Source organism: Phyllobates terribilis, unplaced genomic scaffold (genome assembly GCF_046119375.1).
Source record: "Phyllobates terribilis strain yellow unplaced genomic scaffold, ASM4611937v1 Scaffold_1__5_contigs__length_1240528914, whole genome shotgun sequence".
Taxonomy (NCBI): domain Eukaryota; kingdom Metazoa; phylum Chordata; class Amphibia; order Anura; family Dendrobatidae; genus Phyllobates; species Phyllobates terribilis.
The window spans coordinates 64,511,570-64,583,658 of NW_027362761.1; the positions used below are offsets into that span (position 1 = coordinate 64,511,570).

The 72,089-nt window shown below is 43.9% G+C and overlaps 1 protein-coding gene across 1 annotated transcript; it reads right to left on the bottom strand.

Annotated features, from left to right (window-relative positions):
* Window positions 1-13,124: 13,124 nt before the first annotated feature.
* On the bottom strand, window positions 13,125-40,487 carry LOC141165889 (uncharacterized). The gene is made up of 5 exons (XM_073651920.1): window positions 40,330-40,487; window positions 24,590-24,763; window positions 20,808-20,907; window positions 16,438-16,568; window positions 13,125-13,588 (listed from the first exon to the last, which is right to left on the bottom strand). Exons 1-5 carry the CDS (start codon window positions 40,378-40,380, stop codon window positions 13,313-13,315), a joined length of 732 nt encoding a protein of 243 aa, XP_073508021.1. The 5' UTR covers window positions 40,381-40,487; the 3' UTR covers window positions 13,125-13,312.
* Between the last annotated feature and the right edge of the window lie 31,602 nt (window positions 40,488-72,089).

The following is a 72,089-nucleotide window of genomic DNA, read 5'->3' on the forward strand; positions in this document are numbered from 1 at the left end:
TTTTGAAATGTGACCTCTACACTGTTTCTCATTTTGAAATGTGACCTCTACACTGTCCCTCATTTTGAAATGTGACCTCTATACTGTCTCTTTCTTTAAAATGTGGCCTCTACACTTCCCCCCTGATGAAATATGACCTCTACACTGTCACCTCTTATGAAATATGGCCTCCACATTGTCCCCCCTTATAATATATGGCACCCACTTTCAAAATACTGCCTCCACACTGTCACCTCTTATGACATATGGCCTTCATACTGTCCACATTTTATGAAATATGGTCTCCATATTGTCCACAATTATAAAAAATTGCCTCTACTCTGTCCCCCCTTTGAAATATGACCTTATACTGTACCCGCTTAGGACATATTGGGGCGCAGTGTGCACCCTTATGATATATGGTCCCCACGTCCTGTGACTTAAATTAAAGCACCTACTGACTGTGAAGAGTGCTCACGTTTCCCTCAACATCACTCAGCCGCCTCTGCGTTCAATGCTCCTATGAAATAACAATTGCTCCTAAAGGCTCCGTATAGCAGAAAGTCCAGTATGGCTCCATTGTACCTGGCAGCAGCAGGCCGTTCATATCCTCAATTGTATATTTTCAGTTTAACTCAGTAATGACAACTGGACTAGTATTCTTCGGCTCCACCGCTTCTCCAAACCAACTGGAATTTTAATAAATATTTCAGAAGAATTGGCCAAATCTCCATTTATTTCATATGATCTGATATAATAATATTTGCACTTTATACTTGTATTTTGCTTGCTTCCATGTAGAATTTATGATTTTTTTGTCTTGTTTGTATACCTTGCTCAACCATGTGTTAATCCATGTACATGTTCAATTTGACCAGTAGATGTCGGCCATGTACTCCTGATGGATGTCAACTGCACACTGTAACGTTTTATATGATATTTATTGTACATTTGTGAATAAAGATTTTGTATATTTTTAATAATCACTGGATGTTATGCACAAGTTTTTTTTTCTACTGTTTTTGGCCAACTTAAACTCCATGTAGAAGCTTTTAATAGGCATCAATGATGCCACCAGAGGTATTCCAGCAACCTGAAGGCCAAATGTGGTATGATCTTGGCAGCTTTGTGCTTTTATATGAACTCCTCTGTGACAGCTAGTACTCGTAGGATTTACATTATCATGTATTTAACATCAATTCTGCTTCAAAACAATTGTGAAGTCATACACTGCTCAAAAAAAATAAAGGGAACACTCAAATAACACATCCTAGATCTGAATGAATGAAATATTCTCATTGAATACTTTGTTCTGTACAAAATTGAATGTGCTGACAACAAAATCACACAAAAATCATCAATGGAAATCAAATTTATTAACCAATGGAGGCCTGGATTTGGAGTCACCCCCAAAATTAAAGTGGAAAAACACACTACAGGCTGATCCAACATTGATGTAATGTCTTTAAAACAAGTCAAAATGAGGCTCAGTATTGTGTGTGGCCTCCACGTGCCTGTATGACCTCCCTACAACGCCTGGGCATGCTCCTGATGAGGTAGCGGATGGTCTCCTGTGGGATCTCCTCCCAGACCTGGACTAAAGCATCCGCCAACTCCTGGACAGTCTGTGGTGCAACGTGACGTTGGTGGATAGAGCAAGACATGATGTCCCAGATGTGCTCAATCGGATTGAGGTCTGGGGAACGGGCGGGCCAGTCCATAGCTTCAATGCCTTCATCTTGCAGGAACTGCTGACACACTCCAGCCACATGAGGTCTGGCATTGTCCTGCATTAGGAGGAACCCAGGGCCAACCGCACCAGCATACGGTCTCACAAGGGGTCTGAGGATCTCATCTCGGTACCTAATGGCAGTCAGGCTACCTCTGGCGAGCACATGGAGGGCTGTGCGGCCCTCCAAAGAAATGGCATCCCACACCATTACTGACTCACTGCCAAACCGGTCATGCTGAAGGATGTTGCAGGCAGCAGATCGCTCTCTACGGCGTCTCCAGACTCTGTCACGTCTGTCACATGTGCTCAGTGTGAACCTGCTTTCATCTGTGAAGAGCACAGGGCGCCAGTGGCGACTTTGCCAATCCTGGAGTTCTGTGGCAAATGCCAAGCATCCTGCATGGTGTTGGGTTTGTAAGCACAACCCCCATCTGTGGACGTTGGGCCCTCATACCACCCTCATGGAGTCGGTTTCTAACCGTTTGTGCAGACACATGCACATTTGTGGCTTGCTGGAGGTAATTTTGCAGGGCTGACACTGACCAAACTAGATCCAAAACATTGATGCAAATCAGTCTTTGGCCCAATGTGGTCTCAACATTGATGCAGAGCTAGACAAAGAGTTGTATGGAGATTCAGCCATGATTGCAGCTCCATCAAAACATAGCCACCGTCCCTCTTTCTCATTATTGATCTGGGTCCCAGAGTGAATCTCATGTGATTACATGCTTCTCAGATAGCCTGTGGATGATCATTTGAATTCGTCATACAAACCCTTACAAGGTTATTCCCTAACCATATCCCAGTAGTCAGACACCCAGTGAATGAGCCATGCTGCTCTGTCTACAATAGAACAGAGGTACACATTCTCAATCTCCGCTCCTTTGTCTAAAGGATTGCTTAAGAAAACTGAGTGCTGTACTCCACTCCATTCATTATCAAAAATACTGCCAGAAATAGCTGAAGCCAACCATGCACATCTCTGTTCTACCAAAGAGGGGGGACTGCTTAGCTCCATTCTCTGGATCACAGAGAAGTCCCAGGGGTTAATCCTCCTCAATCAGCAAGTTGTCACCGATCCCAGAGGTAAAAAAAAACAAAAACACCACTTTTTTGGGCGGGTGCTGTCTTCTGCTGTTCCCAGTGCCATTCTAATCCCGATCCGCCATCTTCTGCCTGAAGCTCCTGACTGACTGGAAGCCAGAGATAATAATCAAAATCTCTCAATGCAATCCATCGGAGCCTTGTTCTGGCCTATAGATTTACATTGAGAAGTGACCTCCGGGTTGACCAGCAAACACTGGAGCAATCCAGCAGGTCGCAACTTGCAGAAGACGACCAGAGTGGTGCTGATAACATAAGAAGACGGCAGCTGGTGAGTATAAGACTAGGGTCAGGAAACTTACAATAGTGATTACACTCCAGTGGTGAAATAAAAAAGAAAACCCAAAAACATCCAGATGGAGCAGTGCTTTAACAGGGTGAAGATACTCTACAATTTCTAATGTGTAAATATGTTTATTTTATTAAAAAAATATTATTTAAAAAGTTTATTTGCATCTTTATTATAGTTTTTTAAAAAATACCTTTAGATGTATTTCTTGTAGGCTAGCTAGGGAAGCTTTATTTTAAGGGCACATTCAGACGACTGTCAATGTTTGTAGATGTAAAAAAATCTATTAAAAATAGATGGCTTCTGTGTGCCATCCAATTTAAACGGAATCTTGTAGATGACTCATATGCCAAAACAGATCAGAAGGGCAGCACAGTTGGTTAGCACTGCTGGGGGTCCTGGGTTCAAATCCCATCAAGGCCAACATCTGCAAGGAATTTGTATCTTCTCCTTGTGTTTGTGTGGGTTTCCTCCGGGTTCTCCGGTTTCCTCACATACTGATAGGGAATCTAGATTGTGAGCCTCAATGGGGACAGTGATGATAATGTCTGTAAAAACACTGTTGAAATTAATGGCCATAAATCCAATACGTTTGATAGAACAAACACATGCTGTTGAAGAAGTGACAATAGAAATTGTTTTATTAAATTCTGTTGAATGTGAAATATACTACAACCCCTGGCAAAAATTATGGAAACACTGGGCTCGGAGGATGTTCATTCAGTTGTTTAATTTTGTTGAAAAAAAGCAGATCACAGACATGGCACAAAACTAAAGTCATTTCAAATGGCAACTTTAGGGCTTTAAGAAACACTAAAAGAAATGAAGATTAAAAATGTGGTACTCAGTAAGGGTAATTTTTTTCAGACCAAGCAGAGGGAAAAAATTATGGAATCACTCAATTCTGAGGAAAAAATTATGGAATCACCCTGTAAATTTTCATTTCCAAAACCAACACATGCATCAAATTAGATGTACTCGTTAGTCTGCATCTAAAAAGGAGTGATCACACCTTGGAGAGCTGTTGCACCAAGTGGACTGACATGAATCATGGCTCCAACACGAGAGATGTCAATTGAAACAAAGGAGAGGATTATCATCACGCAATGTTGGAAAAGATGTTGGTTGTTCACAGTCAGCTGTGTCTAAAATCTGGACCAAATACAAACAACATGGGAAGGTTGTTAAAGGCAAACATACTGGTAGACCAAGGAAGACATAAAAGCGTCAAGACCGGAAACTTAAAGCAATACGTCTCCAAAACAGGAAATGCACAACAAAACAAATGAGGAACGAATGGGAGGAAACTGGAGTCAATGTCTGTGACCGAACTGTAAGAAACCGCCTAAAGGAAATGGGATTTACATACAGCAAAGCTAAACATAAGCCATCATTAACACCTAAACAGAAAAAAACAAGGTTACAATGGGCTAAGGAAAAGCAATCGTGGACTGTGGACGACTGGATGAAAGTCATATTCAGTGATGAATCGCGAATCTGCATTGGGCAAGGTGATGATGCTGGAACTTTTGTTTGGTGCCGTTCCAATGAGATTTATAAAGATGACTGCATGAAGAGAAATTTCCACAGTCATTGATGATATGGGGCTGCATGTCAGGTAAAGGCATTGGGGAGATGGCTGTCATTACATCTTCAATAAATGCCCACGTTTACATTGATATTTTGGACAGTTTTCTTATCCCATCAATTGAAAGGATGTTTGGGGATGATGACATCATTTTTCAAGATGATAATGCATCCTGCCATAGAGCAAAAACTGTGAAAACATTCCTTGAAAGAAGACACATAAGGTCAATGTCATGGACTGCAAATAGTCTGTATCTCAATCCAATTGAAAATCTTTGGTGGAAGTTGAAGAAAATGGTGCATGACAAGGCTCCAACCTGCAAAGCTGATCTGGCAACAGCAATCAGAGAAAGTTGGAGCCAGATTGATGAAGAGTACTGTTTGTCACTCATTAAGTAAATGCCTCAGAGACTGCAAGATGTTATTAAAGCCAGAGGTGGTGCAACAAAATACTAGTGATGTATTGGAGTGTTCTTTGGTGTGTTTGTTTTTCATGATTCCATAATTTTTTCCTCAGAATTGAGTGATTCCATAATTTTTTCCCTCTGCTTGGTCTGAAAAAAATTACCCTTACTGAGTACCACATTTTTTATCTTGATTTCTTTCAGTGTTTCTTAAAGCCCTAAAGTTGCCATTTGAAATGACTTTAGTTTTGTGCCATGTCTGTGATCTGCTTTTTTTAAACAACATTAAACAACTGGATGAACATCCTCCGAGCCCCGTGATTCCATCATTTTTGCCAGGGGTTGTATTAAATAAATAAAGGTGAGCACTAATTTTTTTTCGGGTGAGGTGCTTGTAAAAGGGTTTGCCAATAAATTTTTAAAGATACAGCACTCTCGTGGTTGATACTTTTTACACTTTTATTTTCAGATGTGCAGTTCAGTAAAATATCTCATCCAAGTAGAACAAAACTTTTACAGGAATAAATTTCTTTATCAACATAACATTTCGTCTCATCCCGAGCCTTGTTCACATATAGTCACTATGAATAAAAACAAATTTGTATCAATATAAAGTGAGAATTTTTTTTTATGATAATTATAGAACATTTATCATATCTGAGACATAAAGCAAATATTATCTATGAGGACAATATCCATAGGCAATTTGGTAAGTCAATGTATAAGGCACATGCACAATAACATGCAGAGGGAGACGTGTAGCATTGGGACCGTCCTCAAAATATTTGCCATTTCATTTTCATAAGGTTTCAAGTTCATTTTCTCTTAAATTAAAAGCCTGTCTGCTGCCAAAAAATGTTTTCAGTTGCATTTTACCGCTATACTCAGTGCTGTAGTTACCTTAGTGGCAATTATTTGAGGCATTTAAAAGGGAATCTGGCACCAGACTTTTGCTACCCCATTGACAGCAGCATAATGTAGGAGCAGAGACCCTGATTCTAGTGTCACGTACTGGGCTGCTTGTTGCATTATTGATAAAATCACTTATCTTCGGCAGATGTAGAAGTTTTCTGAATGTTGGCCTTTATGTAACCTTGACCATCCACTGATGGTTTACTGCCCATGTACAGTGTACACAGAAAGCTGCTAATGAGAGGTGAGGGTGGGGTTATACAGATCTCATAAATATGATAGTAAACTTGCTGCCTGGTAGTCAAGTACTCTAGTGATAATCTTCAGCTGATAAAACTGTGATTTCATCAGAACTACAGCAAGCAGCCCAGTAAGCGACATCACTGGAATTAGGGTCTCTGTCTATATTATACTGCTCTAAAATTAGGTGGTAAACTTTGTGACAGATTTCCTTTAAATGGGTTTTCCCACAAACAAAAGTACATTTTAATCAATAGATCCTGGAATAATAATTACTTCCATAATTGGATGTGTTTAAATAAAATGTTCCTGTGCTGAGATAATCTTATATACAGGCGCATCTCACTAAATTAGAATATCATCAAAATGTTAATTTATTTCAGTTCTTCAATACAAAAAGTGAAACTAATATTATAAAGAGTCATTACAAACAGAGTGATCTATTTCAAGTGTTTATTTCTGTTAATGTTGATAATTATGGATTACAGCCAATGAAAACACAAGTGATTATCTCAGTAAGTTAAAATAATTAACAAAAAACACCTGCAAAGGCTTCCGAAGCGCTCAGAAAGGTCCCTTAGTCTGTTTCAGTAGGCTCCACAATCATGGGGAAGACTGCTGACTTGACAGATGTCCAGAAGGCAGTCATTGACACACTCCACAAAGTCCCAGAGTTCCAATTTTCATTTGGACTCAAGGTCCCAGAGTCTGGAGGAAGAGTGGAGAGGCCACAATCCAAGCTGCTTGAGGTCTAGTGTGAAGTTTCCACAATCAGTGATGGTTTGGGGAGCCATGTCATCTGCTGGTGTAGGTCCACTGTGTTTTATCAAGACCAAAGTCAGCGCAGTCGTCTAGCAGGAAATTTTAGAGCACTTCATGCTTCCCTCTGCCGACAAGCTTTTTGGAGATGGAAATGTCATTCTCCAGCAGGACTTGGCACCTGTCCACACTGCCAAAAGTACCAATACCTGGTTTACACACAACAGTATCACTGTGCTTGATTGGCAGCAAACTCGCCTGACCTTATCCCCATAGAGAATCTATTATAGAGAATCGATGGGGTATTTTCAAGAGGAAGATGAGAGACACCAGATCCAACAATGCAGACGAGCTGAAGGCTGCTATCAAAGCAACCTGGGCTTCCATAACACCTCAGCAGTGCCACAGGCTGATCGCCTCCATGCCACGCCACATTGATGCAGCAATTGATGCAAAAGGAGTCCCGACCAAGTATTGAGTGCATTCACTGAACATACATTTCAGTAGGCCAACATTTCGGATTTTAAAAACATTTTCCAAGCGGTTGTTTTAAAGTATTCTAATTTACTGAGATAATGACTTTTGTGTTTTCATTGGCTGTAAGCCATAATCATCAACATTAACAGAAATAAACACTTGAAATAGATCACTCAGTCTGTAATGACTCTATATAATATATGAGTTTCCCTTTTTGTATAGAAGAACGGGAATAAATTAACTTATTGATGATATTCTAATTTAGTGAGATGCACCTGTATGTGTCCCTGCTGTGTATTGTGTAATGGCTGTGTTTGACTGTGCAGGAACATGGTCTGATCATACCACAGCTCTTAAGAAGGGGGGGGGGGAGAAGTATACAGACATTACAGCACAGAATCACAGCTGATTATATCTGTGAGGTAAAACATTTCCCTGCCTATTTTTAAACAATGTTTTACCTCACGGAAAGAATCAGCTGCGATCCCCTACTGTAATGTCTATATACTCTTTTGCTGCTTCCCCTGCCCAGGAGATGTGGTATGATCAGACCATGTTCCTGCACGGTCAGACACAGCCGTTACACAGTACACAGCAGGGGAACATTTATAAGATTATCTCAGCACAGGAACATTATATTTAAATACATTCAATTGTGGAACTTATTACTGTATATTCTCGAGTATAAGTAAGAAGTACCTAATTTTACCACAAAAAAACTGGGATAACTTATTGATTCGAGTATAAGCCTAGGATGGGAAATGCAGCAACTACTGGTAAATTTCCCCATCCTTGTAAGTATTGCCCACTCATCCCCAATCCTGGTATGTATGGCACCCCTCATCCCCCAAGCCTGGTATGTATGGCACCCATCACTGCACACATGAAAAAAAACACAAACACTTATACTCACCTTCCTTCCTCACCTCTGCTCTAGCAGCTCATGTCAGCATCTGAGCAGCGCATGGCGACACAGTCATGCACTCTCATACGCTGATGTGAGCTACTGGCATAGTCACTCCTCTCCACGCCGGGACTATGTGCGTGGAGAAGAGTGAATATGCATTCTGTTTAGTAGCGGGCACTGTCAGCTGGAGCTGCGGCTCAGCACTTCTCTGTGCTCGCTGCTAAAGAGAATGAATATTCATTCTTCTCCACGCCCATGGGAGGGGAGAAGAGGGAATATTAATTTCCCTTTAGTAGCGGGCACACGTTGTAGCTGCAGCAGCCGGCTACTGCGTGTGACCCGCTTCTCTGCCGCCGCAACATCCCCCCCCCCCCCACACCACTATCCACCAACGGAATTTCTATATACTCGAGTATATACCCAAGTATAAGCCGAGGGGGCTTTTTCAAACAAAAAATGTGCTGAAAAACTCAGCTTATACTCGAGTATATACGGTATTCAAAGTTCTATTGATTAAAATTAACTTTTGTTCATGGGAAAACCCCTTTAAGCATTTTTATCAAACTACCAAATGTGGTTGATGGCAAAATAATTTGTGCTGAAGTGGGAACAATATTCTACAGATTAAGTTTAAATATGTGGTCATAAAGCACAACGCCTGCTGCTCACTCACCCAACATCACACACATTACTACAAGTTTGTTGTTTAGGTGGAAAGACCCCATTATGGCTGTTAGGTTTACTTGAATAAATGGAAAAAAAAAATTGTTCAGCGTTTTAGTCAGAAAAGTGGAATTTTTTTTCTCACTTGTCATCCGTGTGTAATTAGTTTTTTACAGAAGAAGCCATTAATAACTTACAGGACCATTTACAGTTTCCCATGTTGCAGAATTGCAATGAATCCATGAAAATCAGATATGCTGTATATCATCTAATTCTTTTTCATGCTTCCATACACTTGAATGGATGAGTGAGTCTCATCCGATTTACAGAAGAAACAAGTGCATGCGGTGATCTTCACACAGATTCGGTCAGAGGAAGAAGACAAAACCTCATCAGCCCTACCCCATTGAATAACATTGGTCCAAGTGCTGTCAGTTTTTTTTTTGTTCCTCTTTCTTTCACTGACAGCACTCAGGCCGAAAATAAGGCCGTGTGAATGAGTCCTAAAGGCAATCTGGCAGTAGGATCAATCCAACTAAGCTGTCTATATGGGCATGTAGGTTATTGTAGGCTGAATAAAATGATACCTTGATAATTTATGATCCAAGATCCAATGTTTTACACATTAGGAAAAATGTGGATGTCTTGAGCATAACAAATTGAAACACCTAAAATATTTTTATTGATGAAATTGGTTTTATCTAATATGATGTAAAAATACACTGCTCAAAAAAATAAAGGGAACACTTAAACAACACAATGTAACTCCAAGTCAATAACCCTTCTGTGAAATCTACCTGTCCAGTTATGAAGCAACACTGATTGTGAATCAATTTCTCCTGCTGTTGTGCAAATGGAACAGACAACTGGTAGAAATGATAGGCAATTAGCAAGATACTCCCTATAAAGGAGAGTTCTGCAGGTGGTGACCACAGACCATTTCTCTGTTCTCATCCTTTTTGGCTGTTGTTTTGGTCACTTTTTCATTTTGCCATTGCTCTCACCCCTAGAGGTACAGTAGCATGAGGCGGTGTCTACAGTACAACCCACAGAAGTTGCTCAGGTAGTGCAGTTCATCCAGGATGGCACATCAGTGCGAGCTGTGGCAAGAAGGGTACCTGTGTCTGTCAGCACAGTGTCCAGAGCATGGAGCAGATACCAGGAGACGTGAGGGAGCCATAGGAGGGCAACAACCCAGTAGCAGGACAGTTACCTCCTCCTTTGTGCAAGAAGGAACAGGAGGAGCACTGCCAGAGCCCTGCAAAATGACCTCTAGCAGGCCACAAATGTGCATGTGTCTGCACGAAAGGTTAGAAACCGACTCCATGAGGGTGGTATGAGGGCCCGACGTCCACAGATGGGGGTTGTGCTCACAGCCCAACACCGTGCAGGACGCTTGGCATTTGCCACAGAACACCAGGATTGGCAAAGTTGCCACTGGCGCCCTGCACAGATGAAAGTAGGTTCACACTGAGCACATGTGACAGACGTGACAGAGTCTGGAGACACTGTGGAGAACGATCTACTGCCTGCAACATCCTTCAGCATGACCGGTTTGGCAGTGGGTTAGTAATAGTGTGGGGTGGCATTTCTTTGGAGGGCCGCACAGCCCTCCATGTGCTCGCCAGAGGTAGAGAGATGAGATCCTCAGACCCCTTGTGAGACCATATGCTGGTGCGGTTGGCCCTGGAATCCTCCTAATGCAGGACAATGCCAGACCTCATGTGGCTGGAGTGTGTCAGCAGTTCCTGCAAGATGAAGGCATTGAAGCTATGGACTGGCCCACCTGTTCCCCAGACCTGAAGCTGTTTGAGCACATCATGTCTCGCTCCATCCACTAATGTCACGCTGCACCACAGACTGTCCAGGAGTTGGCGGATGTTTTAGTCCAGGTCTGGGAGGAGATCCCACAGGAGACCATCCGCTACCTCATCAGGAGCATGCCCAGGCGTTGTAGGGAGGTCATACAGGCACGTGGAGGCCACACACAATACTGGGCCTCATTTTGACTTGTTTTAAGGACATTACATCAAAGTTGGTGTTTTTCCACTTTAATTTTGGGGGTGGCTCCATTGGTTAATAAATTTGATTTCCATTGATGATTTTTGTGTGATTTTGTTGTCAGCGCATTCAACTTTGTACAGAACAAAGTATTCAATGAGAATATTTCATTCATTCTGATCTAGGATGTGTTATTTGAGTGTTCCCTTTATCTTTTTGAGCAGTGTATATACAATAGGTACAGTGGTGTGAAAAAGCATTTGCCCTCTTTCTGACTGCTTATTCTTTTGCATGTTTGTCATACTTAAATGTTTAATATCAAAAATCAAATTTAAATATTAGACAAAGATAACACAAGTAAACACAAAATGCAGGTTTTAAATGAAGGTCTTTATTATTAACGGAAAAATAAATCCAAACGTACAGGGCCCTGTGTGAAGTGATTGCCCCCCCCTTCCTACCTTAAAACATAAATTAACTGGTTTATCACATTTTTGGGATGTGGAGTTTAATTTCCCTAGCCACACCTGTTCTCAATCAAGAAATCACTTAAATAGGACCAGCCTGACAAAGTGAAGTAGACCACAAGATCCTCAAAAGCGAGACATCATGCTGTGATCCAAAGAAATTCAGGAACAATGAGAAAAAGTAATGGAGATTTATCAGTCTGGAAAAGGTTATGAAACCATTTCTAAAAGCTAAAGACTGCTTTTTGTGTTTACTTGTGTTAACTTGGTCTAATATTTAAATTTGTTTTGTGATCTGAAACATTTAAGTGTGACAAACATGCAAAAGAATAAGAAATCAGGAAGGGGGCAAACACTTTCACACCACTGTGGTTTACTTTCGGTGCATACTGCTACCTTAAAGATGTTGTCCACTACTTTTTCATTGATGCCCTATTCATAGGAATTTTCACAAGAAGATATTCAAATTCGTTTTTGTTCATTCCTTTTGTATTCACCTTATCAAAATGTATAGATACAAAAAGGTTTTCCTTTTGACGCACAATTTTCCATTAACTGTTTCTCCTTCCCCTCATACAAATGAATCGCTGAGCCATGTTCTGTCAAGGTAGTCATGGTTTAACTCCTTTATTTGTATGCATTTCCGTACGCTCACATGGATATACGTGTTATGTCTATAATCTGTTTGTATTTGTGGTGTTTAAGAAAATAATCACCTTATATGGTATTTTGGTATTTTAAATGGCACCTATGATACATTGTGCATGCTTGAAGAAGTCCGAGTTTACTCCTGAAACGTCACATAGGTGGAGTCACAGCAAGGTCTAGCTAAGCTAACAATGTGCACCAAAATTGAACTACTTTTTGTATATTTTTTCATTGTATTAGATAATATATTTCTACTGAAGAAAACATTTGTTGGGCATTTCAATGTATATGTGAATTGAGTGCGTAGTTTTATTCCCAAGAAATGTTAAAAAAAAAACAAACAAAAAAAACGCAACGGATCGCAGATCTCAAGGTATCATTTTATTCAACTTCCCATGACCTACATGTCCATATAGATAGCTTAGGAGGGTTGATCCTACTGGCATTCCCTTTAAAAGGCAGCCTTATTCTATATGCAATATGAGGACAATAAGATGTCCTAGTAGGGCCCCCGTGTGGGAAGTCTTTTTTTTTTGGACTGGCTTAGCCATATATTATATAGACTTCTGTTCTCTAGCATATAACATTGCATTTTCCCTGAAGTGAGTACATTTAAGACATTTGTGCAATAAATCTATTGACGTTCCACAAAATTCTGTATTTTGAGAAAAACAGATGTTTAAAATGTGCAAAGCATTTGGACCCACTCAGCCTGACAGCTGCAGCTTGCACTGAGCAGTGTGAGATCTCAGCAGGGAGAAGGGACCTTGAGGAGCTGTGAATCAGGCTAAATAAGCTGCAATTGAGTAAATTTTCAGAAATTACAGCCACTGACAAGGATTTTAAAGTAACTACTAATATCTTAAATCTAATCAAGATTTTTTTAAATTAAAGCAGTCTATTGGAAAATCTGCTTACCATTAGGCTTTAAGGAGAGAAAGAAAAAAAAACAAGGTAGTGATTTATTATGTTTATTTTGATAATTAAATGACCTGAAATTAGTGTTTTAGTACAAAAGTGTCCAAAACATGAAGTAATCATTTAGATTAGCCAATACTCAGGTAGTAACAGTTCATTAACCATTATTCTTAAGACTAAAGTCACTTGCCCTCCCTCAGAATTTGAAGCCGGTTTGTAACAACTCTATTTCGACTCCTCAGATGTTTCCTTGGGAATTCTCCCAAGTATATAGAATTCTTCATTTGGGCGCATGTCAGTCAAGTGAGCAATTCTGTTAGCCATAGCAAAGAATGCAGTGACCATAGCAATATCCCATGCATCTTCACGATTAAAACCATGTTCCTCCAATTTACCAAAGTGCTCCTCAGTTATATTTTCTGGCTTGGCAACTGCCAAAGCAAACTCCAGCATTGCCCGGTCTCTAGGATTGAGATCTGCTAGCTCAGGATTGACAATAACCTGAAAGAAACAAGAAATTTAGTCAAGGGCAGTAACAGAATTACACACTAGCTAAAACCACATCTAAGATGCACGCGCAATGTGCCAGCGCAGTCGGGCCGCAGACAGAAAGACACATCCACACCCCAGACAGTAATGGAGTGTGGCACCATAGATCGCGGTATGCATAGTCGCTGAGCGCATACCGCAATGTCCTGTTCGGCCTTTCATCTCTGGAGAGGCCAGGGGAGGAGTGTGGCGCAGGAATCACCTCTTGCGCATAACTAAAATGGTGCTGGATATTGCGCTAAGACAAATTTCCATAGTGCCTTCAACAAAATGGCACCGGACAGCACGGTATGTTCATGTGCTTACTCCGGCACCATTTTGTTGAATACACTCTGCACATTTGTCTTCAATAAAATGGTGCCGGATATTGCACTATGCAGGCGCTGATTCCGGCGCCATTTTAGTAAAATAACGCAGTTGACGTGCTGCAGGTGAGTGAGTTTTTTTTCTTTTTATGGATGGGGGGAGCATATACCAGGATGGGGGAGCATATATCCCAGGATAGGGGACCAGGATGGGGGAGCATATACTGGGATAGGGGACCATAAACCAATAAGTAGAACAGGTTCAATAGCTAGTACGGTATATACAGGGATGTCAACATACTTAATATTGAGCAGAATTCAGTGATTGAATATTAATATAAAATTACAGTGTAGCTTTCAGCAAAATTAATTTCAGCCCATTGGTTCGGCCCTCCACAGCCAAGGTCCCATGTGGCCCCTTGGGAAAATTAATTGCCCACCCCTGCTGTATTATGTATAGCGCTATACATAAGGGAAAATAATTTGCTATCCATCTGGTTTTGCATCTACAGATATGCACCAGAGCACCTGTGTGTAGATCAAGTGACTTCTCACATGATCTATCAAAGGGGGTCATGTGACATGTCACGTGATACATTGGTGGATGGGGGGGGGGGGCACACCTAAACTGCTCGGGGCCCTAGCTACTCTTAATACGTGACTGCATACACTTACCTGTTCTAGGGCCGAGTTGTACAGATGCATCTCACTAAATTAGAATATCAAAAAGTTAATTTCAGTTCTTCAATACAAAAAGTGAAACTCATATTATATAGAGTCATTACAAACAGAGTGATCTATTTCAAGTGTTTATTTCTGTTAATGTTGATGATTATGGCTTACAGTCAATGAAAACACAAAAGTCATTATCTCAGTAAATTAGAATACTTTATAACAGCTTGAAAAAGGTTTTTAAAATCCAAAATGTTGGCTTACTGAAATGTATGTTCAGTAAATGCACTCAATACTTGGTCGGGGCTCCTTTTGCATCAATTACTGCATCAATGCGGCATGGAGGCGATCAGCCTGTGGCACTGCGGAGGTGTTATGGAAGCCCAGGTTGCTTTGATAGCAGCCTTCAGCTCATCTGCATTGTTGGGTCTGGTGTCTCATCTTCCTCTTGACAATACCCCATAGATTCTCTATAATAGATTCTCTATGGGGTTAAGGTCAGGTGAGTTTGCTGGCCAATGAAGCACAGGGATACTGTTTTTAAACCAGGTATTGGTACTTTTGGCAGTGTGGACAGGTGCCAAGTCCTGCTGGAGAATGACCTTTCCATCTCCAACAAGCTTGTCCACAGAGGGCAGCATGAAGTGCTCTAAAACTTCCTGGTAGACGGCTGCGCTGACTTTGGTCTTGATAAAAGACAGTGGACCTACACCAGCAGATGACATGGCTCCTCAAACCATCACCGATTGTGGAAATTTCACACTAGACCTCAAGCAGCTTGGATTGTGGCCTCTCCACTCTTCCTCCGGACTCTGGGACCTTGATTTCCAAATGAAATGCAAAATTTACTTTCATCTGAAAACACCTTGGACCACTGAGCAACAGTCCAGGTCTTTTTCTCCTTGGCTCAGGTAAGACGCTTCTGGCGTTGTCTATTGGTCATGATTGGCTTGACACAAGGAATACGACACTTGTAGCCCATGTCCTGGATATGTCTGTGTGTGGCTCTTGAAGCAATGACTCCAGCAGCAGTCCACTCCTTGTGAATCTCCCCCAAAGTTTTGAATGGCCCTTTCTTAATCCTTTCAAGGCTGTGGTTATCTCGGTTGCTTGTGCACCTTTTTCTGCCACACTTTTTCCTTCCACTCAACTTTGCATTAATATGCTTGGATACAGCACTGAACAGCCAGCTTCTATAGCAATGACCTTTTGTGGCTTACCATCTTGTGGAGTGTGTCAATGACTGCCTTCTGGACATCTGTCAAGTCAGCAGTCTTCTCCATGATTGTGGAGCCTACTGAAACATACTAAGGGACCTTTTTAAACACGTAGGAGGCCTTTGCAGGTGTTTTTTGTTAATGATTCTAATTTACTGAGATAATGACTTGTGTTTTCATTGGCTGTAATCCATAATCATCAACATTAACAGAAATAAACACTTGAAATAGATCACTGATTGTAATGACTATATAATATGAGTTTCACTTTTTGTATTGAAGGACTGAAATAAATTAACTTTATGATATTCTAATTTTGTGAGAAGCACCTGTACATATTCTTGTGTTCAGAACAAAATAGAGACAATTTCACAGGTTTAGCACATTCTAGATACAATGTCTTCCTTAGTGCAACATTATGCACATCTCAGTACAGTGGAAAACTCCATTTTCTGTCAAATTAAATATACTCCATCATGTAGGATTCCAAGTTGTCAAGCTGGAGAACACTAGCAAGAAGAACCTCGATAATCTCCAGTTTAAAATCACTGTAGCACACAATAAACCCAATTTATGCCATTTCCGGAAAGAAGTGGTAGAGATTTACCTGGTCAGCCAATGTCTTCTTCTTTGAATATATTCTGTGTAATGCACTATGAGCAGTTACACAATAAGGGCACTTGTTGTTCACACTGGTAGCTACAATGATCAGTTCTTTGTCAGCTTTAGTCAGATTTCCTACCAGAAAAAAGATTATATAGTCATTTTACAGCATCTATATGCAAACAAATAAATGCATTTATATAGCATTGTTAAAATATATTCTAATGAGATGCAATCTTTGAATAAAATCTGTACAGAAAAGCCACCCATTTTAGGACAGTCTTATTCATATGTGTAATAGGGCATAAAGATGTCAGAGGAGGGTTCCTTGCTTAAGTCAACCTCCATGGCTTAACCCACCTACCATGAGACCCCTTCTAAGAGCCAATGTAGATAGTCCCTAGAAACTGAATTTTGCATCCATTACATAAGGAATACCAAGTTTGCCCTGTAGCAGTCAATACAGAAAATGTATGGCTGGAGCTTCCCACAGTGTCAACATGTGATTGTGGTGGGTTTATACAGTAAAGGCAGCCAGACCCAAGGTGATCAGCTTTTCAACAAGATGGCCTCAATGTAGGAAGACATTGTGTTCAAATACACCCCAACCTTTTAACTGGTTAACTAGAAAGGCAGCATAGTACAGTTCCAAGTAACACCCCAGATTAATGTGAAGATGCTGCACGGGCAGTACATATAAAAAGGCATCAGTTGTACCCTTGGGAAATCAGATTTTTCTAAGGATTGTTCCTTATGCTCTGTAAATGAAGCTCACTCTTCACCTTTTCTCAATACCGAAATGTCACACTGTTCACCAGCATAAATCAAGTTCTTTGATTCCAGGCCAAGAACACCACGTATCCACTGACACAGGGGTTAAATCCCCAAGAACCAGGCATCAGTTCCATTAATAAGCAATTAACTAAAATACACTGCTCAAAAAAATAAAGGGAACACTTAAACAGAATATAACTCCAAGTAAATCAAACTTCTGTGCAATCAAACTGTCCACTTACGAAGCAACACTGAATCAATTTCACATGCTGTTGTGCAAATGGAATAGACAATAGATGGAAATTATTGCCAATAATCAAAACGCACTCAAAGGAGTGGTTCTGCAGGTGGGGACCACAGACCACATCTCAGTACCAATGCTTTCTGGCTGATGTTTTGGTCACTTTTGAATGTTGGTTGTGCTTTCACACTCGTGGTAGCATGAGAATGACTCTACAACCCACAGAAGTTGCTCAGGTAGTGCAGCTCATCCAGGATGGCACATCAATGCGAGCTGTGGAAAGAAGGTTTGCTGTGTCTTTCAAAGTAGTGTCCAGAGGCTGGAGGCGTTACCAGGAGAGGTGGAGGAGGCCGTAGGAGGGCAGCAACTCAGTAGCAGGACCGCTACCACTGCCTTTGTGCAAGGAGGAACAGGAGCACTGCCAGAGCCCTGCAAAATGACCTCCAGCAGGCCACAAATGTGCACGTGTCGGCACAAACGGTTAGAAACCGACTCCATGAGGGTGGTATGAGGGCCCGACGTCCACAGATGGAGGTTATGCTCACAGCCCAAAACCGTGCAAGACGCTTGGCATTTGCCACAGAACACCAGGATTGGCAAAGTAGCCACTGGCGCCCTGTGCTCTTCACAGATGAAAGCAGGTTCACACTGAGCACATATGACAGACGTGACAGTCTGGAGACACCGTGGAGAGCGATCTGCTGCCTGCAACATCCTTCAGCATGACCGGTTTGGCAGTGGGTCAGTAATGGTGTGGGGTGGCATTTCTTTGGAGGGCCGCACAGCCCTCCATGGTGCTTGCCAGAGGTAACCTGACTGCCATTAGGTACCGAGAGGAGATCCTCAGACCCCTTGTGAGACCATATGCTAGTGCGGTTGGCCCTGGGTTCCTCCTAATGCAGGACAATGCCAGACCTCATGTAGCTGGAGTGTGTCAGCAGTTCCTGCCCGTTCCCCAGACCTGAATCCGATTGAGCACATCTGGGACATCATGTCTCGCTCCATCCACCAACGTCACGTTGCACCACAGACTATCCAGGAGTTGGCGGATGCTTTAGTCCAGGTCTGGGAGGAGATCCCACAGGAGACCATCCGCAACCTCATCAGGAGCATGCCCAGGCGTTGTAGGGAGGTCATACAGGCATGTGGAGGCCACACACAATACTGATCCTCATTTTGACCTTTCCATTGATGATTTTTGTGTGATTTTGTTGTCAGCACATTCAACTTTGTACAGAACAAAGTATTCAATGAGAATATTTCATTCATTCAGATCTAGGATGTGTTATTTGAGTGTTCCCTTTATTTTTTGAGCAGTGTATATAACTTGCATATACACGTCATAACCCACAAGTTACATCAAACATGCATGTGTATTGTTATAGCAGATGTAGAAAACTTAAAAGAATTCTAACACTATACACTATTATATATGTATATATACATGTATATACACACACACACACACACACACACACACCACTAATAGAGGAGGTGTTGGGGGCCAAGTTTGAAATAAAACTACCCTACTGATATTTACAGTGACATTTTGGTCTTTAGTAGTCAGCAAAAAAGTTTGTTTTTTCATCTCAATGATGCAATCCAGCACTTCTGAACAAAGATGTCCAAGTACAGACAAGTATATGACATGTCCAGTGAAGTCAAGGAGCTGTATGATTAATAAAGAGACGTAGAGAGACCAATAAGAAGAAAACAAGGCATCTTATTTGGAATTGTGGGATAATACGAATATATTGGGGTGAAGTGATAACTACACTGGAACGGATAGTTGGGATGCCAATTGATTGTAGTCCAGAGTTTTGTATCTTGGGTATTGTGGACGAGTAAATATGGACACACTATGATCGGATATTCCTTCGGGAGGTTATATTTATGGCCAGGAAAGCGATAGCACTAATATGGATGGGAGGGAAATCTCCTACTATCAATCAATGGAAAAAACTAGTGAATGATACAATACCATACGAGAATATAGTATATAGGAATAGGGGATGTCCCCAGAAGTTTCAAAGGATATGGGAAAGATGGTGTGATTCGCCCTTAACACACATGTCCCCTGGTGCCATGACCTCGTTAATCTTACGCTATGAGTCCTGATATATGCCCTTTTGAGTGCATGGGAAATGATATGATATATATCGGCTGTAAGAGTGTACTTCTGCTACAACTATAATTGATATACTGAATTCTGACAAGGAATTGGCCGGTCTAGTAAAGAGTGCAGTGCTCCATAATGAAACTTATGCTTCAACTTGTTTGTTTTTTTTCTTTAACTTTTTACTCTGATTATTGAGAATGTGATGTAAACTGTATTGAACTGAGTATGGTTAATGTTTGGATTACTCTGACCTTATAATATGACAATATTTGTTTGTAACCATTATCCTGTGGAATTTTTCAATAAAAAGAATTTAAAAAAATAAGAAAAGTAAAACCCAGAGAAACTTGGGGAATGTACATACAACATCCCCTGAAAAATCCTTTATGTAGGTTTTTTGGTATTTTTTTTTAGGGTTTTCCCCCCATGGTTTCTTTTCCAATCATTCAATGAAGTGGGGGAAGGGCTGAGGAACACAAGAACTAGTGTTTTTTATTTTTGCAAAAACGATGGTAAAAACGCAACGAAAGACATCAAGCTATCCTCCTGAACTTTCCCATTGACTTGTATACTGAGTGTCTCGAGAGCAGAAATGTCAAGAATGGACATGTAACTGAACAGTTTTTTTTTAAAGCGATTAAAAGATGTTCAAAATCTTGAACACACCAAGTCGGTTTTGCTAATTCTTGAGCTTTTTCGGATTTAAATTTTTGTTTCTCCATTGGTTTCCTCCTGAAAAAGACATTGAGCTTGATTCAGCAAAGCTTTTACGCCAGAATTTCAGCATTGAAAAGTCGCATAATTTGGGTGCAACTTGAAGGTGGCCCCAAATTTTCCAAGCTAGTTTCTCCCAGCTCTAACAAATGGGACTAAGTTAAGGTGGGACGATGGCATGGCAATCGCCACTCAAATTCATGACAAGCGGCAGTGTTTGCTACTCCCCAAGTCTTACTTCAGCAGGGAGTGGAGTAGGATTTATAGCAAGGAACACACGTACGCCGCTCAACCGACACTGCAGATTCATGAAGGAGCATTCGTCTCTTCATGAATCAGGACCATCCGACTCCTCATCAAGACGAGTGTGAACAATGTTGGTCTTGGCGAGTCGGGCCCATTGTGTGCACATACTTTAAAGCCCTAAGGTTGGATTCAAACAGCATTAGTAGTGTTTTCCCTGCATTTTGTTGAGATTGTGACATTTGTGTTAGTAGCCAAAATAAGGTAACAAAAGTGTATTTACCGCTTTCCTTGTTCATAAGGACGTCATAATAAGCAAAAAATGCTCTGAACTCATTGGGTCGGTGTGACATTACTTTAAAAACGTTTGGTAGAAAACCACCCTAAGGAAAAAAAGAAGTGTAAATGTGGCATAAATTTTCAGAGACTTTACAATGTTTTAACGCATAACTACACTTCTAACAAACTATCATGATCTAAAAAAAAAAGGTAATCCACCATTTTGTATTTCATATCTTTGATGCTTTAGAAAAATAGATTTGTTTCTCTTTCAGGAAGGCATTTCTTTAAAGAGTTCTTACCAAAATCCCAAGTGCGATGTTATAATAATGTAACACGTTTATTAATTTGTGCCAATTCAACCCATTTTAAGCCCTTAAGGATGGAGCCAATCATGTCCTTAATGACCAAACCAATTTTTTCAATTCTGACCACTGTCACTTTATGAGGTAATTACTCTGGAACGCTTCAAAGGATCCCCCTGATTCGGAGACTGTTTTTTCGTGACATTGTACTTCATGATAGTGATAAAATTTCTTCGATATCACTTGCGTTGTGAAAAAAACGGAAATTTGGTGAAAATTTTGCAGTTTTCAAAATTTTAATCTTCATGCCCTTAAATCAGAGAGATATGTCACACAAAATAGTTAATAAATAACATTTCCCACATGTCTACTTTACATCAGCACCATTTTGGAACCAAAATCTTTTTTGTTAGGAAGCTATAAGGGTTAAAATGTTGGCCAGTGAAAATACCCAAAAGTGACACCATTCTAAAAACTGTACCCCTCAAGGTGCTCAAAACCACATTCAAGAACTTTATTAACCCTTCAGGTGCTTCACAGGAATTTTTGGAATGTTGAAGAAAACAATGAGAATTTAACGTTTTTGTCACAAAAATGTTACTTTAAACACAATTTTTTTTTTTTCGAAACTGTAACAGGAAAACATGGACCTCAAAATTTGTTGTGCAATTTCTCCTGAGCACACAGATACCTCATATGTGGGGGAAAACCACTGTTTGGGTTCGGAAGGGAAGGAGCACCATTTGACTTTCTGAATGTAAAATTTGCTTGAATAATTAGATCCCATGTGGCGTTTAGGCACATCAGGGGCTCCCCAAACAGTGGAAATCCCCCGCAAATGACACCATTTTGGAAACTAGACCCCTCAGGGAACTTATCTAGATGTGTGGTGAGCACCTTGAACCCCCAAAGTGCTTCACAGAAGTTTATAACGTAGAGCCGTGAAAATAAAAAAAAAATCAAACTTTCAATTTTTTTTATTTTCACAAGGGTAAGAGGAGAAAATGGACCCCAAAAACTGTTGTGCTATTTCTTCTGAGTACTCAGATACCCCATATGTGGGGAAAATACAGTGTTTGAGCGCACGGCAGAATTCAGAAGGGAAGGAGCACTGACTTTTTGAACGCAAAATTGTCTGGAATCGAGAGCGGATACCATGTCGCGTTTGGAGAACCCCTGATGTGCCTAAACAGTGGAAACCCCCACAAGTGACACCCTTTTGGAAACTAAACCCCTCAAGGATTTTATCAAGGGGTATAATGAACATTTTGAAGCCAGAGGTGCGACACAGAATTTGATAACATTAAGTCATCATATTGAATAAGTGGTCATTAGTCTTGAGCGCAAGTGCTCGCTACTTGAGTTTGCATCGGGTACTCTGGTATGCATCAAGTATCGCGGGTGCTCAAGTGACATGCTTGAGTCCCCGCACCGCATGTTTGACGGTTGTTAGACACCCAAAAAGAACATGCGGGGATCGCTCGTGCATGGCAGTGAGTTTTTTTGGCTGTATAACAGCCGCGAAACATATGGGACGAAGACTCGAGCACCCGCTATACTCTGTATGACGATATAGCGATTAGTGTTGAGCCCAAGTGCTCAAGTAGGGAGCACTTGGGTTGGGATTTTTTCAAAAGTAAAAAAAAAAAAAAACACGATATGGCGACTAGTGTTGAAAGCAAGTGCTCAAGTAGCGAGCACTTGCGCTCAACACTAGTCGCCATATCGTGTTTTTTCTTTTTTTTACTTTTGAAAAAATCCCAACCCTTTTTTTTTTTTTTTTTGCAAAGACTAGTTTTTGCAATCATTTTTCCATATTTTGGCCGACAGTCATGTAAAGCCTTGTTTTTTGAGGGACAAGTTGATGTTTTCATAGGTACCATTTTTAGGCACGTGACATTTTTTGATCGCTTTTTATTCTAATTTTTGGGAGGCAGAACAAACCAACCAACAATTCAGGATTTTTTTTTTTATGCCGTTCTGTGTGGTAAAATTGATAAGGTAGCTTTATTCTTCGGGTCAGACATTTACAGCGATACTACATTTATGTCTTATATTTTGGCGCTTTTACACAAACTATTTTATAGAAAAAATATTTTTTTTGTATTGCTTTATTCTGAGAGCTAACACTTATTTTTTGGCTGATAGAGCTGTATATAGCAGCTGTTTTTTGTAGGACAAGATGACGTTTTCAGCGATACCATTTTTATTTACATTTGTCTTTTTGATCGCGTTTTATTCCATTTTTTGTTTGGCGGTATGATAAAAAAACTAAGCAAAAAACGATGCTTTATTTTTATTTTTTTACCGTGTTCAGTAAAGGGGTTAACTACAGTAGTGGGACAGTTTTATAGGTCTGGTAGTTCCGGACGCGGTGATACAAAATGTGTACTATTGTTTTTTTTCAACAATACTATTAATGGGTACAGTATATTTTTATTTTTTGGGATTTTCTTTTTTTAAAATATTTTTTTAATTTTTTTTTCTTCACTTTCTGACACTGTTTTTTTCACTTTTACACTATGACCCACTATGGGACTTTCATTTTTTGCAAGCTGATCGCTTGTATAGCAAGGGGATTCAGCAGCATCCTTATGCTATGCAGCCTGTCAGCCCTGCAGACACAAGTTAGATAGTGCACGAGCTGAGTATGATGGTCTAACTTCCTGATGCCCGGTGACCTGGATGTCATCATCGGGTCACCGTGGCAATGATCGGAACCCCGCGCACAGAGCGCGGGGTCTCCAATTCAAAGTAAGAGGGGCGCTCTTACCTCTCCCTGCTCCCGGAATGCTGCAATCGACTTTGATAGCAGCATTTCGGGGGTTAATGTGCAGGACCGCTCCTGGCGCATAATACTGGGCGTCAGCTGTGAGAATCAGCTGACACCCGGCAGTGATAGCCCTGCACAGCTTCTATGCGGGCGCGATCACATTGTGCGTAATAGTACGTACCTGGTCCAATAGGCCCAGGGCACAGGGACGTGCTATTACTGACAATGTCAGAAAGGGGTTAATACTTCTGATCCGGGCTCCAGAATTGGATGAAATGACAAGAGGACGTCACTGCTGGGGACAGAGCTGCCTTTTAATGATTGACAGAAATTTGATCTGAGCATGTGAGCTTAGAATTTCCCTCCTCTGCAGGGAGACCATTATCTGGAGCGCTTGTCATTAGAGACTATATTATAGCGCTTGTCAGCTGAAGGGGTCGGGGCTCCTAAGCATCTGTGAAGAGGACAGAGCCCGATTTGAAGTTGGCAACACACAATGCTTTGGAGCAGGAAGCAGTGGCTTCATGACAAAGTGTTGTGACCCACACAAAAGCAGCGCAGGTAATCCGTATACTCGAAATATTGTTAGGACTTATTTAAAGGGGATCAAGTAGTGCAAAACCCCTTTAATGAGTGACCAGAACTTTTTCTGCACATGACTCTGCAGTAAGTGTTCTTTATTGTAAATACACATTCATGTATAATTACCTTTCTCTCTACCTCTTCCATTAATTCCACAATATCATATGGCAACTCTTTTCTGTATGGTACAGGATAGCGGCTGATTGGTCTAGGTCCATCAGATTGCGTTCCATATCCATAACGTCCTCCTATTAAAGCTGTAGATGACCTCCAAATTCCATAGGAAACATTTCCAAAGTTCTAAAAAGACAAAAAGGACATTTACCAATTTTATACATTAATATAGCCAATGGGTCCGATGAGATGGTTCGGAATCAGATGCTCCTGATTCATGAAGAGGTATAAGCTCGTTCACGAATCAGGAGCACCGCATGAGTTGAGTACACCTGTGTGCAACCTCACCACATCCTACTCCATTGCCAGCTGAAACAAGATCATGCCATCATGAATTTGACGTGCGGCGATTGTCTCTCTTCCGCCCATGCCTTTGGCATAAGAACACCAAGAGTTGCACAATTTTAGCACCGCTTCCAGTTGCGCCAACACTGACTTTTCAAAGCTTTTTATGCCAAAATACTGATGTAAAATACTGCAAGTACAATTGAAAGGTCTTCAAATATTGAATTATGTTGTACACTTAAAAAGTAAAGCTTAAAAACATGCAGTGGATCTGTGTGCCAAAGAATGAATGTAGCCCAAATTCCATCTGCCTTGATATGGTACCTCTATATGGCAGGGTATCATGGAGCAAATGATTCTAGGAGACAATAGCTCTGTAATTTGGCATCTGATGGAATAGTTTTACTTAGTGATTCAACCATATCAACCTCACTGATTGCTAGCTGGATAAAATGAACACAACATTCTTTCAAATTTTATAGACAAAAAATATAGTTCAATGGTTTGTGTACATCAGGTTTTGTGGGGAGCTACTGGTATTCAGTGGTTCGTATCTACTAAAAGTGGTCCAAAGGAGGACAACCAGGAAACCAGCGATAGGCTTATAGATGCAGCGATTACACGAAAAGACAAAACCATCTAGTCCTATCCTGAATAAGAGTTCTTGTAGAACAGATTTCTGGAAAAGTTATTGCCGGCTATGAGAGAGCAGTAAGGACTTACAGATCATCACAGATGGCTGTGTACTTTGTAGATGCAGATCGGATAGCTTGCCCATCCTAACTCCTGTCCACCATGAAAGTACCTATCGTGAGTATGGGGAACTGATCCATGGAGCAATGAGATGGGTTCATGTGCATTATAACATTGTGTGTCATTTATGTGGATACGACCTATATACGTACCAATTACCTAAAACATTTATTGTAGACAAAGTACATAACTCCATGGAAACAATATTCCCCAATACCAGTGATCTCTTACAACAAAACTTGCTTAGGAATGTTTTGAGGAGCATTATAAATTTTACGGTATTTACTTAGCCTCAATTTTATCAGGCATCTGTGTGAAAACAAGTGTGATTTATTGAGGCACCTTTGTTCCAGATGCAATACGACCCTTTAGATGTCATGGAAAAATATAGGGAGTCTTGGATGTATGAATACACCAGATTTTTTGTCTGGATTTTTTATGCATGATATTCAACCTGTGTGGATGTATCCCTGTGGAATCGCTGACTAAATGCTAGTAAAAAAATTTTACTTTACTTCATTTACCTATGGATGTTGGACACCTAAGTTAATGCAAGAAGCCAATTTGCATTGGCACTGAGTGGACACTAATGAACTAATAGACTTCAGCTGGTTTTTACAGAGACAATTGAGGGCTTGTAATGTATGAGATTTGCATTGATGTAGCTTAATTGCAGAACCATAGCATAAAGTGTACAACCCTGTAAGGAAGGTAGTATGGCAAAGTCAACAAGGTATTCACATCTTACACCTTTTCAAATCTACATCACTGTATATCAGTTCAACAGTAGTGTCCATGTCTGTCTATAAAAGGGACTGTCAGCACAGAATGACTGTTCAGGCACTTGGTGCATCATGATTTAACCTAACATTTAAGTGCACCTTCCCACCCATTTCCTGCCTTCTCTGGCTCTATGAAGCCCTAGCTGTCAAATATTGGGGAGTGGAGGAGATAGAGGGAAAACAAGCAGGTGGAAAGGTGCACCTAAATGTTTAGCCACGCCACAATGCACCTGTTTGAACAGTCATTCATTCTGTGCCGACAGGTTCCCTTTATAGGATGTCTACCAACTTCCCTCCTCAGAACTCTTCACATACCCCCAAATAAAACCTTATGAAAACCTCAAACCCGTTACCCAACCCTCGCCCACTGGCAAAGAGGTGCGAAAAAATAACCTGATTTGTATTCATTCACCCTTAATTTCCACTCATTTAGATCTCCCAACCTCTGTCTTTAGGTTAAATTACCATATATACTCAAGTATAAGCAGACCCAAATATAAGCCTAGGCACCTAATTTTACCACAAAAAACTGAAAACTTGACTCAAGTATAAGCCTAGAGTGGGAAATGCAGCAGCTACTTTTCAATTTCCCCATCCTGGTGTGCATGGCCACCCCCCCCCCATATCCCCAATCCTGGTGTGCATGGCCAGCCCCCCCCCCCCATATCCCCAATCCTGGTGTGCATGGCTCACCCCCCCCATATCCCCAATCCTTGTGTGCATGGCTCACCCCCCCCCATATCCCCAATCCTTGTGTGCATGGCTCACCCCCCCCCCATATCCCCAATCCTTGTGTGCATGGCTCACCCCCCCCCCATATCCCCAATCCTTGTGTGCATGGCTCACCCCCCCCCCATATCCCCAATCCTTGTGTGCATGGCTCACCCCCCCCCCATATCCCCAATCCTTGTGTGCATGGCTCACCCCCCCCCCATATCCCCAATCCTTGTGTGCATGGCTCACCCTCCCCCCCCATATCCCCAATCCTTGTGTGCATGGCTCACCCCCCCCCCCCGTATCCCCAATCCTGGTGTGCATGCCCCCCCATCACTGCACAAAACACATATTGATAGGGATTGTAGATCAGAGCCCCAATGGGGACGGTGCCGATAAGGTCTGTAAATTGTCTGAATTGTAAAGCGCTGCGGAATATGTTGGCGCTATATAAATAAAAACATTATTATTATTATTGCACACATGAAAAAAATAAACACTTCTACTCACCTTCCTTCCCTCTGCTCCAGTGGTGCGTCCTGTTCTGCCAGCAGCTGATTTCAGCATCTGAGCAGCGTATGACGTCACTGCCATGAGCCCTCAGACGCTGAGGTGAGCAGCGGGGATATTCACTCTTCTCCACACCTAGACTATGGGTGTGGAGAGGAGTGAATATTAATTTTCTTTAATAGCGCGCAGTGTCAGCAGCTCCTTCTTGGGCTCAGTGATCCTGTGTGCTACTTAAGAGAATCAATATTCGCTCTTCTCCACGCCCATGGTAGTGGAGAAGAGTGAATATTCATACTCTCTAATAGCGGGCACACAGGATCGCTGAGCAGCAGCAGGAAGCCGGCAGTTGCGACTGACACTGTGCGTGCCATTAAAGAAAATGGGTGTGGAGAAGAGTGAATATTAATTTTCTTTAGCAGCAGGCACATGTGGAAGCTGCAGCAGCCGGCTACTGCCTGTGCACTGCTTCTCCGCTGCCACAACACTCCCCACCACCCTCCACAGCCGGAATATACTATAATATAAGTATATACTAGAGTATAAGCCGAGGGGGTCTTTTTCAGCATAAAAAAATGTGCTGAAAAAGTTGGCTTATATACAAGTATATACAGTACTTGTGATTATAATTTGGGCTTTACTGTTACAGCCGTTCACCGGATTTAAAATAAAAGAAGCACTCCCATTAAGTTTTTCATTCATTAAATGTGTGTATATGTGCATGTAATATAGTGCGAATGTATTAAAATATACTCCCCTACTGCTTCTCTCTCCGGTGTGCAGCACCATTCTTCTCCTCTTCTCAGTGTTGTCACCACAATTGCAAATACCCAGCTCACTCTGAGCCAGAAGTCTTTTACAAAGAAAGGCTACAAACACTCATTCTGACACAGCATAGCCTTACATTGTAAGAGTCAATTGTGGGTCACGCAGAGCACAGCGTGAGCCGGCTAGTCGCAATTGCAATGACGTCACTGAGAAGCAGAGAGGAACAACGCTGGACACCTTCTGTTTTCCATTAGGTCTATGACATCACATGATTAAAAACTGACTAGCTGAATGCTTTACTGAAAAAAAAAAAAAAGGGTGGGGGGGGGAATTGGACCAACCGGTACTTCCATTTCCAGGCAGTCTGAATTTAGTTTTTTTGTACATGTGTTATAGGATGAACTCTATAGCAATTAAGGCCCAAGTAGAGCATCCCGTTGGCCAAGCCAAGTTCCAAAGTGAGGCAAAAGAAGCTGGGTCTGGATCCAGAGAGGCCAGAGGCACACAGACAGGGAACCACGGGGCTCAAGCCACAGGCTAGGACCGCACTTGAAGGTGTGAGTCGCAAAACTAGACAGACTTCCATTTAAGAGTAATCCTTGTGTGAATTCAGGATAAATCTTCATTGAGTGGTACATCTCAATTGTCAGACTAGCCCCACCTGAAGGAGCCAATTAATGAGGCACAGCTGGAGGGCGGTCTTCAGAGATGGTGGCTTTTTTCTTCTCTCTAGGTACCATTAGGGGGAGCTGGTAATGCAGAGAGCCCACTATGGAGGGAGGCAGCGTCACAACTATGCTGCATTATTGCAGATAGCCAACAGTCAGTGCACTGAGGGACCTCTACCCAAAGAGGCGTCAGCCAAGGACCGCTTGGCAGGGAGGGAAAGGCGGGGACCAGCCCAAAGTCCCCCGAGGCATACAATGAAGCTCCACAGGATAAGATATCTTCACTCTAGGAGCACCTCTCATACAACTACCCCCTGTAGGGACAGGAAAAACACTGGGTGGACGTGGGAAAGGCCTTTTAACCCCTCTGTGATCCTGTTTTGTCAAAGGTTAAGAAAGGACTACCTTGTGTGTGCTGTACGGAGAGAAGCACTGGAAAAACAAAGGGAATACTTTAAGGAATCACAGCTATTCATTTGCTCATGCTGAAGATGTGCTATAAATGGTACTACTGACTATTCCGATGGCATTTAGTCCCAACATAAATAACCCTTCTGGTCCCTGGTTATTCCTGACAGAGGCTGATGCGTACTTGTCCCAAATTCTGTTAATGTCTAGATTGTGAATGAGGTTAACACTTTGGAAGTACTACTTGGGTGTCTCATCCTCAAACTAGTTTTTCTTTTTAACAACAAAACACTGGCTAATGCCAGAAATCCATCCACTTTTGATTTCTCTGAAGCTTAGAGTAGGACGAGTCATCACATGTTCAAATATTCTGACACTTGCTAAAGGTTTCCCTATAACAAAGCCATCAACTTTTTTTGGAACACTGAACACTTTGGCTGTTTGTTTTCACCTGGAGAGCCAAGGGGCAGGAAACCAGTACCATGTGGCCACCCACGTTGCTTGCCAGCATCTTGATTTCAATGGTATATGCAACCTCAGGGTGCAGATACAATTGAATAGTATGGTGGAGCCTTCAGCTCCCTGTACCACCATTCAGCCTATGCATCACAAATTGCACCTGCAGCTGGAGTCTCAATCCATAATATGCAGAGCGGAGCAATACATTGGGGTGAGGAAGTGTCTTTTTTGTCAGGCAGCACGGTGGCTCAGCCTTGCAGTGCTGGGGTCCTATGTTCAAATTCAACCAAGGACAACAACTGAAAAGGAGTTTGTATGGGAACTTATCTCCAATTTCTCCGGTTTCCCCCACACTCCAAAGACATACTTGTTGGAGAAGTTAGATTGTGAGCCCCAATGGGGACAGTGCTGATAATGTCTGTAAAGTGCTGTGGAATTAATGGTGCTATATAAAGTGAGCAAAATAAATAAATACTTGTGGAGAGAAGCTGTTGGTCAAGATACACATACACACATACAGACACATAGCTGTGCTCAAAAGTTTACATACCCCGGCAGAATTTTTCCTTTCTTGGCCTTGTTATTAGTTGGGTGAAGCCATTTATTGTCAAACTACTGTGTCTTCTCTTTTTAAATCTTAATGACAACGAAAAACATCCAAATGACCCTGATCAAAAGTTCACATACCCTGGTGATTTTGGCCTGATAACATGCTCAGAATGTGACAAATGGGTTTGAATGGCTACTAAAGGTAACATCCTCACTTGTGACCTGTTTGCTTGTAATCAGAGTGTGCATAAGGCTGTGTGCCCACGATGCGTTTTTTAAGCGTTTCTGCAGCGGCAAAAACGCTTAAAAAAACGCATGGTAGAAGGCCTGCCATGTTCCCCAATGATAATCCGCATGCTGTGCACATGCTGTGGAAATTTCCGCTGCGGATTATCATTGCGGAAATTGCGGATTACCATTGACTTGCATTGGACCGCATGTATTCCGCATCACTGTATATGTAGATGCGCATTCCATGCGTTCCAATGTGCGGATGGTACCCGTGTGTGGAGGACAGGAGACTCTCCTCTGGACCCAGGTACCATAGAACCTGTGAAAAAAAGAAAATAAAAAATAAATGTTATATTTACCTTCTGACGGCCCCCGCTGCGCTCGTCCTCCCATGCCGGCAGATCGCGGTGGACTGAAGGACCTGCACTGACATCATAGTCATGTGACGGGTCACGCGATGCTGACGTCGGCAGGTCCTTCAGTGTACCGCGATCTTCCGGCAGCCAGGACGGAGCGAAGCAAGACTCCGGGGGCCATCGGAAGGTAAGTATAGATTTATTTTTTCATTTTTTGACATTCTTTGAGGGTCACACTATATAAATCAATGCCGTTTGCATGGATTCATATAGTGTGACCAAGTTGACAAGCACTTTCCAAGTGATGCTAAAATCGCTTGTCAACCCGCATGCGGAAATGCATGTGAAGAACGCTTCACATCCGCTGGTCCCTGGCAGGAAAAACGCATGTACAATCCGCATGCGTTTTTTCTGCCAGGGAGATGTAGAAATGCTCAGGAAAAATCCGAAGCATTTCTGCATCGTGGGCACATAGCCTAAAAGCTGAGTGAGTTTCTGGGATCCAGACAGACTCTTGCATCTTCCATCCAGCCACTGACGTTTCTGGATTGTGAGTCATGGGGAAAGCAAAAGAATTGTCACCGGATCTACAGGAAAAGGTAGTTGAACTGTATAACACAGGAAAAGGATACAAAAAGATATCCAAAGAATTGATAATGAATTGATAATTGATAATGCCAGTCAGCAGAGTTCAAACTGATTAACAAATGGAAAATCAGGGGCTCTAAAAACCAAACCACGGTCAGGTAGACCAACAAAAATTTCTGCCACAACTGCCAGGAAAATAGTTCAGGATGCAAAGAAAAACCCGCAAAGAAAAACCCACAAACATCAGCTGAAATTCAGGACTCTCAAAACTAGCGGTGTGGCCGTTTCATGATGCAGAATAAGGAGGCACTTGAAGAAAAATGGGCTGCATGGTCGAGTCGCCAGAAGAAAGCCATTACTGCGCAAATTCCACAAAGTATCTCGCCTACAATATACCAAACAGCACAGAGAAAAGCCTCAAAACTTCAGCTACAAGGTAATTTGGAGTGATGAGACCAAAATTTAACTTTTTGGCCGCAACCATAAACGCTACATTTGGAGAGAGGTCAACAAGGCCTATGATGAAAGGAACACCATTCTACAGTAAAGCACAGAGGTGGATCGCTGATGTTTTGGGGATGTGTGAGCTACAAAAGGCACAGGAAACTTGGTAAAAGTTGAAGGAAAGATGAATGCAGCACGTTACCAGCAAATACTGGAGCCAAATTTGCACTCATCAGCCCAGAAGCTGCGCATGGGACGTACTTGGACGTTCCAACATGGCAACGATTTAAAACACAAGGCCAAGTCGACTTGTCATTGGCTACAGAAGAACAAAATGAAGGTTCTGGAGTGGCCATCTCAGTCTCCTGACCTCAATATCATCATTGAGCCACTCTGGGGAGATCTCAAGCATGCAGTTCATGCTAGACAGCCCAGGAATTTACAGGAACTGGAGGCTTTTTGCCAAGAAGAATGGGCAGCTTTACCATCTGAGAAATTAAAGAACCTCATCCACAACTACCACGAAAGACTTCAAGCTGTCATTGATGTTAAGAGGGGGCAATACACGGTATTAAGAACTGGGGTATGTGAACTTTTGATCAGGGTCATTTGGAGGTTTTTGGTTGTCATTAAGATTTAAAAAGAGAAAACCGTAGTTTGACAATAAATGACTTCTCCCAACCGATAACCAAAAAACTTTTTCTCCACTCATGGTTATCATTCATATTCTCTGAAACAAGGCCAAGAAAGGAAAAATTCTGCCGGGGTACGTAAACTTTTGAGCACAACTGTGTATATATATGCTCACACTGAAAAACAGGAGCAGTATGATTTATTGCTCTTTACAAACAGCAGTAGATTATATGCCCTATTGTAATATGTATTAGCAGTAGCAGCTAGTGATGGGTGCGCACTAAAATGCTTGGCTGCTCGTGTCGAGCACATTGGAATACTCGGTCCGAGTAACGAGCCCAATGCAAGTCTATGGGAAACTAGCATTTTTCTGGCGTCTAAACCCCCCCCCCCGACTGTCTGCAGAGGGCCTAAAAATTGCCCAAATCGATGGGAACAGCATGGGGAAGACCCCTGGAAGCATTTCTGACTCCCAGGTCACTGCTGTCAACAACGTTGTCAGAGGTATTAAGCCATTTTTACGGACTCACAATAAAACATACAAAAAAGAAACCAAAATGGATTTTCCTGCGAAAAATGTTAAGGAACATCCTTTCCAGGGCAATGACTTGTATATAAGGCAAAATAAATAACCAAAAACAAAAATACTCCTCCACACCTTGGGCTATGTTCACACATAGCGTTTTTGATGCGTTTTAGCACTTTGGTATTGCTTTCAACCGTGACAAAATGCATTCACCTGGAAATGTCATTTTAACATCTTACAACCTTATCTGGCGATGTGGTGTGTGAGATCTCATCAGACACATAGTGCTTCATTTATGAAGGAGGGACTGTGAAAGTCACAAAGCCTATTTTTATAGGGCCATCAGGCGGCCTTTACTATTCTTAAAGGGCCAGCAGTCGGCTATGCTTTGTTATTCCCATTACTAAAGAGTGGGTCTCCTATACTGTTATGCGTATGCAGTGAGTGGCAGGGCTGCCCAAAATTTGGAAGCACCCCAATACCCCTTTGAAGAGACTTAGAGGAGGGCTCATGAAAAAATGTTCCCATTAGGAAGTGGGTCTCCCATAGTGTTTGCCTATGCAGTGAATGCAAGGGCTGCCAAAAATTGGGAGGCACTCCAATGCACCTTGGAAGAGACGTGGAGGAGGGCCTCATAAAAAATGTTTCCATTAGGAAGGAGCAGGTCTCCTATACTTGTAATGCCCATGCACTAAGTGTATAGGCTGACAAACATTTACCCCTGGGGAGTATACATGAACATATTGTATAAAAAATTTTTTAACGGCCATCATGAACACCCTTTAAAAAAATGATGTGGGCGTTGCATCACGGACCATGGTCACCCTGGTGATAAGGTGGTGGAGGATGAGGACGAGGACAAGAGCAAATAGACAAAATCAGGAAGCGTATACCCATGTGTGCGTATGAAAAGGTGCATGGGAATACACCTACCAAAAAAATACACTGGATTTGATTTTAGGTTACGCTGCTATCATTCGGTGGTGTTGAGAAGTCTGGCCCAATCCAGCCCTTGTTCATTTTTATAAGAGTCAGCCTGTCAGCATTTTCAGTTGACAGGCGGATGCGCTTATCAGTTATAATTCCACCAGCAGCACTAAAAACGCTGAAGCTGTAGGGGACTTTCTAAAAACGGGCACACAGGCAGCGTACTTTAACAAGCAGATCCGGCAGCACCGGGTAGGATTTGAAAAACCGCTGAACCATGAGGTTAAGCACATGGGCCAGGCATGGTACGTGTGTGAGCTCGTCTCAGAGCCGCCACCAGGTTCCAGCCATTGTCACACACGACCATGCCTGGCTGTAGGTTCAGCGGTGTGAGGCACAGATCTGCCTGCTCTTTCAGAGCTGTCAACTTCAGCATTGTGCGGTTTGTCACTAAAGCATATTAGCGTCAGCACAGCCTGTTGCCACTTGGCCGAGGCAGTGCTTCCAGCTTGTGACTGATGTGGTCATTTCGGAGATGGAGGCTGGAGAGGAGGAGGAGGCTGAGGTGCAGGAGCTGTAGACTGTGGGGGCAACCCTGATTGACCTAGGGCCCGCACACCTTGGCGTCGGGAGGACATGTTCCATCTCATGGTCCGACTGGGTCCCGGCTTCCACTATGTTAACCCAGTGTGCCGTTAGCGAGATGTACCGTCCCTGCCCACATGTCCGTGGTTAGGTGGACTTTCCTGGTAACTGCATTATTGAGGGAACGGCTAATGTTTTGGGACACGTGCTTGTGTAATGCAGGGACGGCACACCGGGAGAAATAGTGGCGGCTGGGGACCGAGTACCGAGGGACGGCCGCCATTAGGTTGCGGAATGCTTCCGTCTCCAAGAGCCTAAAAGGCAACATTTCGAGCGCAAGCAGTCTCAAAATGTGGGAATTTAGTAGTGTGGCCTGTTAGGCGTTGGCTGCGTATTTGCACTTGCGTTCCAAGGACTGGGGTATGGACAACTGAACGCTGCGCTGGGACAAGGACGTGCTTCCTGATGCTGCTACTTGAGAGTGTGCAACGACAGGGGATTGGCTTGCATGCACCATGGGCAGGGGATTGGCTTGCATGCACCATGGACAGGGGATTGGCTTGCATGCACCATGGACAGGGGATTGGCTTGCATGCACCATGGACAGGGGATTGGCTTGCATGCACCATGGACAGGGGATTGGCTTGCATGCACAACAGCGGAAGAAGCAGTGGTGCCACCCGCAGACCCTGTTCCTGGACCCTGGGGTTCGGCCCACAAAGTCGGATGCTTTGCTGCCATGTACCTGATCATGCTGGTGGTGGTCAGGCTGCTAGTTTTGCCACCCCTGCTGATGCTGGCCTGGCAGGTGGTGCAAATGGCCTTTTTGGGGTTATCGGCAGAGTCTTTAAAAACAACCAGACTTGGGAAGACCTAACAGTTGTACTGGCAACTTCCTTCGTGTTGGTGTTATGGGGAACGGTTGCCTGCCTTCTGTCTGCGGCCACCACACTGCTCCTTCCTGCCTGTTGGGGTGCTCTGCCTCCCTCCTCCTGTGTGCTGCTCTCCTTGCTCTGCATGTCCTCTTGCCAGGTTGGGTCAGTTACTATATCATCCACCACCTCTTGGTGACACTTTCCCACAGTCGCCTGTGACCGTGGCTGCTCAAATATTTGGTCATCGCTAAATGCGATCTCCTCTTGCCCCGCTTCAAGTGGACCAGGCGAGAGGCCCAAATCTATAAATGGAAAAGTGAACAGCTCTTCAGAGTGTCCAAGTGTGGGATCAGTTGTCTTCGGGCACTCGGCATGGTGGGAGGAAGGAGGATCAGGGTGAGGAATATGTAGTCCAGACTCACGGCTACTGAGACTTGACCGTGTGGAAGACAGGGTGCTGGTGGCAAAGTGACTGGAAGCATTATCCACTATCCAACCAACAACCTTTTGACACTGCTCTGGGTTCAATAGTGGTGTGCTGAGGTCCCCTAGGAATTGGGACAGGAAGGTCGGGCGAGAAGATGTAGGCGTTTGTTGTGGCACAATTTCAGCTTGCCCACGGCCTTGTCCTCTGCATGCACCATCACCATCACGTCCAGTTCCCCGTCCCTTGGCCATTTTAAACGGAGGACAATATCTTCCACGCTCACTACAAATGGCTGAATTTGGAGCAAAGTTAAATGTGATCAGTGTGACAAACCACAGTGTTAAATACCTGGCCTGTAGGTAACTATTTTTAACAGCAAACCGGTGTCAATAGCTTCACTGACACACTGCAACAAAATTTAAACGGCGGCCAGAAAAGGCAATATTTTCAGCGCAATTATATGTGATCTGTGTGATGGACAAACCACAGTTTTAAATAGCTGTATTTTAAGCGCTGTAATATGGAAAGGGCCTGGCTGTATTCTGCAGTGCCAACAAGCAAATGGCGCAGATAAACTGTGTTCTCTGGATTGCTTTTTAAGCAAATAATGAGGATTAAGATCCAAAAAAAAAATATTCCTGGCCCCTAAGACCTGGGCTTATGTCTAGAAATGTCTAACAGCAGCCAGAACTGGAATGGAGCCTCTTGTGCTATAAGCACTGCAGTCTGCTATATACACTGCCTGCCTGATATCTCTGCAGATGGATTAGTCCTCAGAAGGACTGTTTGTTGAGATGGATATGTGTAATGTACTTGTTTTCTCCCTACACTACCTAATAAACAAGCAACTCTCTCCCTAGCTCAGCAGCACCTCTCCCTACACTGTCTGATTGCGGAGTAGACTGACGAGCACAGCGGCACCAGGTCTGATATAGACCTGATGAAGCTGTGCGGCAAGCCAATCACTAATGCCGCAGCCATGTTGGTTGTGGCATTACAGTGAGTGGCAGGCAATCCATGCATGTTCATTGGCGCTCTAAAGAGAAGCAAACATGCAGGGAGGGGACCCGAGCATCCGCCCGAGCATCTCGAGTACCGAGATGCTCGGGCGAGTACCAAGTACTTGCGAGTATGCTCGCTCATCACTAGTAGCAGCTAGTCAGACTTAATTTTGCACTACTACTGAAGTTCAGCATGCTGCATCGGCCCTCCACAACAGAAAGGTCTCGTTTACCCCCAAGGTAAAGTTTATTGCACAAGTTTGCCCTAAGCAATTACATACCTTTTCATTGCCAACTGCATTTATACTACATCCAAACACACCCCTTTTCACAACCCTCTCCTAAAGTTTGCACATAAAAAGAAAGAATAGTGTTCAGCAGCCCCATAGGGAACGGCTGGAGCAGCGGTGGAGATTGTGCATTGCTACTCCATTCTAATGCTGATGTGATACCGCAATTTCCTCCGGGATAAATAAAGTATATCTTATCTTATCTTATAAAAGACCCCTGCGTAACAAACTGGTGCAGACCCCAGCAGTCTTAAATCCACCGATTGTTAACCAGAAAAATGCTATTAACCCGAAGATATGGAGTCAATCTGCAGGTTAATAGCGTTTAGTGCCGGCGCCCCCTCAGTTACTGAAATCAGAACACTGCCGGGGGAGAATAAAAAGTTAAATTTTCTCCAAGCAGCGTTTGAGTAAGTGCGGGCGCCGGGCAGGTTAATAACGCTATTAACCCCACATCTGCAGGTTCATAGAGTATTTTTTTGTTAGTCATATATACGCAACGCAGGGGAGGGTTAAAAAAATTCTTTTCAATTGGGTTTTATTTAAAATTTTGCACAATTTTGCTTTTACAGGCCCTTCGTTTCACAGCACAGTCAACTTTGAGATGGTCATAAGTCAGCCAAGTGGAGCGCAAAGAGACATAGAAGTTAAACACTCTGACGACCATAGCAGGCGGGCAGATTGTTAGTTAAAGAGGTTGGCCAGGAATACGGAATGATTTATCTGCAGGATAGACCATCAATGGCAGATCGGTGAGAGTCCGACACCACCAATCTACTGTGTTTAGCTCTGAATGAGCTCCTGAGGTCAAACAGTAGCAGAGGCTGCCAGCTTTCATGCAAAAGTATAGGAGCGGCGATGCAGTAGCGAGCAGCCATCGCTTACACTAATCAGATGATTAGATGGGTAGCCAGTTGTCAGTCCTCCGATCTGTAGATAGGTCATCAATATAAAGGGGGCTTCCACATTGCATTTAGTTACATGCTCGGTGGCTCCGTCTACTAAGTCTGAGTATTCACCTCCAGTAGTCGTGTACGCCCGAAAATGATGCATGTCAGAGCGCACTATTATAGTCTACTAGATGGTGGCCCGATTCTAATGCATCGGGTATTCTAGAATATGTATGTGGCCGATCGGGCGGGACTAATCAGCGAAGCAGTGTTTAAATGGGTTGAGCACTACTTTAAATTAACCCCCCAATGTATCCCCCCAGGGCCCCTCATGAATTTTGTAATTACGTCATGTTGTCAACATGGCTTGTGACAACATCGCTGACCACGCACAGCCAGCACGTAATTCCCCCGGCTGCAGCCGGCTCTTGCTTCCGCTTACATCACGACTATTTGCGGCTGCAGCCAGGGGTCTCCTGTTCCGCGTACCACGGTGAATGACGGGCTGTGGGCAGGGTTATCCCCCATCGTGTCACACCCAATCCTCAGTGGCGTATTTTCGCTTACGACCCATTGGAAGACAGGAAGCGTAAATCGTGATAACGTGCAGTAAAGTAGTATCTGTTCAGCGCGCTGTGACTGGCAGAACGTGTTCAGTAAATGTGACAGAAGTACGTCACATACTGTGACTGACAAAACATGTTCAGTACGTCATTGGCAGTTGGTGAGTCACATGACCACATGGGCGGAGTCAGCCCTGCTATCTCCCGACTTGTTCTGAAATCCCGCGTCGCTGATTGCCTGCGGCCGGACCAATCAGCGACGCGGGATAAGCCGATTATATAGTAGATGGCTTAGTCAGCATATATGGATGTATGCCCCGATGGGCCACCGAGCATGTAACTAAACGCAATGTAAATGCACCCTAAGGCTGCGTGCCCACTATGCATTTTTCAAGCGTTTTTGCCACGGAATTTCCGCAGCGAAAATGCTTAAAAAACGCTTCATAATACGTGCCCCATGGTCCCCAATGATAATCCGCATGTGCTGTGCACATGCTGCGGAAATTTCCGCTGCGGATTATCATTGCGGAAAAATACGCAGCATGTCCATTAATTTTGCGGACACGCAGCGTAATTGCCGCCATTGACTTGCATTGAAATGCTTCATATCTGCATGACTACATGTGCACATGTGGATATTAAGCGATTCAATGTGTGGATGGTACCCGTGTCTGGAGAAGAGGAGACTCTCATCCAGACCCGGGTACCGCAGTACCTGTAAAAAAAAAGAATAAAATAAACATATACTCACCTTCTGATGGCCCCCGGTCTCCATAGTGATGCGTCCTGGCTTCCCGGCAGCTCGCGATGGTGTTAAAGGACCTTCCATGACGTCATTTAGTCACGTCGGCGGTCGCGTGACCTGTCACATGACTAAATGACGTTATGAAAGGTCTTTACACCACCGCGAACAGTACAAGAGACTGGACGCACCGGAGAAAAGAACAGGGGCCATCAGAAGGTGAGTATAACTTTTTTTTAAACTATTAACTCGGTCACACTATATAAATCCATTCCGGTTGCATGGATTTATATAGTGTGACAAAGTTGTCAATCACTTTTCCAAGTGATGCTAAAATCAATTGGAAAAGCTCTTGATACCCGCATGCAAAAATGCTTGACAAACGTTTCTACCTGGCGGGAAAAATGCATGTAAAATCCGCATGCGTTTTTCCTGCCAAGGGAAAAAATCTGCAGCATTTCTGCATCGTGGGCACTTAGCCTTAAGATGGACAACACTTTTAATGTTCATACAGAAAAAGTTACATATTTGCTGCATTAAGGGGTTAAAATAACTTTCCTTCTCAACAATACATTAGGTGCTGCCATACAGTCAGCGTCTCGTTCTGTACTGTGAACATTTTATCACACAGTTGTGAGCACAGTCCTGGAGCTGGGCAGTCCCTTGTACTGCTGGGAGCATGCAGCGTGTGGGTGCTGGAGCAGGTTCTGGTGTTACTCACAGTGGGGAGGGGGATTCTGCTAGACCTCCACAGACTGATGAGGAGTCTCATGATGATCTGGCTGCTCCTGTCACTGGCTCTCACACACAGGCTGTTCAGCTAGTATTTCCTAGTTCAGGGTCATACAATGCCCCACCTCCCACTTATGTAATGAGCCCACCCCTCCCAGCTACTCATGGAGGGTGTGCTCAGCTGAGCTTCTAGTCCTGCTCTAAGAACTGCTCAGTATAATGTCTTCTGTACCTACAGTCTCACACAAGTAGATTAATCAGTATTCACATCAGTATTTGTAAACCAAAACCAGGAGAGGAGCAATCAGAGGAAAAGTATAATAGAAACACGTCACCACTTCTGGATTTATCACCCACTCCTGGTTCTGGCTTACACATACTGATGCCAAATACTGACCAAATACTGAGAGTGTGCATGTGGCCCAAAAATGATTATTATAACACAAGTACAAATTCTATCATCAGATAGCAATATATATGTCACCAGGCTGCAACAAGTAAGCACAAACACAATTTTTTCAGACTGAAAAATCCAAATAAAAAACTTCCTAAAACATAGAATTTTTGCCATGTTTTTGCAACAAAAACTTTGACTAAAAACGCCTAAAAAAGCTGTAATTAAAAATGTGCATTTTGCCTCTATATACATGCAGTAATCGCACCAAAGAATTGACATTTTGTTTTTTGTATCAGACATTAAAATGCGGGCTGGAAGATGTGGCGTGCACCATAAGCATGACTTTACATTCAAATGAATAGGAAACTTTTTAAAGCTTTTTTATCTGAATTTTAGCACAAAATGCTATACAGCTTTCATTCCCCATAAGCGTCACTTAAGGCATTCATACCAGTTTTAAAGGGGCTGTCTGGGATATTTATATAATTTACAAGGAGTCTGTTTATAGGTTAGTGATAATTTAAAAGGGTGGTCTGAAATACAACTTAATTTTCATCCTAAATCCCTATCTTTTAACTCCTTCACTCCCAGCCAATTTTCTGTTTTTCGATTTTTAGTTCCCTTTTTCCAAGAGCCATAACTTTTTTATTTTTCAGTCAATATGGCCGAGTGAGGGCTTGTCTTTTGCGAGATGAGTTGTACTTTTGAATGACACATTGATTTTACCATATAGTCAGACCTGTATTTACCACTAGGCCCTCGAGGTCTAGGGCGGCGGGCTGCAAGGAGCGGCATCTGGGTCAGAATTGGAAAAAAAAAAAAGAATGTTTTTGTTAAATCTGCCTCCCTCCTCCAGATTCTTTACAAAAGCCGGCGTCTTCCTGGAGGAGGGAGGGGAGCGGCGCATTCATTTGTATTTGCGTCTTTAAGATGCGAATAGAAATGATCTACCCGCCTGCTGGCACTTCCGGGGTCAGTGGATGTCCAATCAGCTTCACTGACCCGGTGTGCGGTGGCGTGTGCACACTGCAGTTGTCACGGCAGCGCCAACATCAGTGCAGAGTGCCGCGGAGGACAAGCCGGAGCCTGGAGCAGGTAAGTGCTCACAGAGCCGACGATGTAGCCTGGCGAAGGAGGTGGGGGGCACGCTGGAGAACATGAAGGGGGAAAACCCTGTAGAACATGGGGGGGGATTGCTGGAGAACATGGGAGGAATGCTGGAGAACATGAGGAGGGTGCACCCTGAAGAATATGGGGGGTAATGTTGGAGAACATGGGGGAATGCTGGCGAACATGAGGAGGGGGGACCCTGGAGAACATGGGGGGGGATTGGTGGAGAACAAGGGGGGAGTGATGCTGGAGAACATGAGGAGTGGGGGATGCTGGAGAACATAATGAGGGGGGACCCTGGAGAACATGGGGGGAATGCTGGAGAACATGAGTAGGGGGGAATGCTGGCGAACATAAGGAGGGGGGTACCCTGGAGAACATGGGGGGGATGCTGGAGAACATGAGGAGTGGGGGATGCTGGAGAACATGAGGAGGGGGGACCCTGGAGAACATGGGGGAAAATGCTTAAGAACATAAGGAGGGGGGAATGCTGAAGAACATGAGGAGGGGGGGATGCTGGAGAACATAAGGATGGGGGGAATGCTGGAGAACATGAGGGGGGAATGCTGGAGAACATGAGGAGGGGGGGAATGCTGGAGAACATGAGAAGGGAGGGAATGCTGGAGAACATGAGGAGGGGGAAATGCTGGAGAACATGAGGAGGGTGGAAATGTTGGAGAACATAGGGGGAATGCTGAAGAACATGAGGAGGGGGGATGCTGGAGAACATGGGGAGAATGCTGGAAAACATTGGGGGGAATACTGAAAAACATGAGGAGGGGGGAACACTGGACAACATGAAGGGGAACACTGGAGAATATGAGGAGGGGGGGAATGCTGAAGAACATGAGGGGGGTCACTGGAGAACATGAGGGGGGGGATGCTGGAGAACAGGGGGGTACTGCTGGAGAACATGAGGGGTGTCTCTTGTCTTGATCCGGCATCTCCTCTCTTCTCACAATCACCTTCCTCCTTTCCTGCTTCATGTGGATGACGCATCCTACGTCATCATCACGGTGTCCCCCATTGTACTCCTGCGCAGTTGCGCCTCTCTCTGCCCTACCGCCCTACCGAGGGCAGAGCAAAGTTCACTAGTGCGTATGCGCCAGCTTTACCTACGTGTCATCAGCGCTCTTTTGCCTTTCCTTGCTCATGCACACTACAGTACTTTGCTCTCGGCATGGCAGAGAGAAGTACGCCTACGCAGGAGCACGATTGGGGGACACCATGATGTTGGCATTGGACGCATCATTCAAATGAAGGAGGAAAGGAGGACAATGAATGTTAGAAGAGAGGAGACGCTGGATCAAGACCAGAGATGCCTATCGGACCGGACCGCGCCGTCCTGTGGGTATAAGGGTATAAGGCTCTGTGCCCACTATGCGTTTTTTAAGTGTTTCCGCAGCGGCAATTCCGCTGCAGAAATGCTTAAAAAACGCTTGGTAGAAGGTCTGCCATATTCCCCAATGATAATCCGCATGTGCTGTGCACATGCTGCGGAAATTTCCGCTGTGGATTATCATTGCGGAAAAATCCGCAGCACTACCAATTATTTTGCGGAATCGCCACCCCTGACTTGCATTGGACCGCATGGAATCCGCATCACTGCATCTGTACATGCAGAATCCATGCGTTTCAATGTGCGGATGGTACCCGACTTTGGAGAAGAGGAGACTCTCCTCCGGACCCGGGTACCATAGTACCTGTAAAAAAAATAATAAAATAAAAAATAAATATTATACTTACCTTCTGATGGCCCCCGGTGTCCTTGTCTCGGCTTGCCGGCAGCTCGCGGTAGGCTAAGGCTGGGTGCCCACGTAGCGTTTTTCAAGCATTTATGCTGCGGAATTTCCGCAGCGTAAACGCTTGTGAAACGCTAGGTAATCCGCACCCCATGGTCCCCAAGGGGATTCCGCATGTTCTATGCACATGCTGTGGATTTTTATGCTGCGTACAAAAATCCGCAGCATATCATTTAATTTTGTGGAAGCGCAGCGGAACTCCCGCCATTGACTTGCATTGAGACGCATAGAAACCGCGACTGTACATTTGTACAAGCGGCTTCTATGCGTCTCTATGTGCGGATGGTACCCAGTTCTGGAGGAGAGAAGACTCTCATCCAGACCTGGGTACCATTGTACCTGTGAAAAAAAGAATAAAATAACAAATAAAGTTTATACTCACCTTTCCGAAGGCTTCTCTCTGAATGCCGGCATCGCTGAAGGACCTGCGGTGACGTCACAGTCATGTGACCGCAGGCCCTTCACCGCTCTGTCTCGCGATATGCCGGCAGCCGGGAACCAGCCAGGAAGAAGCGCTGCAGCCACGCCGGGGCCTCGGGGGTGAGTATAGCTTTATTTGTTTTAATTTTTACGGTTCACACTGTATAAATCCATGCCGTTTGCATGGATTTATATAGTGTGACCTAGTTGTCAAGCACTTTCCAAGTGATGCTATCGCCTGGAAAGCGCTTGTCAATCTGCATGCAGAAACGCATGTGGATCCACATGTATTCTGCAGGAAAAACGCATGCACAATCTGCATGCGTTTTTTCTGCCAGGGAGATGCAGAAATGCTGCAGAAATTTTCTGCTTCATTTCTGCATCGTGGGCACATAGCCTCAAAGGACCTGCGGTGACGTCATTTAGTCATGTGACGGGTCACTTGACCGCTGACGTCGGCAGGTCCTTTAGTCTACCGCGAGTTGCCGCCAAGCCGAGACAAGGACACCGGGAGCCATCAGAAGGTAAGCATATATTTATTTTTTATTTTTTACCGTTCTTTCGGTCACACTATATAAATCCATGCAGGTTGCATGGATTTATATAGTGTGACCAAGTTATCAAGCACTTTCCAAGTGATAATAAAATCGCTTGGAAAGCGCTTGACAACCCGCATGCGAAATGCATGTGAAGAACGCTTCACTTCTGCTTGTCCCTGGCAGGAAAAACGCATGTACAATCCGCATGTACATGACGCGCCCCCTGGGCCAGTGCTGTTTGGGGATTACCCGGAGCCGGATCAGATGGGGGTTGTAGTCTCCGAGTGGCGGCGACCCGGTCCGTGCCCAGGGTGTCAAACTCAGTGTGTGGCAGTCTTTACAGATGTTGTTAAAGGTCCTTAGTGTCGACTACGCCACCCGTTGATTTGCGGTCAAAAGGCCGCCGCTGCAGCAGGGTCCGCTGAGGCTGGTGGTATGTGTGCAGCTCTGGTAGTATAACCCCCAACGGGAGGGGTATAGCCTCAGGGGGTCAGATGTAGAGGATGGTGGTTGTGCAGGTGCAGGAGAGCTAAGCAAGAAGACTCAGAGTCGGGCTGTGCAGTTCAGGGGTTTTTACTTACGGGTGTTCTTATGGTCACTCTGGCCTGAAGCGACCACCCGAGCCGTGCTGCGTCCACCAGGTCCTGGACTCGGCCAACCCCCAAGTAATTCTGGAGCGTGGTCCTGAGCTCCTGTCTGACTTTCCCTCTCTTCTGGCCGTTCTCACTAGGGATCCACTTATGTCCGGCTCCCTCGGGTCTCTTGGTGGGTACACCTCTTCTGGGTTCCCTGACCCTATACTTGGTATGCCCTCCTAGTGGATTTAGTGAGGGTCGTGGCAGATCCTGCCCACGACCTCCGGTCTCTGGCTAAGGTGTGCTTTGTCCTCTGCCAGCTTGGGATCCGGTACCCTGGGTGCCAACCCTTCAACCTGCTGCTTGTATTCTGGGGTCTTGGGGTTCCTTCTTCTTTCTGGGTCCTTCTGACTCCTCTCTCTCTCTCAGACTTGGCCTTGGAGCTGGGCCCAGCCGGAACCACAACTCCCTGTCAGCCCTTCTGGCTGAGCTTCTCTGCTCTGCTCCTCTGACTAAACTCTGACAGACTGACTCACTCTACAAAAGACCCTGTCCTAAGATGGTGCCCACCTTATATACTCCCTCTATGTGTGAGCTCAGGTGACCAGCACCCAATGAGCTCCTAGCCTTACCCAGACTGCTCCCCCTATCTGCCCCTACACTACTGGGATGTTCCACCCCCCTCCCACTCCAGCCAGGGACAGACACTGTCGTACCTGCACATAAACTGGTGGGAGTACCGTCGATCTGTCCCCCGGAAATGGGATGTGTGTAGTGCATGCAGCCTACTAGCTCAGTTCCACACTCCATCCTTACCCGGGAGTGGAATACCACACCTCTGGCTTGAGGTGCAATACCCCTGTAGCAGCCGAATCCTCAGGGTGCTACATTCCCCCCTGGTAAATCACAGCACGTCCTCGGGCTGTAAAAGAATAAAAACATCCACAAACATACATTTTTTTCATAAAACATAAACATATAAAACATCATATATTATCAGCATAAACTTTTCATAGAAAACATTCTTGTTCCTCCGGCCACGGTGCAACTTGTGACCGGGTAAAGTGCGACAGTCTCTTGTAGTAAAAACAACAGTTTCCTATAAAACCGGTAGGGGGCGCCTTAGAAAGCGCAACTATATACAAAGGGATATGGCCGCTCTCAGTCCTCGGCCAGTGGGATTAGGGATGGCTGCTCACAGTCCTCAGCCTGTGGGGAGATGGGACACACTGGAACAGTTCACACTTGTCCCAACGGGGACCTTATTTTAAGTTAGCAGAATGGCATATACCCTGACGGGTAACTATGTACAGTCTCTTTACCGTACTTTAATGACGGCGTACTCCTGCTCCTCCTTCAGACCCGTCCGGGTCCTCTTGCTCCTCTTCACACCGTAGCTCCTCCTCCGTCAGCCGGTGTACATGGAGGGCGTAGGGTCCTTTGGCACACTTGTGCCGGGTGAACGTGACCTCGTCCCCTACATATAGGTCACGACCTCTGTGTCCCTCCGGCAGATGGGACTCCACGTCTCTGCGGGTGACAAAGACGTCGCCGGGGGTGTGATGATCCCTGATGAAACCCCAACCATGCTGCAGTTGGAATTTAATTACAGTCCCGGTGGCACGGGGACCGTGAGCTGCACGGGGGTTCCTCCTGGTCCGGCTCTTCTGCCCTGCGCTCTGTTCCTGCAGCCGCTGCTCTCGGACCCGCCTCTCTCTTCGCTCCCGGTCGAAGACCTCTAACTGCTGCCGGCAGCACTCCGCACGCTCAGCTGCGGCTGCCCGAGTCTCTTGGGTGAATCCCATGAGGTCTCCTCCGGTGGGGTCCCACGCAAACTGCGCTTCCTCCAACGAGAGTGGGGTGATCTTAACGGGCTTCGGAACCGGAATCAGGGGCTCATCTAGGGGTCTTTCTTTCCGGAGTCGGGGATGGTGGAACTCCGGTGGCCACACAAAGGGCTGCCCATCCGGGCACGTGTGCTGGGCAAACAAGTCTTCACCCAGGTGCGGCACGGTGGACGTTGAGGGCGCGGTGGTGGTAGCGGCGCCCGGGTTCACTAGGCCTTGCGACCAGGCCTGGGGCACCCTGAAGGTAAAGGGCACCGTGATGACGGCGGCGCCCGGGGTAACTTGGCCCAGCGACCACGCCGGTGGCTCAGTGGAGGTAGAGGGCGCTGTTGGAACTGCGGCGCCCGGGGGTACTAGACCTTGCGACCAGGCCGGTGGTGTTTCCTGCTTTGCCGCGCTCAGGGTTGAGGCGCGTGACGTCACAGGGGTCGCGGCCGCGGCTTCTGCTTGAGGCCTTGTCTGGAGCGGTGACGATGCAGCGACGGGCACGGCAGGGGGAATTTCGGGCTCTGCGACGGGGAGCTGGGGCAGGCTCACGGCTTCTCGGCTCGGGGTAGTGACGTCCCCTTTACCTGCCTCCGTCTGTTCAGCTCCCTCCTCGGCGCCGTCTCCGGCCTTCACTCCTCCTGCACCATCCTCAGAGGCGGTCTGTCTCCTCGTCTCGGGTGGCGTGCTTCGCTGGCGGGTTCTTGCCTGCAGGGCCATCTCTCGGCTCCACTCCGTCAGCGTCTCTCGCTGCACCTGGGCCATCCTCCATGCGAGGCGCTCCAGCGCGGTCTGCGCACACTCCCGGTCTCGGGGGAGCTGTGCCAGGATCTCCACTAAGCCTAGTGGGGTTGTTGCTTGCAGCAGGCTCCTGACCTCTGGGTCGGTGCTGCCTGACTCTCCTTCCATCTCCGGGTACGACTTCTCCGGAGTCCTCTCCAGACTTCTTGTCTCCGGGTGCGCTCTCTCCAGACTCCTCCAGGCTGCACCCATCTTCGTTCTTTTGTTCTGTCTCCGCCCACATTGGGGGTGGTCCTGGGGCAACTTTGTGATTGTCAGTTCCAGGGGCAGTTCTCTCACGCTGATGGACATCTCTAGCATCACAGTCTCCGTTGGTGGGGGCGGTTTCCACTTTTGGCACCATTCCTTGACCTGGCCCACGATGGGAGGTGACCTCTTGCCACCCTCTGGCACGCCCATAATGGCGTCTGCTCTTCCAAGGCGGGAAAAAGCTGCAGATGGCGGGCAACCGGCGGGAAACGATCCGTGATGGCGTCCCATGGCGGGGACCCTCTGGAACCGGCGGGAGACTTCTTCTTGAGGTAAATTTGCACTTTTCTTCAGGCACGCAGTACCCGGTGGTTGCGGGCACGAAATCCTGCCGACTACGTCAAAGTTGACGCGCCCCCTGGGCCAGTGCTGTTTGGGGATTACCCGGAGCCGGATCAGATGGGGGTTGTAGTCTCCGAGTGGCGGCGACCCGGTCCGTGCCCAGGGTGTCAAACTCAGTGTGTGGCAGTCTTTACAGATGTTGTTAAAGGTCCTTAGTGTCAACTACGCCACCCGTTGATTTGCGGTCAAAAGGCCGCCGCTGCAGCAGGGTCCGCTGAGGCTGGTGGTATGTGTGCAGCTCTGGTAGTATAACCCCCAACGGGAGGGGTATAGCCTCAGGGGGTCAGATGTAGAGGATGGTGGTTGTGCAGGTGCAGGAGAGCTAAGCAAGAAGACTCAGAGTCGGGCTGTGTAGTTCAGGGGTTTTTACTTACGGGTGTTCTTATGGTCACTCTGGCCTGAAGCGACCACCCGAGCCGTGCTGCGTCCACCAGGTCCTGGACTCGGCCAACCCCCAAGTAATTCTGGAGCGTGGTCCTGAGCTCCTGTCTGACTTTCCCTCTCTTCTGGCCGTTCTCACTAGGGATCCACTTATGTCCGGCTCCCTCGGGTCTCTTGGTGGGTACACCTCTTCTGGGTTCCCTGACCCTATACTTGGTATGCCCTCCTAGTGGATTTAGTGAGGGTCGTGGCAGATCCTGCCCACGACCTCCGGTCTCTGGCTAAGGTGTGCTTTGTCCTCTGCCAGCTTGGGATCCGGTACCCTGGGTGCCAACCCTTCACCTTGCTGCTTGTATTCTGGGGTCTTGGGGTTCCTTCTTCTCTCTCAGACTTGGCCTTGGAGCTGGGCCCAGCCGGAACCACAACTCCCTGTCAGCCCTTCTGGCTGAGCTTCTCTGCTCTGCTCCTCTGACTAAACTCTGACAGACTGACTCACTCTACAAAAGACCCTGTCCTAAGATGGTGCCCACCTTATATACTCCCTCTATGTGTGAGCTCAGGTGACCAGCACCCAATGAGCTCCTAGCCTTACCCAGACTGCTCCCCCTATCTGCCCCTACACTACTGGGATGTTCCACCCCCCTCCCACTCCAGCCAGGGACAGACACTGTCGTACCTGCACATAAACTGGTGGGAGTACCGTCGATCTGTCCCCCGGAAATGGGATGTGTGTAGTGCATGCAGCCTACTAGCTCAGTTCCACACTCCATCCTTACCCGGGAGTGGAATACCACACCTCTGGCTTGAGGTGCAATACCCCTGTAGCAGCCGAATCCTCAGGGTGCTACATACAATCCGCATGTACAATCCGCATGTACAATCCGAATGTACAATCCGCATGTACAATCCCCATGTACAATCCGCATGTACAATCCGCATGTACAATCCGCATGCGTTTTTTCTGCCAGGGAGATGCAGAAACGCTCAGGAAAAAATCCGGAGCTTTTCTGCAACATGGGCACATAGCCTAATGAAAGCTTTTTTTATGTGCCTTTCATAGGGGATTAGGGACATATATACAGCTTTCTGAATGCTGTAACAGAGGGCTTATAGGTGCTATCCACACTTTATATGGGGAAAACCTGGTGACAGGTTCCCTTTAATTTTCAAATGTTAGGTCATAACGGTGCACCATGGCTTAGGCCACGTAAAGTGTGAACAGAAGTGTCTTCATGGCCATATTAAATGTAGCTTTTTCAGCAAATATTACGCTAAACTGTATATGCCTGGTATTATTTTAGTAGGGGTTACATCCCCTATGTAAATCTTTATGAATTCGAATTGTCATTTTGGGGTGACAGACTCCCTTTCAGTAAGCTTAAACTTAATTTCATCCAAAGAATTAACGTTTTGCTCATGCATCGGGTGATTGACAGCCTGTTTAGATAGCTCGATAATCAGTTTCAGTGTTATAGGGGTTGTCTGGTCTAAAAGTACAAATCTGCAGTCACTCTATGTGACTCTCAGTGACTGCAGACTTGTGAATCCTCACATCATGCACTGCTTGCTGTGAGTATTCTCCAATATCAGTGTTGGAAACGGTAGTCATGTGACTGCAAATATGTGATTTGCATACTTCGGGCCACAATCCAACTATGAAAGTAAATTGAGCGAGGCAGCTCCCATGTAGTCGGATTGTAGCCGGGAGTATGCATACTGCATACTTGGGGTCACATAACCACAGTTGCTGGTGCTGACACTGGAAAATCGTCACAGCAAGCAGTGCGCAATGGCAGGATTCACAACTCTGCAGTCACATAGAGTGACTGCAGATTTGAAGTTTTAAAATGGACAACCCCTTTAATGCTTCTTAAAGGGGTTGTTTCAAGCTGGAAGGTTATCCCCTATCCACAGGTGGTTGGACCCCCAGCATCTCTGAAAACTGGAGCAGAGGTCAATCATCCGCACTACCGCTTCATTCATTCTTAATGGTAGTTCCGGAGATTACTGAGTGCCGCGCTCTGCTGATCTTTGGCATTCCCATTAGAATGAATGGAGCAATAGTGCGGATGCCTCTCCTCCATTCAACTGGGGCTCTTCAGGTCCCTGGTCCTCAGGATCAGTGGGAACCATGGCGGTTGGGCCCCCACTGATTGGAAAATAATTCCCTATCCCGTGGATAGGGAATAACTTTCAAATTTCAGATATCCGCTTTAAGAGTATCTAAACTTTTGGGATATTTTTTATGTTTTACACTGATTCTGAACACATCAGTGGGTCACCAGTTCTAAGGCCCTCACCAGTTGCTAAGCAAAGACCTTCTAGAAGACCTCTGTGGATCCATGGAGTAGAAAGTCATAGTCCTGTCTTCTGAGCGGTGCACTTCTAAGAGGTCTTTTGAGCAATCGGTGGGGGTCTCAGGTCCCATCCCATGATGCCTCTTCTCCACACTGAGCCAACTTCAGACTCACACCAATCTGCTGAGAATTAATGGACCTAAAACATATAAGATATTTTCCAAAATTTAAGTTACTCTTTAAATATTTAATAAATCTCCTGCCTAGGACCAAGCAGTACTGTGGTTCCTGTATGGTCCACAGTCTGATGATGGCTGGTTGCAATAACTCCCAGCATCTCCTTACCATTGTTAAGGGCATACTGGGAGTTGTAAGTTTATGCGATACAATTGTGTTTGGAGCTAACCTGACACTACTATTGATTGGTGCACTAAGTTTGGCAATGTATGTACGTACTGATGGAGGTTCTGGTGGTGTATTACTTCACGGACAGTAGTTCTGGTGATGTATTGATGGTGGTTCTGATGATGTTTTACTGCACTGACAGAGGTACTGGTTGTGTATTACTGCACTGACGGTGGTTCTGGTGATGTATTACTGTATTGATGGTGGTTCTGGTGATTTATGTTATGATTTGCAACATGTACTAAGGAAAGATAGGGGAAAGCTGTCCCTACAGTAAGACTAATCTGAGTCCCTACGATGTAGCGGACTGCCTGTTCCTAGCGAACAGACCCACCTTAGTCCTCGGCTAGTCTGAACGAAGATCTATAGCATAATGGGAGGGGTCCTTAAAAGAACTAAGGACTGGAACAAAAATGGGACACCCCCTAAACAGAGAAGTTGTTGCAGAACACAAAAAGACAAACTGACAAAAAGGTACTAGAGGTCCCAGAAGGACCAAGCGAACTGACAGAGATAGGCACCGAAGCACCTGGCTAGAAAAACAGTCAAACAACACTGAAGTCCAGCACAGCCAGAAGGGTGGAGCTGGAATATAAAGGCAGGTGGTCATGTGACCGCAAAACACAAGATGGAAAAAACAAGCAGGAGGGTTCTGACAGTACCCCCTCTTTTATGATGATCCTCCGGATCCTCCAGGCCCAGGCCTATCTGGAAACCTCCTGTGGAAAGTTCTAACAAGCCTAGGAGCAGAGACATCATCCGCCCTTACCCATATTCGCCGTCTTCCACCACAGGACGAACTGTGACAGTGGAATCCCTATATGATACATCAGCCTTTTTCAACAAGGAAACATGAAACGCAGGATTAATCTTCCAGGAAGTAGGGACATCCAACCTAACCGCAGATGGGTTAACAACCTGAAGCACTTTAAATGGACCCAGAAATTTAGGACCCAGTTTTTTTGAGGGAATCCTCAACCGCAGGTTCTTTGAGGACAACCAAACCATGTCACCCACAGTAAACCAAACCTCCTTACGTTTCCTGTCAAGATACTTCTTGGACTTCTTGTTAGCCTCTTGAAGGTTGCAACGTACAGTACATTAGTCCAAACTCTCTCCAAATCACCGGAAAAATTCTCCTCCTCTGGCACCGACGACCCCAATTTGGAGAATGGACCAAAAGACGGATGTCTCCCAGTACAACAAAAAAAAGGAGAACACCCAGCAGAGGAGGATGTATGATTGTTAAGAGCAAATTCAGCAAGTGGCAGAAACTCAGACCACCCCTCTTGATTGTCCGCCACAAAACAACGCAAAAACTGTTCAACATCCTGGTTCTTTCTTTCAGTCTGTCCATTAGACTCAGGATGATACCCAGACGAAAATGACAATGGACTCCCAACCTGTCACAAAAAGCACGCCAAAAGCGAGCCACAAACTGAGGTCCTCTATCAGAAACAATATCCATGGGAACGCCATGAAGCTTGACAATCTCCTTAACAAATGCCTTAATGCCTTAGCGAGTGTCTTGGCGCAGGGCAACTTAATGAATGGAACCAAATGACACATCTTACTAAAACGGTCCACGACCACCCAGATGACAGTAAAACCTTCGGACACAGGAAGATCAGTAATAAAATCCATTATGAAATGCGTCCAAGGCGCACTAGGAACCTCCAGAGGGCAAAGCAACCTCGTAGCAGGAGTATGTGAAGCCTTTGACCAAGCACACACCGTACATTGACGCACCCACTTGATGACTTCCTTCTGCCATCCAGGCCACCAAAAACTGCGACTGATAAGTCTCTTAGTCTCCGAAATTCCTGGATGACCTGCCAACCGAGACTCATGAGAATCCACAAACAAATCTCTCCTAAAGGTTCTAGGCATGAACAACCTCCCATGGGGAGTGTTAGATGGAGCATCATCTTGAGCTTTCAGAATCCCATTCTCCAAAATGGAGTCCAATGCCGCCACCACAACTCCTTTCTGTAAAATGCTCTCCTCCTCCTCGGCACCGACCGTAGGAGAGAAGCTGTGAGATAAAGCATCGGCTTTAACATTCTTAGTACCAGGGATATAGGTAACAGAAAAATGAAACCGAGAAAAAAAAAGTGCCCACCTAGCTTGACGGGCATTCAAGCGCTTGGCAGCATCCAGATCAAATTCTTATGATCTGTGAAAACCTGAATAGGAAATCTAGCGCCTTCCAAAAACTGACGCCAATGTTCAAACGCGAGTTTAATAGCCAGCAACTCCCGATTACCAACATCATAATTCAGTTCGGTTTCCGAAATTTTTTTCGAAAAGAAGGCACAAGGATGCACTCCATCCCTGTTCTCCTGAGACAAAACTGCTCCGACCCCCACCGATGAAGCATCGACCTCGACCACAAAAGGCTTGGTCTCATCAGGCTGCATAAGGATAGGGGCAGAAGTGAACCTCTCTTTGAGATACTTAAACGCTTCAATGGCCTCAGTAGTCCACTGGACCGTATTCGCACCTTTCCTGGTGAGATTGGTTAGAAGCTTAACAATTACAGAAAAATTCTTAATGAATTTCCTGTAATAATTGGCAAAACCCAAAAATCTCTGTATAGATTTCAAACCAATAGGCCTAGGCCATTCCTGCACAGCCTGAACCTTCACAGGGTCCATCTCAAAGCCCTCGCCGCAGGAGACAATGTAGCCCAAAAAACTAATTTTCTGCACAGCGAACTCACATCTCTCCAGCTTAGCAAAGAGTGAATTATCACTCAATAACTGCAAAACTTCACGTACACTCTGCCAATGGGACTCTAGATCTGGTGAATAAATCAAAATGTCATCCAAATACACAACCACATTCTTACCAATCAAAGGTCTCAGGATGTCATTAATAATGTTCTGAAAAAATGAAGATGCATTGGTAAGACCAAAAGGCATCATCAGATTCTCAAAATGACCTACCGGAGTGTTAAAAGCAGTTTTCCATTCATCACCCTCCTTCACTCGTAACAAATTGTATGCCCCCCGGAGATCAATTTTAGAGAACCACTTGGCCCCCACCAACTGGTTGAACAAGTCAGGAATTAACGGCAATGGGTAGGAATTGCGTACGGTAATCTTATTAATTTCACGAAAATCCAGACATGGACGTAAACCCCCGTCCTTTTTTTTAACAAAGAAAAATCCAACTGCCACAGGCGACTTAGAAGGTCTAATGTGACCAGCAGCCAGGCTAGTCTGTATGTACTCTTGCAAGGCCTTTCTTTCATGGATAGTCAGATTAAACAAGCGACTCTTGGGAAGAGTAGCTCTCGGAACAAACTTAATGGCGCAATCATAATCCCTATGAGGAGGTAAAACTTAGGACTCCTCCTCCGAAAAAAAACTCCAAAAATCTTGAATAGGTACCGGTAATTCCCCTTTTTTCAAAGCCGCAATGCAACCATTACAACATTTATCATAGCACTTCGGACTCCAAGAGTTAATCACATTAGTAGGCCAGTCCAGTAAAGGATTGTGCAGTTTTAACCAAGGCTAACCTAGAACGACTGGAGAGGGTAACTTATCTAATACAACCAAGTCCAAAATTTCTTGGTGAACGCCATTGATAGTGAGGGGAAATGCAGCAACCTTGTGAGTAATACATTTCAAGGGAGTGTTATCAATTGCAATCACAGAAATAGGTGATGACAAAAGTTTGGATCTCAATTTAAGTTTTTCCAAAAACCCTTTATCAATCACATTAAGTGTTGAACCACAATCCACAAATACCTGAAATTCAATCAAATTTTCCTGCAAAGTAGTACTCCCTGAAATAAATACTCCTGCAGAGTGTAAACAAGCAATACGGGCATACCTGACCTTTTTCTTCTCTTTACTTAAACGAAGCTCACAATTCTTAATCAAATGGTCAGCTTTACCACAATAAAGACACAATCCCTCGGCGAACCTCCGGTCTCTTTCCTGAGAGGAGAGCGACTTCGTCGTCTGAGTAGATTTTCTGGGGACTAGGACCTGGCATTACAGGAGTCTTTACCTCATTCTGCCTAAATCTCAGCCTCCTATCCACACAAACTGCTAATTGCATGGCATCCTGCAGAGTCTCAGGTGCAGGGAATGCAATTAGCAAATTCTTAACCCTTTGACTCAGACCAGCAAGAAATAGACATTTCAGAGCAGGATCATTCCATTTGACTTCTGAAGCCCATCTTCTAAAGTGTGTGCAATAATTTTATACATCACCTGACCCCTGATTCAAATGCTTGAGTTCTGCCTCAGCAGATGAGATTCGATCAGGATCGTCATATAATAGACCCATAGCCGAAAAAAATTCTTCTACAGACCTTATGCATGGATCATTAGGTTGGAGAGAAAAGGCCCACCCCTGTGGTTCTTTGTGCAAAAGTGACATAATAAAACCAATGCGCTGTGATTCATTCCCAGAGGACCTTGGTCTCAAATGAAAATATAACAAACAAGCATTTTTAAAGGAAAAAAAATCTTGCTGTTTACCATAAAAAACATCAGGCAGTCCTTCTTTGGGTTCCACAAAATGCGCTCCAGAACAGCTACTCACGTGTTGCTGGAGCTCGGCCACTTCCAGAGACAATCCCTGCAAGCGTTGAGACAAAACTTGGACGGAAGCAATACTGATCCCCGAATTTCTTTCCTTTAGTTTTTTTTGGGGGCTAGCCTTACTGTTATGATCTGCAACATGTACTAAGGAAAGATAGGGGAAAGCTGTCCATACAGTAAGACTAAGCTGATTCCCTACGATGTAGCGGGCTGCCTGTTCCTAGCGAACAGACCCGCCTTAGTCCTCGGCTAGTCTGAACGAAGACTTATAGCATAAAGGGAGGGGTCCCTAAAAGAACTAAGGACTGGAACAAAAATGGGACACCTCCTAAACAGAAAAGTTGTTGCAGAAAACAAAAAGACAAACAGGCAAAAAGGTACTAGAGGTCCCAGAAGGACCAAGCGAACTGACAGTGATAGGCACCGAAGCACCTGGCTAGAAAAACAGTCAAACAACACTGAAGTCCAGCACAGCCAGAAGGGCGGAGCTGGAATATAAAGGCAGATGGTCACGTGCTGTTGAAAAGTATTGCACACACTTTAGAAGGTGGGCTTCTGAAGTCAAATGGAATGATCCTGCTCTGAAATGTCTATTTCTTGCTGGTCTGAGTGAAAGGTTTAAGGATTTGCTAATTGCATTCCCTGCACCTGAGACTCTACAGGATGCCATGCAATTAGCTGTTCGTGTGGATAGGAGGCTGAGATCCAGGTAGAATGAGGTAAAGACTCCTGTAATGCCAGGTCCTAGTCCCCAGAAAATCTACTCAGACGGCGGAGAACCGATGGAGGTTGGGGCGATGTCGCTCCGCTCTCAGGAAAGAGACCGGAGGTTCGCCGAAGGATTGTGTCTTTATTGTGGTAAAGCTGACCATTTGATTAAGTATTGTGAGCTTCGTTGAAGTAAAGAAAAAAAAAAGGTCAGGTACGCCCGTATTGCTTGTTTACGCTCTGCAGGAGTATTTGTTTCTGGGAGTACTACTTTGCAGGAAAATTTGATTGAATTTCAGGTATTTGTGGATTGTGGTTCAACACTTAATGTGATTGATAAAGGGTTTTTGGAAAAACTTAAATTGAAATCCAAACCTTGGATCATCACCTATTTCTGTGATTGCAATTGATGACACTCCCTTGAAATGTATTACTCACAAGGTTGCTGCATTTCCCCTCACTATCAATGGACTTCACCAAGAAATTTTGCATGTGGTTGTATTAGATAATTTACCCTCTCCGGTCTTTGTAGGTTTGCCTTGGTTAAAACTGCACAATCCTTTACTGGACTGGTCTACTAATATGATTAAAGGGGAATTACCGGTACCTATTCAAGATTTTTGGAGGTTTTTTTCGGAGGAGGAGTCGCAAGTTTTACCTCCTCATAGGGATTATGATTGCGCCATTGAGTTTGTTCAGGGAGCTACTCTTCCCAAGAGTCGCTTGCTTAATCTGACAATCCCTGAAAGAAAGGCCTTGGAGGAGTACATAAAGACTAGCCTGGCTGCTGGTCACATTAGACCTTCTAAGTCGCCTGTGGCAGTTGGATTTTTCTTTGTTAAAAAAAAGGACGGGAGTTTACGTCCATGTCTGGATTTTCGTGAAATTAATAAGATTACCATACGCAATTCCTACCCATTGCCATTAATTCCTGACTTGTTTAACCAGTTAGTGGGGGCCAAGTGGTTCTCTAAAATTGATCTCCATTTGTTACGAGTGAAGGAGGGTGATGAATGGAAAACTGCTTTTAACACTCCGGTAGGTCATTTTGAGAATCTGGTGATGCCTTTTGGTCTTACCAATGCACCGGCATTTTTTCAGAACCTTATTAATGACATCCTGACACCTTTGATTGGTAAGAATGTGGTTTTGTATTTAGATGTAATTTGGATTTATTCGCCAGATCTGGAGTCCCATTGGCAGAGTGTACGTGAAGTTTTGCAGTTATTGAGTGATAATTCACTCTTTGCTAAGCTGGAGAAATGTAAGTTCGCTGTGCTGAAAATTTGTTTTTTGGGCTACATGGTCTCCAGCAAGGGCTTTGAGATGGACCCGGTGAAGGTTCAGGCTGTGCAGGAATGGCCTAGGCCTATTGGTTTGAAATCTATACAGAGATTTTTGGGTTTTGCCAATTATTACAGGAAATTCATTAAGAATTTTTCTGTAATTGTTAAGCCTCTAACCAATCTCACCAGGAAAGGTGCGAATATGGTCCAGTGGACTACTGAGGCCATTGAAGCGTTTGAGTATTTCAAAGAGAGGTTCAGTTCTGCCCCTATCCTTATGCAGCCTGATGAGACCAAGCCTTTTTTGGTCGAGGTCGATGCTTCATCGGTGGGGGTTGGAGCAGTTTTGTCTCAGGAGAACAGGGATGGAGTACATTCTTGCGCCTTCTTTTCGAAAAAAAATTCGGAAACCGAACTGAATTATGATGTTGGAAATCGGGAGTTGCTGGCTATTAAACTCGCGTTTGAACATTGGCGTCATTTTTTCGAAGGCGCTTGATTTCCTATTCAGGTTTTCACAGAATATAAGAATTTGATCTATCTGGATGCTGCCAAGCGCTTGAATGCCCGTCAAGCTAGGTGGGCACTTTTTTTTTCTCGGTTGGCAGGTCATCTAGGAATTTCTGAGACTAAGAGACTTATCAGTCGCAGTTTTTTGTGGCCTGGATGGCAGAAAGAAGTCATCAAGTGGGTGCGTCAATGTACGGTGTGTGCTAGGTCAAAGGCTTCACATACTCCTGCTGCGGTGTTGATTTGCCTTCTGGAGGTTCCTAGTGCGCCTTGGACACATCTCACAATGGATTTTATTACTGATCTTCCTGTGTCCGAGGGTTTTCCTGTCATCTGGGTGGTCGTGGACCGTTTTAGTAAGATGTGTCATTTGGTTCCATTCATTAAGTTGCCCAGCGCCATGACACTCGCTAAGGCGTTTGTTAAGGAGATTGTCAAGCTTCATGGCGTTCCCACGGATATTGTTTCTGATAGAGGACCTCAGTTTGTGGCTCGCTTTTGGCGTGCTTTTTGTGACAGGTTGGGAGTCCATTTGTGATTTTCGCATGGGTATCATCCTGAGTCTAATGGACAGACTGAAAGAAAGAACCAGGATGTTGAACATTTTTTGCTTTGTTTTGTGGCGGACAATCAAGAGGTGTGGTCTAAGTTTCTGCCTCTTGCATAATTTGCTCTTAACAATCATACATCCTCCTCTGCTGGGTGTTCTCCTTTTTTTTGTTGTACTAGGAGACATCCGTCTTTTGGTTCGTTCTCCAAATTGGGGTCGGCGGTGCCAGAGGAGGAGAATTTTTCCGGTAATTTGGAGAGAGTTTAGACTAATGTACGTTGCAACCTTCAAGAGGCTAACAACAAGTCCAAGAAGTATTTTGACAGGAAACGGAAGGAAGTTTTGTTTACTGTGGGTGACATGGTTTGGTTGTCCTCAAGGAACCTGCGGTTGAGGATTCCCTCTAAAAAACTGGGTCCTAAGTTTGTGGGTCCATTTAAAGTGCTTCAGGTTGTTAACCCGTCTGCGGTTAGGTTGGATGTCCCTACTTCCTGGAAGATTAATCCTGTGTTTCATGTTTCCTTGTTGAAAAAGGCTGATGTATCAGATAGGGATGCCACTGTCACAGTTCCTCCTGTGGTGGAAGACGGCGAATATGAAATTTCTCATATCTTGAATTGTAGATGGCATAGAGGGAGATTACAGTAGCTCGTCTCCTGGAAGGGTTTCGGTCCCGAAGATAACTCCTGGGTAACGGCGGATGATGTCTATGCTCCTAGGCTTGTTAGTGCTTTCCACAAGAGGTTTCCGGGTAGGCCTGGGCCTGGAGGATCCAGAGGATCCTCATAAAAGAGGGGGTACTGTTAGAACCCTCCTGTTTGTTTTTTTCCATCTTGTGTTTTGCGGTCACGTGACCACCTGCCTTTATATTCCAGCTCCGCCCCTTTGGCTGTGGTGGACTTCAGTGTTTTTTGACTGTTTTGCTATCCAGGTGCTTTGGTGCCTATCTCTGTCAGTTTGCTTGGTCCTTCTGGGACCTCTAGTACCTTTTTGTCAGTATATCTTTTTGTGTTCTGCAACAACTTTCTCTGTTCAGGAGGTGTCCCATTTTTGTTCCAGTCCTTAGTTCTTTTAGGGACTCCTTCCCTTATTCTATAGGTCTTCGTTTAGACTAGCCGAGGACTAAGGCGGGTCCATTCGCAAAGAACAGGCAGCCCACTACATCGTAGGGATTCTGCTTAGTCTTACTGTAGGGACAGCTTTCCCCTTTCTTTCCTTAGTACTTGTTGCAGATCATAACAATTACCGCAGTAATATCGGATCACGTCTGATGACCACGGTTTTAGGCAATGGCCTACCAGCATGGTATTGGTCAGTGACCAAGTGTGAATAGGTTTGAACATAACACAACTGGCAGACTTTAAATGGAGTATAATATTTGGCACGCTCCCAAAAATGTCACGATTATTACCGTAGTAATATCAGATCACGTCTGATGACCACGGTTTTAGGCAGTGGCCTTATAGTATGGTATTGGTCAGTGACCAAGTATGAATAGGTTTGGACAACAAACAACTGGCAGACTTTCAATGGAGTATAATATTTCTCATGTTCCCAAAAATATCACGATTATTACCACAGTCATATCGGATCACATCTGATGACCACGGTTTTAGGCAGTGGCCTATTAGTATGGTATTGGTCAGTGACCAAGTGTGAATAGGTTTGGAGTATAATATTTGGCAGACTCCCAAAAATGTCACGATTATTACCGCAGTAATATTGGATCATGATGGACAAGTTTCTCTGCATCCACAATACAGCAATGCTATTAAAAACAAACAAATCTGGCTGTATGCTGCTAACAAGCAAATGGAACAGTAAAGTGGTGTATTATATTGCTTTTCAAGCAAATAATCAGGATTAAGAGCAAAAAGAATATTAGCCCTGATATCTAGGGCTATGGATATCAGTAACAACAGCAGACAGAACGTGCAATGGACCCTATTGTGCTCTATACACTTTCCACAAACTCTGCCTGCCTAACTCCTGCTATCACCAGGATTGATATGCATCTGGATTAGTCCTTAGAAGGACTGTTAGTTGAGATGTATATACAATGCTCAAAAAAATAAAGGGAACACTCAAATAACACATCCTAGATCTGAATGAATGAAATATTCTCATTGAATACTTTGTTCTGTACAAAGTTGAATGTGCTGACAACAAAATCACACAAAAATCATCAATGGAAATCAAATTTATGAACCAATGGAGGCCTGGATTTGGAGTTACCCCCAAACTTAAAGTGGAAAAACACACTACAGGCTGATCCAACTTTGATGTAATGTCCTTAAAACAAGTCAAAATGAGGCTCAGTATTGTGTGTGGCCTCCATGTGCCTGTATGACCTCCCTACAACGCCTGGGCATGCTCCTGATGAGGTTGCGGATGGTCTCCTGTGGGATCTCCTCCCAGACCTGGACTAAAGCACCCAGCAACTCCTGGACAGTCTGTGGTGCAACGTGACGTTGGTGGATGGAGCAAGACATGATGTCTCAGATGTGCTCAATCGGATTCAGGTCTGGGGAATGGGCGGGCCAGTCCATAGCTTCAATGCCTTCATCTTGCAGGAACTGCTGAAACACTCCAGCCACATGAGGTTTGGCATTGTCCTGCATTAGGAGGAACCCAGGGCCAACCACACCAGCACATTGTCTCACAAGGGGTCTAAGGATGTCATCTCGGTACCTAATGGCAGTCAGGCTACCTCTGGCGAGCACATGGAGGGCTGTGTGGCCCTCCAAAGAAATGCCAGCCCACATCATTACTGACCCACTGCCAAACTGGTCAAGCTGAAGGATGTTGCAGGCAGCAGATCGCTCTCCACGGCGTCTCCAGACTCTGTCACGTCTGTCACATGTGCTCAGTGTGAACCTGCTTTCATCTGTGAAGAGCACAGGGCGCCAGTGGCGACATTGCCAATCCTGGTGTTCTGTGGCAAATGTCAAGCATCCTGCACGGTGTTGGGCTGTGAGCACAACCCCCATCTGTGGACGTAGGGCCCTCATACCACCCTCATGGAGTCGGTTTCTAACTGTTTGTGCAGACACATGCACATTTGTGGCCTGCTGGAGGTCATTTTGCCGGGCTCTGGCAGTGCTCCTCCTGTTCCTCCTTGTACAAAGGCGGAGGTAGCGGTCCTGCTGCTGGGTTGTTGCCCTCCTATGGCCCCCTCCACATCTCCTGGTGTACTGGCCTGTCTCCTGGTAGCGCCTCCAGCCTCTGGACACTACGCTGACAGACACAGCAAAACTTCTTGCCACAGCTCGCATTGATGTGCCATCCTGGATGAGCTGCACTACCTGAGCAACTTCTGTGGGTTGTAGAGTCCGTCTCATGTTACCACGAGTGTGAAAGCACAACCAACATTCAAAAGTGACCAAAACATCAGCCAGAAAGCATTGGTACTGAGATGTGGTCTGTGGTCCCCACCTGCAGAACCACTCCTTTATTGAGTGTGTCTTGATAATTGGCAATAATTTCCATCTACTGTCTATTCCATTTGCACAACAGCATGTGAAATTGATTGTCAATCAGTGTTGCTTCCTAAGTGGACAGTTTGATTTCACAGAAGTTTGATTTACTTGGAGTTATATTCTGATGTTTAAGTGTTCCCTTTATTTTTTTGAGCAGTGTATATTACTCTGGAATACCTATTACCTAACTAAATACCGCCAATTCTCTCCCTAACTCTGCAGCACCTCTCCCTACTCGCTCATCACTAATCCTTATAAATTTGCTCAAGAAATCATTCAAGGAGTCTCATGTGTATACATAATCACATATTTTATAGCGTTTTAATTTTACTATATAAAAAAAGATATAAAAAGACAGACAAATAAAAATGACACAATTGACCAAAAGACAAAATTCAACAAAATAATGGTATGTACATGCATATACTGTATAACAATCAATATTATTTTATGTTAGCCCAGCAAATTCTTAACAATCCCCAAGGGTCCTAGACCCTAACCGTATAGATCGTTTAACGTGCACATGGAGTTATTTATTCCTCTAGTCTTCTCACATAGACTATGGACTATTCGCAACTTTGAGGGGTCACAGAAAATCCTAATTGCGGCAACTTACAGGGGTCAAACACACCCCAATTGCTACAGCTTCCAGGGGTCAAACAAACCCCAATTGCAACAACTTACAGGGGTCAAAACAAACCCCAGTTACAGCAACTTATAAATCCCATTAATACTGGACTAACAATATTACATAATTAATAATAAAAAAATTTTTTTACCCAAATTTAGATGTGGTCGACTCTCAATTCTCATAGGACTATATTCAAATCCGTCACTCCTCCTCATTCAGGGAGAAGAATGGCCTCTTTTGACACCAATTCAGGAGGAGGACTTATTCCACAGAGGGTATTTCAATCCCTCCTAGTGCACGGTATCAGCACTCACCTAATCTTGGAGGAGATGATGGATTCCGGTTCAAATGACCAAGATGACAAGAGAATTTCACCAATTTACCAAGTGAGATACGTCCACACCTGAACTCAGAAGTAATTCTCTGTTTATTTACTTGCTAACAAGGAGACAAAAAGCGAGATGCTCAGCAGGTTGTCTGAAGCTAAAACATTTTGATCAAGCTTATATGGACAATGCAAAATCAGATAATGGGGTCAGTTAAAATTAATGCTTGCTGCAGACTATAGATAATATTCTAAGCATCCTGTTTTTCAAAACATATGATTACTGTCTCTACATATGTCTCAGAATTTCAGTTTTCTCTGACTGCAAAGATAACATCTGTCTACTTTCCACTCATGCTATGTCCTTTCAGTAAAACTATATGTTCTAAAACTAAGGATTCAATCTCTTATAAATGAACATGCTGAATAAAATGACATAGTTATTACAAATATTATTATTATTACAAACGGGAGGTTTCCTTGTCGTAAAGGGAGGTTTCTGTTGTGGGCAACCTGGATAGGGCATCAGCATAGGTGTTAGATCGGCCTTCTTGATACTTCAAAATAAATTGGTAGTTGGCTAGGCAGGAGGCCCATCTCGGCTCCAAGTCTGGCTGTCTGTAACCGGGACAATGGGTTGTTGTTGGTGAAGGCGATGAAGGGGGTTGCAGCCAGGAAATGCTTAACCGGTTCCCGACCGCCCACTGTAGATAAACGTCCGCGCTGCCTGGGCTCTGTGCAGCGCCGACGTTTAAAAACGGTGGGTGGTCTCGCAGTGCTCAGGACCCCCAGGGTCCTGCAAACACTGCGATTCCGGTGCAGAGCGTTAGCTCTGACAGGGTACATCATCGGGACCTGATTAGATCAGGTCCCAGTGATGTTAACCCTTTGCTGTCTTCTATATGCTGCGATCTATAGTGATCGCGGCATATAGGAGACAGCAGGAAGAGAGGGGGTCGTCTTACTTACCTCCGAAGACCTCCGTTTCGTTTGAGGACCTGGGGTTGCTATGGCAGCTGGAGGTCACATGACCGCCTCCAGCTCTGCCATATATGGTGTCCTTCCTGTCTGGCTTCAGCCTGTATGTAGCTGATGCCAGACAGGAAACTGACTGAAACAGTCAGTGAAGATCTCATGTAATGTAATATATGTCTATTACATTACATGAGATCAGTGATCAGAAAAATAAAAATTAATGTCCCATACAGGGACTAAGTAAAAATGTAAAAAAAAGTAAAAAAAAAGTTTTTAAACTATTAAAAAAAAAAATCACAAAATAAATAAAAATAAATAAATAAAATATTAAACCAATAAATCCGTATATTATTACAAAACCAAAAAAAGTACACATATTTGGTATCTCCGCGTCCGAAACAACCCGAGCTATAAAACTGTCACACTAATTAACTCCTTCTGTGCACACCGTAATAAAAATAAATAAAAAACGGAGCAAAAAAATATGCTTTTTCATCATATCGCCAAACAAAAAGTGGAAAAAAATGCGATCAAAAAGCAGAATAGAAATAAAAATGGTACCACTGAAAACTCCATCTTGTTCCGCAAAAAAAAGCCGCCATACAGCTCCATCAGCCGAAAAATAAAAAAGTTATAGCGCTCAGAATAAAGCAATGCAAAAAAAATTTTTTTTTTTCTATAAAATTGTTTTATTGTGTAAAAGCGCCAAAACATAAAAAAAATACAGTAAGTGTAGTATCGCTGTAAACGTACTGACCCGAAGAATAACGCTGCCTGATCACTTTTACCACACGCAGAACGGCTTAAAAAAAACCTCAAAAAACAATTCCTGAAGTGTTTGTTTTTGTTAACTTTACCTCCCAAAAAAAAGAATAGAAAGCGATCAAAAAATGTCACGTACCCAAAAATGGTTCCAATAAAAATGTCAACTCGTCCCGCAAAAAACAAGCCGTCACATGACTCTATCGGCCGAAATATGGAAAAATTATAGCTCTCAAAATATGGTAATGCAAAAACTAGATTTTGCAAAAAAAGCGTATTTTAGTGTGTGACAGCTGTCAGTCATAAAAACCCGATATAAATCTGGTATCTCTGTAATCGCACCGACCCGAAGAATAAAGTAATCTAATCAGTTATATCACACTAGGAACGGCATAAAAAATAAATAAAACAAATATTATTCACCTGCTACTGATTTGTTTATTATGTCTCCCAAAGATCCCAGTAAGGCTCTGCTCACATTTATCCTGTGCTCTGCGCTGAGCACTTACACCAGAGTTTCCGTGTAAATCTCTGAAATACGTGATTCAGCCAGAACCCATGATGGAAGATTCCCTGTAATGAGGCAGATATAGGCCACTGTGGACGCCGTCTAGCCTGGGATCCCACGGTGTCATTTGTTTTAGGCGTGCATAAAAGTGCGGTTGGCCACAGTTTTGTGCACTTCTGAAAAAAAGGACACCACTAAACAGAGGCCAGACGGAGTCCAGAGTAACTCTGCTGCCTCATTATAGTGAATGGATCCTGCAGGGGTTTCATCTGAATTACATCACTTGGAAATTTAGATGGAAACCCCGATGTAAGTGCTCAGTCTAGAGCGCCGGATAAATGTTACGTAAAATGTTCCCAATAAAAGCTTCAACTCAGTCCTCAAAAAAAGCAAGTCCCCACTCAGGTCCATCATCTGTTAAAAATATAAGGGACTTCCAAGTTACTGGTAGCAGAAAGGCTCTGGAAAAGCAAAATGGTCCTTGCCCCCCAAAAGAAATTCAGAAAATTTTGTGCTCCCAAATCCAAATGCCTATTCTACAATAATTTGTTCTCCAATTGTCAAATAGCACTCCTTCCCCCTCAAATCTCACCATATGGCTAAGTGGTACGATACAGCCACATATGGGGTATTAACACTTTTAGAAGAAATTGTGTGACACATTTCGGCACCATTTTTACCCATTGCCCTGTGTGAAAATGTAAAATCTGAGGGTAAAACATTTTTTTGTGGTAAAAATATAATTATGCTTTTTTCACTGCCCAATGGTATAAATTTAAAAATTAAAAAATGCTCACTACTTCCCTAGATGAATTCCTTGAGAGGTGTAGTTTACAAAATGGGGTCACTTGTGGGGGTTTCTGCTGTTTTGGCATGTCAGCGACTCTTCAAATGTGACATGGTGTCTGCTGCCTATCCCAGCCAACATAGTGCTTCTTTCTCTTCCGAACCCTGCCGTACACCAAAGCAGTGGTTTTCCCCCACATATGGGGTATCGGCGTACTCAGGAGAAATTGTACAACAAATTTCATGGTGCAATTTATCCTGTTACCCTTATGATAATGCAAAATTAGAGAATGAAAAACATTTTTTATGGGAAAAATGTGAAAATTTTATTTTTACGGCTCAATATTATAAACTTCTGTGAAGCAGCTGGGGGTGCAAGGTGCTCACCACACATCTAGATAAGTTCCCTAAGGGGTATAGTTTCCAAAATGGTGGCACTTGTGGGGGGTTACCACTGTTTAGGCACATTAGGGGCTCCCCAAATGTGACATGGCGTCCGCTAATTATTCAAACAAATTTTACATTCAAAAAGTCAAATGGCGCTCCTTCCCTTTCAAACCCTGCCATGTGCCCAAACAGTAATTTGCCTCCACATATGGGGTATCGGCGTGTTCAGGAGAAATTGCACAACAAATTTCATGGTGCAATTTATCCTGTTACCCTTATGATAATACAAAATTAGGGAATGAAAAACATTTTTTGAGGGAAAAATGTGAAAATTTTATTTTTACGGCTCAATATTATAAACTTCTGTGAAGCAGCTGGGGGTGCAAGGTGCTCACCACACATCTAGATAAGTTCCCTAAGGGGTCTAGTTTCCAAAATGGTGGCACTTGTGGGGGGTTTCCACTGTTTAGGCACATTAGGGGCTCCCCAAATGTGACATGGCGTCCGCTAATTATTCAAACAAATTTTACATTCAAAAAGTCAAATGGCGCTCCTTCCCTTTCAAACCCTGCCATGTGCCCAAACAGTAATTTGCCTCCACATATGGGGTATCAGCGTGTTCAGGAGAAATTGCATAACAAATTTCATGGTGCAATTTATCCTATTACCCTTATGATAATGCAAAATTAAGGGATGAAAAACGGTTTTGTGGGAAAAATGTGAAAATTTTATTTTTACAGCTCAATATTATAAACTTCTGTGAAGCACCTTGGGGTTCAAGGTGCTCACCACACATCTAGATAAGTTCCCTAAGGGGTCTAGTTTCCAAAATGGTGTCACTTGTGGGGGGTTTCCACTGTTTAGGCACATCAGGAGCTCTCCAAACGCAACATGGCGTCTGCTAATTATTCAGACAAATTTTACATTCAAAAAGTCTAATGGCGCTCCTTCCCTTCCGAACCCTGCCGTGCGCCCAAACAGTGGTTTTCCCTCACATATGGGGTATCAGCACGCTCAAGAGAAATTGCACAAAAAAATTTGGGGTCCATTTTTTCATGTTACCCCTGTGAAAATAAAAAAAATTGGGTCTAAAGTAACATTTTTGTGAAAAAAGTTAAATGTTAATTTTTTTCTTCCACATTCCAAAAATTCCTGTGAAGCACCTGAAGGGTTAATAAAGTTCTTGAATGTGGTTTTGAGCACCTTGAGGGGTGCAGTTTTTAGAATGGTGTCACTTTTGGGTATTTTCTGTCATAAAGACCCCTCAAAGTGACTTCAAATATGATGTGGTCCCTAAAAAAATGTTTTTGTAAATTTTGTTGGAAAAATGAGAAATCGCTGGTCAACTTTTAACCCTTATAGCTCCCTAACAAAAAAAAATTTTGGTTCCAAAATTGTGCTGATGTAAAGTAGACATGTGGGAAATGTTATGTATTAACTATTTTGTGTGACATATCTCTCTGATTTAAGGGCATGAAAATTCAAAGTTTGAAAATTGCAAAATTTTCAAAATTTTCGCCAAATTTCCGATTTTTTCACAAATAAACACAAGTTATATGGAAGAAATTTTACCACTATCATGAAGTACAATATGTCACGAAAAAACATTCTCAGAATCAGGGGAATACGTTGAAGCGTTCCAGAGTAATTACTTCATAAAGTGACAGTGGTCAGAATTGAAAAAATTGGCCCGGTCACGAAGGCAAAAACAGGCTCTGGCGCGAAGTGGTTAAAGGTTTGGAGGGAGTCGGGGGTGAGGTTCAATCCAGCACAACCACCAGATAGAAAAAATAGTACTTTAATGAGAAATCATTAAAAAACAATTAAAAAGTACACCTGACACGTTTCTGTGCCCTTAGTCATAAGATGAGTTACAATGATTAAATGACATGGTTATATACACGCAAGGAACTCATCATTAAACAACAAACGTTGATTATATTAGGTAGACCAAAGCTGTGCTGTGTACCTGATGTGTCTGCTGCCGCACAGAAAAACCTGTGGGAAAAGTTATCAGTGGGAACACCTGACATTAATGGAATCATTTAGGCTGTGTGCCCACGATGCGTTTTTGGTGCGACTGGAACAATAGAATCAGGATTGGCCGTATTTTTGGTATTATTATGCAGTAAATTGCTGCGATCTTTGCCACGTACCTTCCTGAATGCTTTATTGATATTAAACTTACTATATCCTCTATCGATTCGTCTCTTGCGTATGACTGCCCCTTCAATGCAAAATGTTGTATCATTGGAACAAATAAGTTTTGCCCAAGTAAACTCCCCTAGTGGAATTGCCTGTGTAGTATGGTGGGGATGAGAGCTAGAGCATAGCAGTATAGTATTGCCTGTATTTTCTTTCCTAAATAAGAAGTGTCAACCGTATGTGAGGTAGAATTACCAGTTAAGGTAATAAGCAAAAAATGGCTGATTAAGTGTAAATTGCAGTTATTGGCATTCATGTAGCCTAAAAAATCAAATGCTGTATCCATGTCACCTTTCCATACTAGTAATAAATCGTCCACATAACCGTACCACATTATGTGTGTAAAGAATGGGTTGTCTTTTGTAAATATGTACATTTCCTCCCACCATACCATGAATAAATTGCTAGGGTTGGTGAGACCTTGGAGCCCATAGGGGCACCAAGTGTTTGGAGGAAAAAGCATTTTTCAAACATGACAAAGTTGTGCTTCAATAGATAGTCCAAAGCAGCAAGAATAAACTGTTTGAGATTGAAAGAATAAGAACTGTATTTGTCTAAATCAGTGTTTCCCAAACTCCAGTCCTCACGGCCCCCCACACGTCATGTTTTCAGGATTTCCTTAGTATTGCCCAGTTGATAGAATTATTATTTCGGCATCAGAAACCGCCACAGGTTCTCTCACCTGTGCAATACTAAGGAGATCCTGAAAACACGATGCGTTGGAGTCCGTGAGAACAGGGTTTGTGAAACACTGGTCTAAATGATGTTGAATTGCAATCTTGGCTAAAATGTGCAGAATGGAAAAGAGTATATCAAGGCTGCATTATACAATATATGTACTTTTTACCTTTTGTGTCTCCCCCATTTCCTCATAGACTGTAAGCTTGCGAGCAGGGCCCTCACTCCTTTCGATATGAGATATGCTTATTCTGTATTGTCTGTATATGTCCCCCCTAAAATTTGTAAAGTGCTGCAGAATATGTTGGCGCTATAAAAATAAAAACTATTATTGTTATTATTATAAGATAAGATAAGATAAGATAAGATATACTTTATTTATCCCGGAGGAAATTGCGGTATCATATTATAATTACATCACATGTAACAAAACAATATTCTGGTTGCCAACGGTAAGTTGCAAAAGTTTTCAAAACTGAGGAAGTGTCCCAAAGATATCCAGGGGTTTTGGTGACTGATAGCTGCATATGAATTCTTATACCATGCATATTCTTATACTATGCATTTTCTTACTATGTATTCCATACTATGTATCTTTCTACCTCAGGTCTTCCATACCGTTATCTTTAGGCCACCATAATATACTGTTCAATTATTCACAGACGGGTTTTTTCATTACAATAACCTTCTCACTTACAGTACAGACCAAAAGTTTGGACACACCTTCTCATTTAAAGATTTTTCTGTTTTTTCTTGACTATGAAAATTGTACATTCACACTGAATGCATCAAAACTATGAATTAACACATGTGGAATTATATACTTAACAAAAAAGTGTGAAACAACTGAAAATATGTCTTATATTCTAGGTTCTTCAAAGTAGCCACCTTTTGCTTTAATGACTGCTTTGCACACTCTTGGCATTCTCTTGATGAGCTTCAAGAGGTGGTCACCGGAAATGGTCTTCCAACAATCTTGAAGGAGCTCCCAGAGATGCTTAGCACTTGTTGGCCCTTTTGCCTTCATTCTGCGGTCCAGCTCACCCCAAACCATCTCGGTTAAGTAACATTCTTTCCAGGGTAATGACATGTATATAAGGCAAAAAAATAACCAAACACAAAAGTGCTCCTCCACACCATGCCTATGTTCACACGTATCGTTTTGATGCATTTTTGCACTTTTGCATTGCTTTCAACTGTGAAAAATACATTCACCAGTAAATGGAATTTTAACATTTTACTACCTTATCTGGCCATGTCGTGTGTGAGACATGATCAGACACATCCTGTTAAATTTATGAAAGAGGAACTCTGAAAGTCACAAAGCCTATTTTTACAGGGCCATCAGGGCTTACTACTGTTAGAGGGCCAGCAGTCGTTTCTCACTACTGTTAGAGGGCCATCAGCCGGTTATGCTTTGCATAGGCGTATATTGCTATTGCAATATAATGTATCCATCCGAGGTGGTGAAATTTTCTTGCGGCACTCACAATTTATGGATGTCCAGCAGGCGGCCCTCACAATTTATGGATGCCCAGTAGGTGGCCCTCACAGTTTATGGATGTCCAGGAGGCGGCTCTCACAATTTATGGATGTCCAGCAGGCAACCCTCATAATTTATAGAGTGCCAGCAGGCGGTCTCTATTTTAAAACTCACATGCACATGCTTGTTTTTTTCCTGAATGAATTTGAGAACTGCAGTATGTCAATTCTTTCAGCATTTTTGCAGCATTTTTTTCATGCACAGAAAGCAATGAGAAAATGCGAAAACAAAGCAAACAGATTTTGCTGCGTTTTTGCATCATTTTGTGCAGTGCTTTTGGTAAATTAAACTAACTTTATTTAACATGTACTATAGACAAGTCACAAAATCTGCCCCCCCCCCCCCAAAAAAAAAAATACAGCTCCAAATAAGCAGCAAATACACTACGCTTTAAATGCAGCATTTTTACTGCCAAGAGTGCAGGTTTTAGCGTCAGAAAAAAATGTTACAAACACGCTGTGCCTGAACATAGTCTAACACTAACTATTTTTGAAAACAGTCTTTTCTTTGCAGCATTTTTTTGCACACCTTTCCTAGAACTTTTGCATATTATCGTGTAGGAATATATGTCTGTATATATGTTGTAAAACACATATCATTTTTTATATGTCTGTGATCTGGGGAATAATTAACCTTCACTAAAATGTTATTACCGCACACTACTGTAGTCAAGGACCTTGGATTTTATATGCCAAAAATAACAG

Bases quoted from the DNA above. Each gene is read 5' to 3' on its own strand.
- LOC141165889 (XM_073651920.1), bottom strand. From the start codon at position 40,380: ATGAGACTCCTCATCAGTCTGTGGAGGTCTAGCAGAATCCCCCTCCCC. The intron at 20,908-24,589 runs GTAATTATACAT...TTTTTTCCTTAG, and splicing joins TGGAAGAGGTAGAGAGAAAG to GGTGGTTTTCTACCAAACGT. The intron at 16,569-20,807 runs GTAAATACACTT...TTTTTCTGGTAG, and splicing joins CCTTATGAACAAGGAAAGCG to GAAATCTGACTAAAGCTGAC.